The following is a 72089-nucleotide window of genomic DNA, read 5'->3' on the forward strand; positions in this document are numbered from 1 at the left end:
TACTGCTACTACTAACACTACCACTACTTCTACTATTACTACTACTGCTGCTGCTGCTTCTGTACCTACTGTTATTGTTGCTGCTGCTACTGCTATTACTAGTACTGCTACTGCTGCTGCTGCTGCTACTACTACTATTATCCAACTAACATTTATGTGGTATTTACTATATATCAGGCATTATGCTAAGTGCTTGCTAAAGCTAATAGGTCTAGCAGGTAGATACCATTATAATAATCATTTTATAGATGAGAAAACTGAGGAAAATGGGTTATATGACTTACCCTGGGGTCACATTTGAACTCAAGTCTTCTTGTTTCCAAGTCTAGCACTCTGTATCATCTATCCACTGTATCATCTTGCTGCTCATTGCTGCTCATATTGACTGTGTGATTCTGGATAAATCACTGAACTTTTTAGTTCTCTGGGTAGTAACTCTAATAATACTCCAATTCACAGACTAGAAGTTTTTTTTTTTCCTTTGTAGAGAACTTTCTTTGAAAAGTTCAAATACTATATGTAGGTAGCAAAATTCTATCCATTAACATACCAACTGAAACCTTCCATTGAATACCAACTTGATCAACACCAAGTAGGATGTTGCATGCTAGAGTTGTACAGCAACAGTAGACAACTGTCATTTTGTCATTTACTTTAGATCAGGAAAGTCTAAAGGCAGTTATGTTCAGAAGACCACATAGCACTAAAGCTATGGTGAAAAAAGATGGGAAAACTGAATGTGACAAAGCTGAATATGTAGCTCAGAGCCTGAGACTTCCATGAGATGACATAATAGTACATATATATATATGGAAAGAGAGAAAGAGAGAGAGAGAGAGAGAGAGAGAGAGAGAGAGAGAGAAAGAAAGACTCTTTTCTCTCTCTCTCTCTGAATGTCTCTCTCTGTCTCTCTCCAGATTTATTGATCCAAGATAGCACTTAATGTCACCAAGAAGTGTAAAATGTACACTTAATATGTGCAAAAAACTCCAACAAATATGATCAAACCACTGGCAAATTATTTTGTATATTAGACAAATATAAACATTATCAAACATTTGGAACTTGATGATATTGACTCATTTATAGGAGATAATAAAAACATAAATGATGCAAAAGATGGTGATAAGATACTTTTAATGATTGAAAATGATAAAAACAAAATTTTTATTAGAAACACACAAAAAAGCAACCCTGCAGAGAAGATACTCAAGAGAGCTAAGGTATCCTCTATCCCAGCATCTAATTTACATATGACTGACAAAAAATTTAAGATTAAAAACTGGAAGATATTGAAAACAAGAACTACTTGATAATGACAAAAGTTATTCATTTGAATTAATTATTTTTTTGAATAATTATTTACTATTAATTAATCAGTCATAGTCAATGAAAATTATTGACTGTTTATGGCTTGGCTGATGGAAATGTGGATTTTGGCATAAGACAGAAATTAGCTATTTCACATAAGATCCTGTTCTAAAGAATAGGTTGGTCCAGATCATACCTCTATGGGGCAAGAGAAAACTTATAAGTGGGTCTGTGGAGATTCCTCATTGCTGGGTCACAAAAGATCTCAGATTCTACCTGCTATTTGGAAGAGCTAAATGAAGAAAACATTTTTTCACTTAGAAAGTGAGATTTGAGGAAAAGCTTTGCTATTTGGAAGAATCAATTGAAGAAGAAAAGCCTATCTTCCATTTTCCCTGCATGACTAACTACTTCCCAAATGGTAAGATTTTCTCAGAGTCTAACCAATGGAATGTTCCTGGAAAAGTTTTGCAGTTTTTAGGCTCAATAGTTCTATTCTAACTGAAAGAGTTTGATAATCTTGAAATGGAGTTGCCCAACTATAATAGCTAACATAGAAGGAGGCATATGCAGGAGAATAAAAAAGCCTAGAAGAGGAGAAGCTCTGCTTCTCAATTATTTTTGGCGCATATTATCTCTGTACAGGACATACAGGGGTATCAAGATGCACAGTCAAGAACTGTGGTACCATGATATGGTTTTATAAGTTTATATCCATTATTCTACGGGAGAAACTGTATGAATTGGGGGAATAATATGTTCCAGGTCAATGGGTGGAATCTTATGTTTTAATAATTCTTAATTTGGTTTCTGTTTAAGTGATTCTTGTTAAGAATTGATGATATCATATTAGTTGATTTGTTAAATGGAAAGAATACCAGTGGGGGCTGAGAAGCTATAATTATGATTGGTAGAAATAGATTTCCCACTCCACATCCCACCAGATATATCCCTAAGATCTTGAGAGTGAATTATAGCAACATGGCTACTTTTCTGAGAAACTGCTGACCAAAATACTGGTTGGATCAGTAGGTAAATAAACTTCACCTTACAGAGAACAGAATAAGAGGATCAGGCACTATGCCTATGACCTATATTACATATATTTTAGTGGTTACAGAAAACATTCACAGTCACTAAATTATTATGGAAATAGCTTTTCTTAGTATATAGATTATCTATCCATTAGGATCAATTCTAACCAATGCATTAACTTTGAAAGCAAGCTACTTATTTAAGCAAATGTTTGTTTGGAAACCTATTGAGAGGGCCAGAATTACACTTAACCATCCACAAAAAATCCACAGACTAAGCATTTCAATTACATGTTGTTAAACATGTTAGCAACTCTGGACCAGAACAAACATCTCAGTGGAGTGAACAGATGGTATTGCTAGCTCATGTGTAAAACTCCACCTGGGAAAATGTCACAGACTTTACACCATTTTGATTATATTTGGGTAAGAGCCATACCTTCCTATTGACTTGTTCTTTGGAATTTCAGAAGATGGAAGTGACACAAATGCAAGCAGTACATCTTTCCACTGAGAGGGAGCTTATCCATTCCCATGGCTTCTGTCCAAGTCTGATAGAAACAAATGACAGCATGATGCCTGAGTGCATTGTCAAGACCTATAACAGGGCAATGAAGTATTCAATAGTTTCTGTAGAGAAATCTTGGAATTCAAAGGACACACAGGTTAACAGACTCATGGAAAGCTAGCACATATATATTATGCATGCATACACACACACTACACACATACACACACACACACACATATATATATATATAATATATATATATATATATATATATATAGTCATTGAGAGCCTGGGCACTTTGCTTTTTTATTGAAAGTGGAGGAGGCCCTCTAATGATAAATCACTATTTACTACCCATAAGAGGGTGGGTTGGATTTCCTATTAAGCAGGTAAAGAGAAGTAATGGCTATTTACCTTAGCAAACCCTAGACCAAAGAAATCATACCATTTCTACAAAGACTATTTGAACCTAAGATAGTCTCTGAAAGTAACATTTCATGTGAAGGAGACAATGGATCTTACTACCCACAATTTTGCTTTGAACTGAAAGTAAACCCCTATTCAGATAGGGTGAGATAATTGAGATCAGAGGCAACTCTTTTTAAAAAATAATTTCAGCTCTAGATATTCCCACAATACAGAGACAACTCCCAGAATACAGAAATAGATAGCCTTCCTGACTCCTCACCAAATTCAGATTCAGGGAAATAGATTTATAAGGGAGTGATGATGATGATGATGATGATGATGAAAATGACAGCAATGCCTATGATAATGATGGTGGTGGTGGATTAGTGATTACCCATATCATCAACCAATTCACATAAAAGGATGGAGAAGTCAGCAGGTCACAAAGAATCAGGCTCATTTGACTTGTGACAAGACTAATGTATGATGTTATAGGTAAAGCAGAAGTCATTACATATATATCCAGTGATGATATTAGATATTTCCTATGTAACATTACCTTGAATGTAATTGCATCCATTTATTCATGTGTATGTTAATTATTATCTATCTAGGGCATACTTTTTTATCATTTTGTTTATATGTTTATTCTCTTATGTGATTGTATTATCCTTGAAGTATATGAACATCTGTTATTTATACACTGTTTTATTTACTGTTTTTCTGCATATGCATTATGTAATATACTTTTTTCTTTTTAGATCAACTGAAATAATTATATCAATAGATTTTATAAGAGGCAACTAGTTGATGCTGTGGATAAAATGCTACGCCTGAAGTTAGGAAGACCTGAGTTCAAATCCAGTCTCAGGTACTTATAAACTGTGACACTAGGCATATCACTAAATCTCTATATCTCTCAGTTTTCTCAACTGTAAAATAAAGATAATAGCAACCTACTTTATCAGGTTGTTGTGAAGATGAAAGGACATAATAATTGTAAAGTCATTAGCATAGTACCTGACTCATAGTGAATACTTAAGAAAAGTTTGCTTGCTTGCTTGTAAGCTAGGTTTTTATTGTTGATGTTTTTGATTATTTTTTGTGTATTGTAGAAGTGTATGTATTTTGAGAATCTGCAAATTCTATGTCCTGCATGCAATTTAGACAATTACAGTAGTTGAAATATCATTTCAGTGCTTGAATAGTACTACAGGATGATTTCCTGTAGTTCTGGGATATTTGTTGTTATTGTTTAAGTCATTTTCAATTGTCACTGATTCTTTGTGACCTCATTTGGGATTTTCCTGATGAAAATACTGGACTGGTTTGCCATTTCCTTCTCCAGCTCATTTTACAGATGAGGAAATTGAGGCAAATAGTTTTTAGATGACTTCCCTAAGGTCATACAGATAGTAAACGTTTGAGGCTGGATTTGAATTCTACAAGAAGGGTCTTTCTGACTCCAGACTTGGCATTCCATCTACTATGCTACCTAGCTATTATTTTTTTATTTTAAAGTTTGATCTTTACTTTGATAGTTGCACTGTATAATTACATGTTTCAGGAAAAAACTTTATTATATTTAAAAGGAATAGCAAATTGTACATAATGGATTTGCAGTTTCATGCTCAATTATCTTTTTAAAAAATTCTACTATTATAGAAATGTTTGTTTTATTTCATAAATTAAAAATAAAATAAATTTTAAAAAAGAATACTCTAGCTGATTTTTGTAAGGGATTGAGCAAATTCTCTCATGGAGATAACTCACAACTCATTGTTAGTATTTTTTTTTTCCATTTGTGAAGTATTCAAGAAGTTCCCCTTAGGTGTGTTAGTTGTGTAGGTACACCAATATTAGTTGATTGAGGAATGCAATTAGGAAACCAATAAAACAAAAAGCCTTGGACTAAATGCCTTGTCTGGGAACATTTAGAGGTTCCCAAACTCAGTGTTCAATTTCCCTGTTGTGAATCTTTTACATTGGCTGGTCCTTATGCTCAAAATGTACATCTTCTTACTCTATCTTAGAATGCTAAGATTCCATCATAGCTCAAATGAGGAAGCCTTTTCTAACCCCCTAACTGATAGCAATTTATTTGTCTTCACATTTTCTTGTATTTAATTATCTGTTACATTGTATCATTATAGTAGAATTAAGGCCCTTGAAAGCTGAGATTAGATTTTATTTTTGTTTTTCTAGGACCTAGTATAGATCTGGCATATAATATAACATTTAATAAAAACTTGTTGACTTAAATATCATAGAATATGCAGAACACTTTGAAATTTTCAAGGTACATTTACATTCATTATCTTATTTTTATTCTCATAGCTTACCCTGCAAGATAGGATGAACAGACATTATTATTCCCATTTTATAGATGAGTTAACTAAATGTCAGATTGACTAGGCAACTTTTGGAGGGCCTTTAACCAGATCTTTTGACTTCTTTTCCTAAGTTCATACCATTATATCAATCCTTTTTCTAGATTGCACAGGGTAATTACATGTAACAAAAGGTGTAGAGGAAAACCTCTGTAATTCGAAAAATATTTGGGCAGGAAGTTCCAAATTAAACAAACTAAAAAACAAAAGCAAAAACTCAATTTATGGATTGCTTCAGTTTTAGAAATTCTTTGAGAATTTTTTTCTCCATTACTTTATAAAGCATCTAGAGCAAATTTTATTATCTTTCTTTTACAGATGAAGAAAAGCAAACTCAGAGAAATTATATGGCTTACTCAGAGTTATATGACTAATAAATGATAGGAGCAGGACCTGAACATAGATATTCTTTCTGCTTGTGAAGTAGGTGCTCTTTCCCAATTCATTGCGTTGCTTTGTCAGCTTGAAAATGTGCTGTGGAATTTATGTGCTTCAAAAGTGTAGTGATTTTCCAATGATCTCTGCCTGTGGCACAAGACCACCACCATGTTTAGCTAACTAGGAGTTGATTGTACTGTATTGAAAGTTACATGTCAAATTATGTTTCAATGGGAATGTATCATTTAGGGCTTTTTTTCCCATAATGTTGGTGAAAGAACTTTGGCAATGAACCATCTGAAAATTGGTTTATATGGAGTCTTTGTACATTTTTAAAGACAGATTCTTATTTTGTATCTTAGTGAGATAGCCATGTACAATCTCAATCAAATTAACTCTAGTGGAATAATATAAGAATGCTGGATGAGGCCAGTGATGAGGGAGGCAATGAAGATTCTAATTCTATAAACATATATATCCTTAGGAAATTAAGATAATTTAAGACAAATTAAGGAAAATCACATCCCAAACAATGACCATTATTTGGTTGTAAAAAGCACTTTTTTGGAGGGGGAAGCATTTTTTTCAAATGACAAAAATTGTATATAGAGTTAAACAAAGAAAAATAGAAATAACATGATTCAGAAGAAAGGATGTTGGACTTGGAGTCTTCTTGTTATTATTTTAGTTGTGTTCAACCCTTTCTAGCCCCACTTGTGCATTTTTGTTGGCAGATATTAGAGTGGTTTGTCATTTCCTTTTTTAATTCACTTTATAGCTGATGAACTGAGGTAAATAGCTTGGCCCAGGGCCAGGTTTGAACTCTGTTCTTCTTCAGACCCACCTCTCTATTCACTGTGCTACCAAGTCTGTATTTGATTTGGAGTCACTGTACCTTAATATGGTTCAGATTCTGCTACTTAGTATGAGAGTAACCTTGGAAAATTTACTTAATATCTCTGAATTTGTTTCCTCATCTAAAAAGGGAGGAAATTGAATAAATGACCAGAACTCCATTCTAGTTTTAGATCTATAAGCCTTTGAATGTTGGAAATCAGACAATTTTCTTTAATGTACTAAAGTTTCCTGAGAGGTCTTTGGAGCATTTTTAGAAGACCTAATATGGAGTCCTCTGCATTTCCTAACACACGAACAGCTGAAATCTCCTTTGATTTTCTGCATAGCTGAAACAGGCTTAGTCTAGAAAACTGAACAGACTGAGCCAGTTGCTCTTTTTAGACATTCTATTTGTCCTCTCCTTTCTGCTTCATTCAGATGAAGAGCCCAATTCACCCAAACTGCATGTGTCTTGAACTGAAATCATGAAAGAAAAACTTCCTTCACCAAACATGACAGCAACCAAAGGCACCTTTGGAAGATATCTACAAGAGCGTGCATCCCATCTAACACTAGAGAACTCGGCTCCATAGGCTCTTATAAATCCTTCTAGTATTGGATTCCAGATCTAAGATCATACATGAACTATGAAGTGAAATTTATTTTCTTAAATCTACCAGATCTATTTACTAATTCTCTCTGACAACAGATACTATGGACAATGAATATACAATAGACAGTGAACATACAAATTAATTGAAAGATCAAGAAAGAATTAAAGAGGATCTCTTTTTTTCATCTCTCCTGATAAGACCTAGATTGTAAAGGACTTTAAAAAAGAAGTTGAGGGCTTAATAGTTTATCTTAGAGATAATAGCCACCTCAGATTTTTAGTAGCAGGTTCAGTTAAATTTATGTATTGATGCTTCCTTTTTTGTCTGCTTCAGAGCTCTTGAGAAGTTGGTATGGATAGTTATCCCAGCCAATGATAGTATTAAACTACCAATCTCAGAACAATTATTCTTTGTGTGCATTTGTTTTTCCTTAGCTATTTTAGCTGCTGTTTATGTATTTCACTATATTATGAAAAGAACACTAAGTTTGGCATTAGAAAATTTGGGTTATAGTTCTGGTTTTGCTTCTAACTAGCTATATGTCTTTGGGACAAGACTTTTTATTTCTCTGGGAACCAGTTGCATTATCTGTAAAATAAGGTGGGTTGATGTAGTAGGCAGTTAAATAGCATATGAGGTCTGGAGTCATGAAGAACTGAGTTCAAATTGGGCTCAGACACTAGCTATGTGACCCCAGAGAAATCACTTAACCCTGCTTGCTTCATGGGAAAATAATTTAAATCTGTTTACTTCAATTTCCTCATCTATAAAATTAGATGGAGAAGGAAATAACACCACTAAAATGTCTAAACAACAATGACCTAGTTAATCACTAAGGTACCTCCCAGTTCTAACATCCTGTGATTCTGTTCTCCCTCATTTAGAGTATAGCAGTTTAGAATGAGAAGGAGCTTTAGAAACAATCTAATCCCAAATCATCATTTTGTAGATAAAGAAACAGACAGAAGCCTACAGAGAGGAAATGACTTGCCTGGCATCCACAAAGCTTATAAATAGTTTGTCAGCACTTGAAATAGCAATCAGGACGTTCCACGAAGGACCAAATGCCAACCACTTTCATATGAAACAACTATATCAGAAAGGTGTGGACCTCCCCTTGCTGAGCATCTTCAACTAATAGTAGGACAACCATTTATTGGGGTTGTGTAAATGGGATTCATGTTTTGGAACAAGTTGGAATGAATGGTTTATGGGGCTCCTTTCAACTTTGGGAGTCTGTGATTCTCTGATTCCATGAAATCTCATGCCTTAAAAAAGTGCCAGAGGAAAATCCTGCTGATATCATAAAAATGGCACCTATGGACTGATAAAGAAAGACAAGTTGAGTTATCTAGCTCTTAGTTAATACCTATGAAAACCATGTCTCAAATGTCAGATCTCTGATTTCCACTACTTTCTGTAAATCTTCTCCAATCAGACTGGTTTACCCACTGAATCTTAAGCACATCAATGAAATCACAGGCTTACATGGTATCCTCCTCTGCCTTCTTCAAGTTAATTCAACAAGCATTTGAGTATCAGCCTAGTCAGCACAGGGTATACAAAAATTAAAGCCCCTGTTCTCTTAGAGCCTTTAATCTCCTATTCAACTTTCAAGTCTCATATTTTTATTAATTCATTCAACATAATTTTTGAATACTTATTTTGGACAAAGCCTTATACTAGACATTGAGAGGGATGCAAGGATAAACAGGATTCAGTCTTTTGCCCATAGTCACTGCCCTTTGAGATTTACAAAACTCATTATATTCATTATTTTTTTCTTAGCCTAATGATCATCTTGTGACATAGATACAACAATTATCATCTGATTTTACATATAAGGAGATTAAGGCTTACAAAGATGATATGGACTGTGCTTTTGCTCTAGCTGTTCCATTTATCTGGAATGTCATTCATTCATTTCTATCTACTGAAGTTCAGCCATCACTTACCTAGGTGTGGTTTCCTACTCTAAGTCCTATAGTACAGACATGACATTTAACACATACTAGCTTATGCCATTGCTGTTACATGTTCCCATTTTGTTTTAATGATAGTGGTGGTGGGGAGCAAACAGAGATCAGACCTGTGATTTCACTAGTATAGAAAATTCCCAATAAGAAAATACTCTTTTTGTTTTTTAATAATAGCTTTTAATTTTCAAAATATATGCAAAGGTAGTTTTTAACATTTACCCTTGCAAAACCTTGTGTTCCAAATTTCTCTCTCTCTCTTCCCCCACTCCGACCTCAGACAGCAAGTAATCCAATATATATTAAACATGTGCATTAAAGAAATAATCTTTATCGAGGTAAATTAAACCTACCTTGACAAACAAGGCAAATCACTTGCCTAGATTGGGCACTATGAATTGCCACACAGCATCAAACAAAGGAAAGGACTTGATTCAAGATCTACTATATTCTGAGGCCATCTTTCCAACATTCACTATACCATGTTATCTTCTTTTTTTTACACCTTACTAAATTGTAATTTCCTTGAGGGAAAGTAAAAGGAATGGATTGGGATTTTATTGATATATGGAACTCTCAGATGAGGAAATCCCCTTTATCATTGCAGGTTGGCGTCTTCCCTGGAAATTACACTCTTAAGAGCCTAGCTCATTGAGGTTAAGTGACTTAACCAGGACCACATAGCTAATGGCTCAACAGTGGGGACTTGAATCTTCTTAATTCTTGGACCTTCTCCCAATACACTTTGTTATGTTTCAGGGACTATATCACATTTTTTCCTTTCAATTGGTATTTATTTAATCTTTCTTCCAAAATCCCCTGGATTTTCACTTGGAAAAAAAAGAAAACGAAATCATCATAAGAAATCTCTCTCTCTCTCTCTCTCTCTCTCTCTCTCTCTCTCTCTCTCTCTCTCTCTCTCTCTTTATATATATATATAATTAAGCAAAAAATATTCCATATTGGCCCTGTCCAAAAATGTGTGTCTTATTCTGTATATTTAGTCTATGTATCTTTCTTGGTGTCTAGCACTGTTCCTTGAACTCAGTAGGAGATCTGAACTCATTATTTGAGTAGATTGCTTTATTTTGAAGATTCCCATGGCATCCTATTTGAAGATACTGTTCTCTTTCTGAATAAAGGTATACATCTTGATACTTTGATACTGCTTCTGTACATGTACCTTACATCTATGAGGTTGAAAGGAAGAATTCAGACACATAATTTCTTTCTTTGTTTCCTCTTCTCCTCAGATCTCAGTTCTAAACTCCAAGTACACAACCAGACAATTTGAAATATGAGCAGCCACTTTATGTACTTTTTTCTTTTTGGTAGTTTTCACTAGCTAGATTTAGCACAATTTTAATAATTTTTGTGGGGATAGCTAGGTGGTGCAGTGGATAGAGCACCAGCCTTGAAGTCAGGAGGACCTGAATTCATATCTGGTCTCTTAACACTTAACATTTCCTAACTGTGTGGCCTGAGCAAGTCACTTAATTCCAATTGCCTCAGCAAAAAAATAAAAATAAAAAAATAATAATTTTGGTGTAGCTAGACAAGGACTTGTAATAGTGTGGCCAAAGATTATGAGAGGATAACTAAAAGGAAGATGAAGACACATGGATTTTTGGTAGAGTAACTTTAAAATCTATTGAGAAAAAATGCACTTTCACTAATATAGAGCAGGTGACATTTTTAGAGAATACCAGTCAACATGTTTGTTTGTTTGTTTTTTTTTCTCCATGCTTGCAGTGCCATCCAGATTGTGAAGTGGAGCTTTCCCTCATAGTTCTCCTCCCCTTTATTCCTTAGAAAGTATGGTTTTGAATGCATAGCATTCATTCCATAAATATTGATTGATTGCTTTTTTCATATCATAAATCTGTCCAGTCTAGCATGGGGGATGCACTGTTGAAATCTTTCATTCCACAGTTGAGTGAGGGCTTGGCTGTAGGTTCACAAACTGGATGAAATACCTGAGATACCTTCTATTGTTCCAATATTGATCTAGGAGAATGCTTAAACCATCACCATGGCAACAATGCTTGTTCAGTAGAGGGAAAACCAGGCATTATCTATGCAAAGAAGAGAAGTGAAAAAAGTCTTTTTAATGCTACCTTTCCCACTCTCCAGATGTGCCCCAATCTTACCCTAGCAGTTCTAACTTGGGGAACTTTCAGAAAAACAAATTTTGTTGTGATAGTCTTATTGACTCCTGAAAAACATCCTCAACCTGAGTACTATGCCATAAAAACAAACAAAAAGAAAAACAAATCCCAACATCTCAATGATTTAAGACTTTCCAACAAGATAAATTCTTTCTTCCAATTAGAAGGTCATTGGAAAACTATGAAGATAATATTTTTAGGCAGAAATCTGCAAATGTTTGCAGAGGTTCCATTACACAATAATGGTTGTAGGTGTTAAGGATTTTCCATGCTCCCAAACTTTCCTGTACTCTAGTGGGTAATGTCCCCCTAGTCATGTTGATCAAGCTTATTCTTGACCATCCATATTACACTCACTCTTCTATGTCCTCTCATAAATTCTTTTAGGAATCCCCGATCTGCTGGGGGACATCATTACATTTTTTTTGTGACAGCGAGAAGATACCAGTGGAGAACTCAGGTTGTCCACTGGTTATCCCTACCACTTCTAAACATGACTAATCAATCTTTTTTGTAGGGTAATAATAACAATAATAATAAATAGTAAAGTGCTTTTACAAATATGGTCTCATTTGATCTTTACAACAACCTTGTGAAATAGATGCTGTTGCTACCCCCATTTTACAGATGAGGAAACAGAGGTAGATAGTTTATTTATTCAGAGTTACACAACTAGTAAAGAACTGAAGCAGCTTTCTAGCCACTGCACCAGCTCACTGCTTCCTTGTTCTTATGTTTCTTTGATAATTTCCTTTTCTATGTTTCTTCATCTAAGTTCCTCATTCATCATGTGCTATAGCCTGCTCAAACTCCACATATACTTCTCCATTCTTTCTGAGTGATATTCATTTTCAGTTCTCTACAGACAATAACGTTCTGTGATTCTCATCCATCTAGAATTGAGTTATCTACTGACACTTACTTGCTATGTAGCCATGCATAAGTTATTTAAATGGCTCATTGCATGATGATGCAATTGATAGAATGCTGTATTTGAAATCAGAGGTCCTAGACTTACCTTCCTGCCCTGTTATTTTCCCTATGTATGACTGTGAGCAAGCGATTTAAACATTTGGGGCCTCAAGTTTCAACTTTGTAAAATGAACATTGGACTAGATTACCTTCAAGGTCCTTTCCAGCTATGAACTAGTGAACCTTCTCTGAGTCTTGATTGTCCTACTTCTAAATTGAGGATAGACATAATTGCACCATTTTCCCATATGCCTTTTGAGAAGAAAGTGCTGTGTCAACTTGAACATGCCATTTAAATGTGGGTCTTCATTTTAGATCTAGATTAGTAAAATATTAAAGAAATGAAGCACTTATACAAGACAGGCGGAAAAAAGCTGACTTAATTGTATGTTTTAGACAAAACTGTCTATGGGAAGATAAGATAGAGGAGGCTTGGAATCACCTTGTCAATTAGTCCTATTCTCCACTACCCGTTGCTAGTATAGACAAAGTTATAGTGCCATTATGAAGGTTTTGGCCCAATTTTCTTGGTATTTTAGAGGCTAGAGCCTCTTCAGAGAACTATTTTCTTTTTAGTTAAAGGAGGACTATCTAAAAATATGTTTAAAGTTCCTTTTGTGCTGCATGAAAGGACCAGACCAGACAAAGTGTAGTATATGACCTTGCCTTTGATGATTACTAAAAGTACAAAGTCCCCATGTGTGTTTCTGAGAGAATTTTATGTATTTCCCATACTGTCATTGGTTCACTTTGACATAATAGTTAAGTTGAAAAAATTAAAACAGCTTCTCCCATGGGCACCTGTGTGTTATTGCACAGGAAGGGGTGTTCCTCAGTAGTTAGTAGGTGGTTGATTGACATACTTCCTTGAAAATGTATTTCCTTTATAGTGGAAACAAATGTTTCCCTGAGGGGCTGATTAAAGGAGTGTGGGAGAAGGGAAAAGGAATGATAAGGAAAGGGAGATTTTGTCTCTGACAATAGATCTTTGCTATTTTAAAATTTATTGAGAAAAAATTTAATTATCTGCTCTTTATGGGAAATAGTGTGATGCTTTGATTTGGGAAGTGGTGGATATGGGTTCAAATTCCAGATAGATTTGTGTGATTTTAGGCAAATTTTTTTTCTAGCCGAGGTCTTAATGTCCTCATTTATAAAATAAATGGGCTGAACTAGGTAATTTCTGGATCTTGAAGGAATTCTGGGGCAGAGGTACGATGAAAGAGCATTTAAGGCACCGGAGAAAGTCAGTGAGAAAGAACAAAGAGTCTTGGAAGAGGAGGCTCATGTTCAAGAAACTGCAAAAAGGCCAGTGTTGCTGGATGGTAGAAGACAGTAAAATGTTAGAAGAGTGTAGCTATAGGGAGGGTCCAGGTTGTGAAGGTTTGAAAAGCTAAGCAGAGGTTTTTCTATTTGATCGTGGACATCATAAGAAATCACTGGAGTTTATTGACTCAGGGAAAGATGGGGAAAGGGCAAAGCATGGGACAGCTAGGTTTTTTGGATGATTCCTTTGGCAGTTAAGTGAAGGATAAAGTTAGATATGGCCCTCTATTCCCTATGCCATAATTCTTCTTTTAATTTTCTATCTTTAGAAAAATGTACCATTAAAAAGCTTTAATAAAAAAAGAAAGAAAAATGTACCTTCATTTATTTGATAAACATGTGTGTGGTTTTTCTCTCTGGGAAAAAAAAGGTTTTAGGAATTGATGAAAGGAAAGTCCCTTAAGAAATAACTATCATGAAATGAAACTACTAGAATTGGTTCCATATATAATCTGGTTGTGGTCAGGCCCTAGAAATGAGTTTTGAAAGGAGAAATCATTGGGGAGTTGACTCACCTCTGATGTTAATGGTCCCTGGGAGAATAGTTTAGTTCTAAGGCTACTCTTGAGGTTTATTTCCTCTCTAAAGCAAACCAAAGGGGTATTCCCAGTACTAACCCAAGTCTGTATATTATTTGGTTCTCTAAAAATTTCTCATATTTAAAGGAAATATTTTGCTCAGGAAAGATCTAAGACCTGTGTCAAAACTCCAAATAGACTTCTATCTATTTTTTAATAATGGATTTGAATCAGACAAACCTCTGGTCTCAGTCCAGAATCATAAAATTTAGCCTTTTGTCAGATGCTAGGCCTTCATTTATTCATTAGTAAATTTTAATAAGGACTAATTATTTGAAAGATACTTGAGATACAATGTTATGATCTAGGAAATGAAGAATAAAAATGTACAAATAACTATCACATGTGGAAGAGTAAGATAAGTTCAAGAAAGATTGAAATAGGCACAAATAAAATGGTATAAGAGAAAGCATATAGGCTCTGGAGTGTGAGGATTTGTATTCAAATCTTGTTTCTGATCTTGCTTCCTTTTAGATTTTGAGTAAATGACATCCTCTACAAATTCCAGTTTCTTTATCTACAAAATCAGGGGAGCAGGCTAGATGGTCGCTAAAATCATCACTAGTTCTCTGTTTATTATTCTATATTTGGGGAGTGTGCTGTGAAATGTGCTATGATAATTATGAAGAATGAAGTATCATTTTACCTCTGGGAATGAGGCAGTCAAGGAAGATTTCATGAAAAATGTTTTACCTTAGGTCCTTGAAGTGTGAAAGAGACTTCAAAAGATATAAAAGAGTGGAGACTGAATGTAAATCAACACATGCTATGTTCACTTTTTTCTTTTTCTTGTTTTTTTTTCTTTTCTTCTTGTGGTCTTTCCCTTTTGTTCAGATTTTTTTTCCTCCCAACATGATTCATAAAAAATGTTTTTAAAAATCACAAATGTACCAGAAAAAAAGATATAAAAGGGGACATAATTCATTTCCATAAAGGAGTTAACATTGCACCTGGAAAACAGAAGTGACATGATGATGTCTGGTTTTCAGTGGGCCAATCCCTCCTGCTCCCACCCTAAGGAAAGTGAATGAAGAATCATTGCGCAAACAAATCCTCCAGGTCAGGAGATGTCAGGGAAAGAATAAGAGATGAAGAATAGTAGTATGTGGCTACCATGTAGAGAATGGAAAAAAATCCTGTCTTATTAGGGGAAAAAAGTGTCTAGACATGTTAGTGGGACTTTGAATACTTGGACCAGGGGCTAACACTTTCATAGTAAACCAATGAAGATCTGGGTGTGGAGGGGTAGTGTTATAAGAGTTGTACTGTGCCATGTTTAAGAAGCTAAAGAATGGGTTTGGAGACACCTAAATTTAGAAATGTTGAGGATCTCAAATGACTTCTAATATCAATCCCTCATTTTACAGATAAGAAAACTGAATCCTTAAAAGATTGAATGACTTGATCAAAATCAAAAAGGTAATATGTGTCAGAAGAGAAATTTGAATCTAGCAGGGAATTGTCTTTTAGAGCCAATATCCTTTCCAAAAGAAAGTACTCTAGTGAAGAGATTATTACAAGAAGAGATAAGTGTTTGAATGAGACTGGCTATTCTGGAAATGTAGAGGTAAAACAATTGTGCAATATTGAAGGGGAAAAAAAAACTATTTTTCAGCTCCCTGGATAAGGAAGAAGATGGAGAGAAAGAAGAAAGAGTCAAAATGACCACCAAATTACAAGACTGAACAGAGATTTGCTAGGGAGTGAATAGAATTAATAGGAAAATGAAAGAAAAAGATAAGCATTATTCTTAAAAATCATTTTAGTTAATTATAGTGACAGCATAGGGAAGAGAGGGTTGGTTTTAGATTCAGGTACACCTGGGTTCAAGTCCATTCTTTGACATATATTAGCTATGTGATTGTGGGTACTCACTTAAATTCTCCGTTTAGATACTTCTCTAAGACCATAAGTTAAATAGTTAAGTGTCAAGATGCATCAATAGGAGAAGTTTTTAAACAAGGAATTTTCCATACCAGTGAAAACATAAGTCTGAATGGAAAAGAAGGAAAAAAAGATTATAGATTCCTTGACTTCATAGAGGATAGCAATAAGTTCCCTCTTCTTCTTTTTCCCACTTCCTAAATTTTGCCTGTGTTTCCCTCCCATGCAACATTCTACAATGGCATGTGCCTATCGACTTCTGATATTCTCACCAAGAAACCACTGGCTTTTATAAGAGAGTTTCTTCATATGTCTATTCAAAGAGTACAGTAGTACAATGGATAGAGTATGGGCTTGGAATCAAGAAATGTTACCTCATATATTAACTCTGTGACCTTATCAAGTCATTTAATTTCAATTTCCTTATATGTAAAATGGAGACTTTTGTCTACTTTTACTTGTCTGACCACCCTTTCCAATAGCAACAAATCATGTTATCACAAAGCATGTTATTGCTGTTACTGATGCTGGGGTGCATAATGTTCATGTGTAACTGTTTTTGGTGGTGAAGAAAGGAGGAAAAAGAGGCTATTGATATGGGGAGTAATCACAGCTGGTAAACATAGAAGGGTATTTACAACTCAGAGGATGCTTCCTATTGGCTAGGAGTTTATTTATCTGGGAGAACTGGAGAAGAGAACCATTAAGGGTATGAATTGATGATAGTTTGTTAGTCAGTTGAAACAGTTCAAATTACTTCCAAATAGTACTTTAGGATATGGTCTTGCTTATTTGGTAAGGATTTAATGATAATATGTAACTAAAGATCAATCAAACTACAGATCTCTCTTCCCAAATATATATTTGGATTGAATATAAAATTTAGTATAACCAGAACTGGAGTTGTCAAAACATAATTGGGTTTTCAATATATAGATGCTTAGGCACTCTTGTATGTCCTCACTGTGACATCTGGAAATGTAGAAATGAATTCTATTCCACCTAAGTAGGCTGAGACTGGGGAGAAGAAGAGTAATACAAAACTCTAAAAACTGTAGGTTCAGAAATAGGAAGATGCATTTCTGAAATAGATCTGGAGTTATGTGCCCCCAAAAGGGGAAGTCTATTTTATAGAAATTTTGCAAAAATTTTTACTTGTAATCAAGTAAGTTGGGGTTTATTGCATCATAGATTTAGGGCCTGAAGTCTACATGGAATCTATTAAATCCTGACTCCCTCATCTTATAGGGAAGGAAATTGAGAATCAGGGAAGTCAATCGAATTTCTCCTGATCTTATAGGTACAGAGGGTAAAGGATAGGATTGAAATATGAATCCAGGTCTTTAGGTACTCAACCTAGTGTTCTTTCTACTACATCACACTTTGGAAGTTGTGAAGAATGTCAAAAGACTTGGGACTTAAAGGATGGATCAGAGATCCAGAAAGCAATGACTTTACTTCCTCAGTGACTAAGGGGATTAAGAGTTTTGATAACAGAACAGGAATAACAGAGAGTATCAAAAAGAGTAAAAGACTTGCCTAGGGTCACATATTTAGTGATTCTGTAAAGTAGAATGTGGATCCAAGCTTTCCTAACTTCCTGATGGGAAGTCTATTCACCACAGCACAATGCATTTTGAAATAGAAAACTTATGAACAAGCTGACTTGAATGTACAAATATAATATTCCTCAGCAAGTTCTGGAATTTTATTCGTTTTTATATTTAATTATCCTTTCCAGTGGCAGAACACCTAGTGCTATGGCACCCACAAGAAATGTTATCACTACTACTGGTGCTAGGATATATAATATTCATCTAACTGTTTCTGGTGGTGGAGGAAGGAGAAAAAGGAGGTAGTTAATTTGGGAGTAGCCACAGCTGGGAAGGTTTATAAAATATACAAATATACTATTCTTTTAAAAAATTGTTTTGTTTTCAATTCACAGGACAAAAAAGCATTTTCATAACACAGTACAATAAAAAGACTGCACTGCAAATCTATCATGCATCACTTGTTATTCCCTTCAAATATACAACAAAATTATCATGTAATTTTCTTTTTTTCTTTTTTCACTCTCACTCTAGAGATGGCTATCATTAGACACAAATACCTATAAACATACACACATTTAAAACATATATATGTATTTATGCATGTCCCATTGAAAAAGTTATGTCCTCATGATTTCTAGAAATGGAGGAGTTCTTCCTAACTGTTCCATACTAATAAAAATGTGCTTATTCAAAATGTAGGATTTGTTGTCAACACAAAAAAATGATTAGGGCAGCTCTCTAAATCTCTTCTTTTTAAAATGCTTTTTTCGTTTCTCTAGTTATATCAGGGAAAGAAGCTCTCTTTGCTGCTAATCTCACTTTAATACTTTTGGGTCTTTCTTTGTTCCCAGTAGTGGAAAGCTGCTAATCTCTTTTACAATGAAGGGCACATCCTAGGCTGCAGAGGGGTAGAGGTGGAGATTGGGACTGAAGCCTGATGTAGAAAGCCGCTGACTCCGTATTGCGTTAACAAGGTACATGATGAGTATTTGAATACCAAAACCCAAATCTCTCTCAAGATTTCCTTACACTAGAGAGAACAAGTGTATCTCTAACAGTGATCAAGGATTCATGATGATGGTCCAAAGGTTCCCCCTAAAGATTCTTAAAAGAAATATTTTATTCTCAATTCATGGGACAAAGCAAACATTTACATAACACAGTACAATAAAAAGATGATTGTACATCAAACTGCAAATCTACCATATACAACTTGCTATTTCCTCCAAATATACAGCAAAATTATAATGTAAATTTCTTTTTTCCCCTTCTTTCCTGTTTCTGTCTTTTATATGTTCTTTAAACCAAGGCCTGGTGTGGCAACAAATCAAATTTGTATTATTGCAATAAATAATGAAATGACCTTTTAAGCATGCTAATACTTTCCTTCAACTTCAACTTCAACTTTCTCTCTCTCTCTCTCTCTTTTCTTCTTCTTCTTCCTCTCTCTCTTTCTCTCTCTTTCTTCCTCTCTCTCTCTTTCTTTCTCTCTCTCTCACACACACACATATTTGAGCTTTAATACTACTCTTAATTAGTTTTATTTTTATAGAGAGCAGATTTCATGACATCATGACCTCATTCAATATAACTCCAGTAGTCCCCTATTAACTTAAAATCAAATATAAAATGCTCAATTTGGAACTTAGAACTTTCCTACTATTCCAGTCTTACAGAACAAGACTTTTCATCACCTAAGTCTATGATTTTTAACTGTTTGTCTCCCATCCCTGTGTAATAATGATTCAGTGGCCCCTTAATTGCGGCTATATCTATTATATTACTCCCTAATCCTACCCTATTCCCAACCCCAGAGCTCTCCAGTACTGTGGACTGGAGTGTTCTCCTTTGGTTTTCTGGAGATCTTGGGAGCAGCCTTCTTTTCAGTTCAGTAATAACCACAAGAGTAGCCAGGTGTTAAAGTCCAAATCCTTTATTATCTCCTTCACTATCTAGTTTCCTTTCCTGGGACCTGGGCTAGCTTTCTTAAAGGCCTTGGTTTCAGTGGAGAAGCTAAGGAGGAGAGCCTGTCACCAAGGTGGTGTGAAATGGAGTGAATGAATCTGTCTCTCAGTCCCCCAGGAGAGCCACCAGGAGCCTGACCGAAGATGGAATGAATCTCTCTCTTTGGCTCCAAGAGCTTGAGCTCCCACCTACAGTCCTTTGTCTTATCTGCCTCTGACTCTGGCTGAGACTCCCAGCTTATATGCTCTCTTATAATTACATTATCATAGGTATGAATCTTGTAGAACTATATTAAATACTAAGTAAATGTACTGAACTAGAGAACGATTAAGCACTATGCTAAACAAGATAACTATTGTCTTTATCAATTCCACTGACTTAACATCTTGTAAGAATCCTTGTTTTAAGTATAAAAGTTTTGGCCCATAATAGTGGAGTAGGATTGTATGATTCTCTGTTCTTTTGCCATTGACTTTCCTTCATTGTGTTCCCCAGATTTTAGGGGTCCAAGTACTATAATTGCATTTAGCTACTTTCAATCAGATTAGGTTACTCAAAGTAAAATTTACTTCAAAGACACAGCAAGAACAAACATAAATAAGCCCTCAGCATTTTCCTATCACTTGGGGTCATAATCCTCCTAATATTATCTCAGTGTCTGGGGAAGGAAAGGGCATTAGGTTCACAGGTTAATTTAATTTTTATATAGCATTAGTTCCACTAAATTTAAGTTCTCCTCCCCCTTGTACTTGGAGAAACATCTGAGTGCCCTCTTTTCTCAGGGCTTTTCTTCTGGGCTGATTGTAATATCTGGCCTGGAATTCAAGGCTTAAAGATTTCCCATCATTCAGGGTCTTGGGCCCAGAACTCCACTCTCTATATCTAGAAAAGACAAACAAGACATGAAATGTATTTGTCAGGGCCACAAGACCTGGGGTGAAGGGAGTGAGCTGGGAAGTGATGGGGGAGGGGGTTGTCCTTTGACTCTACTTCCTTTAATATTTGTCATGATGCTGTGAGTAAATGAGGTTATCTGAGGCATTGAAAGCAGAAAAAGAGAACTGCTGTGTTTAGTCAAGTAGATTTAAAGATGCAGACTATTTTGGCTACATAGCCAATGGAAAAAAAGACTATTCCTAGTCAATGTACAACAGCCTTCTCTCCCAGGACCAAGTCTCAGAGATCTGTCTCTTACATGGATAATAGCATTTTAAGTGAAGATGGGAATATGCCACACTCCTCCTACATTCAGAGTGTTCTTCCTTCTCATCTTCATTTCTTGGCTTCCATATCTACCCTTGAGATTCAGGTCAAGTCTTGTCTCCTATAGGTTCTTTTAATCTCTTTCCTATTGCCTTCTAACTGAAATTATCTCCCATTTACACTGCGTATACCTCACACATTCAGTTTCTCCTATTAGATTGTGAGTTCTCTGAAGGCAGGGACCATGATTTTAGCACATTGTCGGGCACATGAGTAAATGCTTGCTGATTGCTTTAAACATAGGCACTCAATAATTATTTCTCTGATTTTGATGCTCCTTTGCTAAATGTTTTTATTTTATCTCACATATAAATCTTGTAGCCTGTCTTTGAGATTCTTAATTTCCATTTTGATTCCCACCAGATCTTGTTAATTTATTAGGTCAAAAATGTTTCTCTAAGCTAAATTAAACATATTAGAGTTTATGTGACTAAAGTTTCTCTGCCAGAGTAAGGCAATATCTTCAACAAGATATGAAGGTGTTCTAAATTGACATTTGAGTTCAACAACTGTACCCATGACAATATAATAGCTATTTATTTGGAATATTGCATTTGACAGTGCATGTTGTCATTTTAGCTGTCCCTTTGAAAATGTTTTTTAAAAACTACAAGAATGAATATTTTCCAATCTATTATTATCCATGTTCTTAGCATAGAGGACTTCACTTGTTCACGAAATAAGGGAATATCTCTAAATTTAAGAAATCTGCACTTTCTTGATCTTTAATATTTGAAAGTAATTTAATGACCTAAGTTTAAACAATCCATCTACTATGGTTTCAAGTCTGTACAATGACTACTTTTAGGGATTCTATTTTTTTAAATCTGTTCTTTATACCAAGGGCTGGCATGGCAACAAATCAAATTTTCTATTATTGTCAAAAATGATGAACTAAATGACTCTGTAAGGCATGCTAACCCTTTCCTCAAACTTCAACTTCAATTATGAAGTTGAATATTCCTATTTGATGTCAGATCAAGTGCTGCTCCACTCTTTTCCATCTCCCAAGAATGTAGACTGACAGGGCAAGGGAAGTATTGTTGGTGCCTTTAGACCCTAAATAGCTAGCAAAGTACCTGGTACATAGTGGTCAATAAACATTATTATTAATAAAATGCTTGTTTACTTGGCCACTTAAAATTTCTCTTATGCACTTATTTTCATTAAGATCATATTTACCTTTGCGTAATCCTAATCACCCATATTAGACAAACTTTCTTAATTCCATTGCCTTCCTCTGTTAATTAATTAACATTAATATATATTACATAAAATATATAACAATAAATAAAGTAATTAATACTATATATATTACTTTGTCTATACACACATATATAATATATGTAAGCATACATTTTTAATATGTATATTTGTTTGCATGTTGTCCTCTTCATTAGATTATAAGTTCTTGAAAGGCAAGGGCTGCCTTTTGCCCCCCTTTTATGTCTCCAGTGTTTTAGCATAATGCTTGACATATAGTAAGTATTTAATAAATTTTATTGATTTGTTGTTGGAATGTAGGGACTGTAAGACTATATTTTCGTATAGGGGGAGTTAGGTGGTACAAGTATATCAAACACTAATATATCAAACATAAAACCAGAAAAACCTGGGTTCAAGTCTAGTCTCAGATGCTTCCTACTGTATATTGCCCTAATTTATAAATTTATAAAATTTATTTTTTTATTTATAAAATAGAAATCACAATAGCACCTATCTCTTTTTGTGAGAGTTGTTATGACAATCAAATGAGATAGAAATTATAAAGTACTCAGCACAATACCTGGCAAAGAGTAAGCACTATAAAATGTTAGCTATGAGTATTACTACTTGAGGTTGTGGCTCTCTAGCATGGTGCCTTGAACTTTTTTTTTTAATTGGACTTGTAATTTTATTAGTATAGTAAACTCTTCTTGAGGAATTCCCTACATCATTACAGATCCAGATTTCCTCTGCAGTTTATAGACTTAGAGAAGTCAGGGACACAAAAAAAAATTAAGTGACTGCCCAGGATCTTTCAGTATGGGTCATAGATGGGACTTCAATCCAAATATCCCTGATTCCAAAATCATTTTGCTGTCTCTCACTTTTTAAAATATTTATTGAATGAAACCTATTGAAATTTTTCATCATGGAGACTATTAGGTTTTTCAAATCTTCAAAAAATATTAAGCTTTCATATGTAGAAAATATACATTCACTTGTATTATGTTTTCCTTAGTATTGGAATAAGGAATATTAAAGACATCAAATGTCATCTCAAAAATTCTGTGATTTATTTTAATATTATTGAATAGCTATGCCTTCACCATGAGTAGTGCGAAAGTGAATTGAAAGTGTCAGCTTTCCTAGAAAAATGATAGGGAACAAGCATTTATTAAGTTAATATCACTTCTACATCTTTTTTTATTCATTGTCAATTGTTTTAATCAATCTTTACATGACAAGTTCTCTACTTCTCTTGCCATTCTGATTGTTTTCTTGTAGACACACTCGTGCTTGTCATAATCCTGAGGAATGTTGTGCTAGCCTTTGAAATATTGTTTACAAATATTAAACCAAGTAGAGTAATAGCCCTCCCATTTACTACCTGTGTGATCTTGGACAAGTCATTCAACTCCACTATGCCTGTCTCTTCTTCTGTTAAAGAAGTTAAGGTCCCTTTTGATACAAACTACAATGCAAAGCAGAGCTGAAGGTGTCACAGTGTCAAAAAGTAATGAGAAGATAAAAATGTCCGAGAAATGCATTTTAAATGCAACTGTCCTGTACCTGGGATAAGTTTATAAGCACCATGGACAGATCCTTCCACTAGGTCAATTCCATTTTCTCTTGTCAACTCCAGCTCATCTAGACCTACTGTGCGTGAGATCCTACTCCCCAGATTCACCCCAGTGGAGGGTAGAAGGATTATCAATTTGCATAAAAGCGCTGCAAGACTGGAGAATAGTGACGGATCCCGTGACGCTTCAATAGTTGCTCGGGGGACTGGAAGCCTGCAGGGCCCAGCAGGGTGCCGCGCGGTTCTGTTCGACCTCACTCTGGTGAAGGCTGCTCTCCGGGCTTGTAGGCTGTAGAGGCCATGGGTTTTGGCTGTATTTTCTCCGCGCGACTGGAGTTCCTACTAGGGGCGTTGCTCCTGCTTCTGGCGGGAAGAGAACTGGTGGCGAAACATAACACCACCAAGCTCAAGAGCCCAGTTGTACACACGGAGGGCGATAAGAAGCTGCATTTGGGCTTAGGCGAGGACTGGAATGGGGAAGGTAGAAAGCCAGGGACTACGGGCTAAGACTGGAGAGAGAGGAGGGAGGGAACTTGCTCAGAGGAAGGCTGGGACCCCTTAGTTAAACTTCATGTACTTTATTCGAGGGGCGGGAATGGGGGAAGGATGTTGGGAAGACGGAGGGGGGAGGGTGGTGGCAGCCCTGAGGAGAGGGCCTAGGGAAGTGTGAGCTACCTTCCCTCCCCAGGATTGCCCCGCGAAGCTAATTTTCAGGACGTGTTGCCTATCAATCTTCACTCCTCAAGCAACAATAGTACCCCCCTAAACAAAGGTGAGCGTGTGAATGTGCTAAGTGTGCCTGTATTGGCTCGGACATTACGGAGTGAGGAGACCTGAAGGAACCACTTTCTGACTGTGATGTTACAGGCGTGCCAGCCAGGCTCGCCCACTCCAGAAAAAAGGAGCAAAAACCAGTTTTTTCCTCTCTTGTCTTACAGTGAAAAGAAAAAAAAATCACCAATGGTGACACTATCTTTTCTAAATAGAGTGTGTAATAGAAATACTCAAATTCTTATCAGAGAGTTTTTCCATGTCTTCCCCACACCACCCAACAATTCCTTTGTTTGTCTTTTTGTTTTGTTTTGTTTTGTTTTGTTTTGAGGATGCTCACCAAAGAAAACTTTCAATCAACTTCCTCGGTTCTATTGTCAACCTATTTTTCTTATTCTCAAGTTTTAAGGATTTCATCATCGTTTACCAGAAAGCACTTCCCTGTCACTACCACTTTCCACTTTTCCCTGAAATACAGTTCTCCCTTCCCTTCCCCTATCACATAGTTGTTGTTGTTGTTATTATTGTTGTTGTTTGCAACATAAAGTATGATTTTTACCATCAATGAACATATGTATATTATACATATGACAAACTAGAGATCCTTATGTGAATATTAACAGTATCCCTAAAGTCTTAGTGAAATTTTATTGATAAGTAGCTTAAAACTGCATAAAAAAGTTTTGGAATAGTAGATATATTGATATAGATAGATACAAATAAATAAATATGACTTTGTATTTGTATTTGTATATATATCATATAGATCTGTATCTATGCCAAAAGTTTTAATACAATTTTAAACTATAAAGCATAAAACTGCACTAAGATTTGGAATAGTATGTTTATATTGACACATATGTGTACCTGCTTAATTCTTCCACTAAGCCACACAATTGTCTCAGGTCATTTCTTACCCGAGTGATAACAATAGACAAGAGACTTAATTTATGACTCTCAAATAAATCCAAAAGACCTAATGCTATTGTACTTGCATCATACATAAATTTGTTATATTCTCCTGGCTCATTAAACAGGAGATCTTGACAAGATGTTACATATATTGATTAGTTGCTCACATTACTGCAAGTAAAAGTTTAGGTGCAGATTTTGATTTTTTTTTAAAGCTTTCTGTAGCTGAGTGTTTTCCCTATGCCCAGGACAAGTCATGGCATTACCTCTTAGTTTAGTTAGTGGTCTAATGCCTTTCAGATTCTGACTCTCTCTCTCTCTCTCTCTCTCTCTCTCTCTCTCTCTCTCTCTCTCTCTCTCTCTCCATATGTGTGTGTGCATATACTGTATTTTAATATTAAATTGGTCAAGGATCAAAGCAGATTCTAATGAACATCTCAGAGACATAAAAATGTTTTACACATTACTTTCCATTATTTATACTTGTTTTTGAAGATGATGTATAATGAGCTGCATATGAATTGATGACATTTCAAATCCAAGCCTAGAATATCTTCAATTTGAGAAGCCTAGTATTTCTTTGACTAAAACTGCAGAAAATTTTTAAAAGCATTTTCTTGTATGATGTGAAAAATTTGGGTATAAAGCCTCTCACAAAATATATGTAATACAAGCATTTTATTTATTTGTTGTAAAATAAGCCAAGCATTCTGTACAGATAAAAGGGTCACAAATTTTACTTTACTGAGCTTTCTTGTTTTAAAATATTGACTTGGATGTATTTGAAAATATTGTAAGTAACAAATATCTGCAAATCCCCTTTAAAGTGAGTCATGGTCACCAATTTCTTATTGCTTTGCTACTTAAAGTTAAGGGGGAAAAAAAGATCTTGTATGATGTTGAAGCAATAAATTTGGAAAGTGTAAATGTTCCTACTAATTCAAATCTCATCCTTAAAAGTAGTTCTGGGAGCTAGATTTTCCTTGAATTCATAAAGGAAAATCTCAAATACATACTCACAAGATGGAGCGCCAGAGCTGATATAGAGACATGATCAACATTTCTAGCATAATGAAGAAGAAATGGTGACCATTTAATATTTGCTGATTTAGGATTTTTTAAAAAGTATATAATGTTTACAAAATGTTATGTGTTGCAAAAAAAATAACAGAAGCTAGAAATATAAAGAAAGTGAAAAAAACCCACCTATTTTGGCTAGTATTCAGAGTTCATCTGTTCTCTGGAAAAATGGATAGCATTTTTCATGATGGATGAGTCTTTTGAAATTGATTTCTATCACTGTCCTGATCAAAGTTGCTAAGTCTTACACAGTTGATCATCCTTACAATATTATTGTTACTGTATACAATATTGTTCTGGTTCTGCTCATCTCACTTTACATTAGTTCATATAAGTTATCTCAGGTTTTTCTGAAACCATCTTGCACAATAAGAATAGTTGATTTCTTTAAGTACTTGGGCTCTATCTTCATAATTAGCAATAGGCCACTTTTTATTATTTATTTCTGTAGATTCTTTGCCTCAATTGCTCCTTAGCCTTACTCATTGAATGGGTGCAGCCTCAGTCAACATGGAACTTATTGAAAATCTTAGCTTAAAAAGGTATAAGTCTCTCATTTCATCCAGGACCATCTCCAACAATTTTGATCTATAGCTTGCCACTGTAATGGCTCTCCAGGGGAAAGTGAGGCAGGTATCTTGCATAGCCCTCCCTCACTTAAATCCAATTCACTTTTATGTCATGGCATCACCTTCCTGATGTCATGGACGGTCCTCTTTGAGAACAATCACCACTACCTTTGTGAGTATTCACAATTAAGAAATATATAACACAATTAAGAAATATATTTACCAATAATAAAATAAGTCTTTTTATCTCTCCTTTACTAATAGGGCTCCACCTGGGAAGAATTTGATTATAAAATTTGCCTTTATGCTTTATGTTTAGGTATAAATAATACAGTAGCCAAGGAGGTAGAATTTGGAATGTGCACAGTTACATGTGGTAAGTAGCACAGCAAATAAAAATGTACTGACACTTTTCTAGGTGTGGTAGGCAATTTGGCATTGGTAGTCATGTACTTTTTTTCATCTTTCATTAATTTCAATTTTTTATGATTATAATATCTTTTTCATTTAAAAAAGCTTAATTTTAATGTAAATTCCTTTATTAAATGGTTTAGGATCTACCTTCACCTAAATAACTGTTTTCTTCATTTGTGAACATCAGGGAAGTGTTAAGAAAATAAATCTTCAAATGCAGATCAAGGATATTTCCCCATGTCCAATGCTGGCAAATTGATCCCCTTTCCCTGATAAGCTTGGTAGCAGTCTCTCCTTCATATTTCATTTTTGCAAGCTGTAGGTCATGTATCATACATTGGAGAAAAGAGTTATGTACTGTGGGAAAGATAATGTTTCAGACCTTTGATTGACTCTGAATATTTTCTCTCTATATGAATAGCTGTTGGCTCTTTGTAGAGATAAACTCTGTCTTGGGTGGAGAAATAAGGCCTCAGATGGTATGGACCACATTGCCCTGACAGTACTATATATTCACAAATAAAATTAACTGTATTCTGAATAGAATCTGCCCTTCTGAGAGCAGGTTAATTGCTGTGGATTTGGCAACAGACAAAGGATATGGAAAAATGCTGATAGGAGAGAGAAAAGGGGGAGGGCCAGTACTGAACAATGTCATGAGATGGAGAATTCCTGTTAAGCTGGTATCAAGGTAGAATTCTATGTCCTATATTTAGGGTTATCAGAATTTATAAGCTTGGTAAAAGACAATTAAAACAATTGATTTCTTTCCTTTAGTGTATGTAGTTAGCTATTCAGACATCTAGATTCTTTAATCAAAAGTTTTTTGAGATCCAATCTTTTTATCCCCTTCTTGATAGGAATCACTAAGAGAGAGACACCTCCATATTAAACCTATGAGTTTCTAGTTGCAATTTACAAGTCTTCACAAGATGCTGCTCCACAGCAGGTGGAGATGGATCTTTGATTTCTGGCACTGCCATCATATGGTTGGTGTCACTTGAGAACTCATTTGATAAATTGTAAGTTATCTTTGAGAAATATAAAACTTCTCAAATTATATAATACACATTTTGGGACCAAACCTATAATTTCACTGGACTATTCATTCCTGGGCAAGAAATCTCCTAACAATACAGATCAGTAATTCTTTGTTAACTTTGAGTCTAAAACCATTGGCTGGGACACTGATAGATTAGGTGACTTGCAGACAATTTCACAGCCTATATGTATATCAAAGTCCAGGGCTTGAACTTAGGCTTTTCTGACGCAGAGGCTGGCTCTTTTTCCATTATGCTGCATTGGCTCTCATGCTGCATATTTAGAGGAATATATACTTCCAATGAAAAGTATTTTTTCTTGGACTAAATTCCTTCATTCTATCCTTTGTTCATAGAACCATAAAGCGTTACCCAGAAAAAGACTCTCAGAAATTACAACCACTACTGTGGTTAGGAATTCCCTGCCTACAGCATATCTAATGAGATGCCTTCAGTCATTTATCCTCATCTTGTACTCTTGTGAAAGCCTGCTTTACTCCATTTCTTTTGGCAGCTCTATTTGTTGAACACGAGTTCCTAATACAGAGGCAAAATCTGCTGCCCTGTAACTGCCACTCACCTGCTCTCAGCTTTTAAAGATTTGAAAACAATGGCAGCTAGTGGAAATAGCAATGGATTTTAAGTCAGAGGTCCCATGTTCAATTCCTGGCTTTTGCTGACTTTGTGACTTTATGAAATGTCACATCACCTCTCTTGACCTCATTTTCCTAATCTATTAAGTGAGAATTAGAGATGATCTCTTAAGATCCATATAGTTCTAAATCTATGACATTGTAAGTGAGTCTCTTAGATATTTTATCTTTTCTCCAATCTCACCATCCTCATGAGGTTTCTTTGTTGTTGTTATTATTGAATCATTTCACTTATGTCTGACTCTGTGTGATCCCCCTTGGGATTTTCTTGGCAAAGATACTGGCGTGGTTTGCCATTTCTTTTCCAGTTCATTTTACAGATGAGGAAACTGGGGACCAAAAGACAAAATCAAATCAACTCCTGTCCTCGAGCTTATATTCCATTAGGGGAAACAACATGTACATACATAAATACATACTAGATAGATATGAAATGAATATAATTTCTACTGGTATGAGGATTAACAGCTGGGGATATCAGAAAATCTGCCTGGAGGAGGTAGTACCTGAACTATCATTTAAAAGAAAATAGGATTCTACGAGACAGAGGTAAAAAGGGAATATATTTGAAACATGAAGTCAGCAGGGGGTACAAAGGCATATAGGCTAGATATGGAATATTGAGCAGCAAATAATAGCACAGTATGGTTGGAATATGCTGTAGACTGAATGAAGGATAATAATGTCAAGTCAAGAAATGGAAATTGGAGCCAAATTTTAAAGGGTTTAAGTGTCAGGCAAGGGAGTTTACATTTTATCTTAGAAGGAAAAAGAAATCTTAAGAGAAAGAAATGGTCATACCTGTGCTTTAAGAATATCAATTTGGTAGCTATATTGAAGATAAGATTATAGGAAGGAAGAAACAGGTTGAAGAAAGGTCAATTGCAAGACTATTACAATGGTCTGGGTGAGAGAGGAGGAATCCCAAACTAAGTTGGTGGCTCAGTGAATGGAGAAACCAGGACAGCTATAATTTATGTGCAGATAAAATCAAACAGCACAATATATGAGACTCTGTAATGTATTGTTAGGAAGACTAGATTTTAATCCAGAGAACCTGGGTTTAAATACTGTCTTTATTGTTTATCACCTATTAATGTCTCTACCTTCAGTTTCCTTAAATGTAAAATGAGGGAATTTGGGTAGATGACTTCAAATTACAGTTAACTATAAACATATATAGAACTCACTTTGATAAAATGTAAAAATGAGTTGGAGTAAATGATTTTAAATATCACTCCATCTTTCATTCCATGATTCCATGTTGTCTGTTCAAATATTCCAGGAGTTTTAGTCCCATTATCCTGAATACTTTGCTTGAATGAATTGTTGATGAATTAAAGATGTGATTTTATATTTCACTTATGTTTGGAAAACATGCTAAGATAAACATTAGGAGAAATTGCGAATTGGTGTCATATCTAAAGTAGTATCTTCTGATGACGAAAAATGTGCAGTTTTTTTTTTTTTACCAGAAACTAATCTAAGTGTGCCAGACTAAGAGCTAGATTTTGGGTTTTGGATGCTGCTCTACCCCAAACTTTAAACAAGTCATTTTTCTTATTTTCAGAATTAAAGAGTTAATTTAGATGACTTCAATTCTAACTAAATGATCCTATAATTTCCCATAGGTTATAAAATGAGTTTGGACCCAAGAATCCATGATAGGTCATATGGTCATAGATTTAGAGTTGTCATGGACCCTTAGAAGTTATCTAGTCTAATGCCTTCAATTTACTGATGAGGAAACATAACCAGGGAGTTTGAGTGACTTGCCCAAGATCACATAGATAGCAAGCATTGGAATTTGGATCTCCCAATAGGAATGCTTGGCTTTTATTGTGCTTTATCCTTTCTCTATGTATGTTATTTATAGAAAATGATATCCATCAAACTGAACTAAAATATAGGATCAAAGGTTTCTTTCTTGCTGCTTAAGCCAGCAGTAATGGTAGTCTTTATATCGAAAAGTTACAGGAATCAATCATCATGGAACTGATAATGGAATCTTGAACATTTCAGTGCCTCTGAGCCACTGAATAAATGCAGAGTCTGTTGGGACTTATTTCATTCTTATTTGTCAGTATTTGCATCATGAAGGATTGGAACCAACCAGCCTCACTGGTTTCCTCTCAAGAAATTGGTTGTATCTGCCAACACTTACCTTCCAAACCGTAGACTGAGAATTTTATAGCAAATTGTTGCTTGATGTGGTCACTCTCATTTGTCTCTAGCAGATGTAGAAGCCCTATATTCAGGTTGAAGCAACTATCCATTGTGGTGGTTCCATCTTTGCTCCAGATAAGGGAATCCACAACAGAGCTATTGTTCTATCTATACCCATAGCTCTGTCCTCTTCTATCAAAATCCAAGCTAAGTTGCTGTGCAAATCTAATGATTTACCCTCAGACATGTAGTGTACAGTTGGGATTTTTGGTGTTATTACAACTTAATGGGAACAGATATCAAATATGCATATATTGGGGAACTAGTGATTCTATGAGTAAATGCATTTGCTTCCCTTTTCATAGACAACAGACTTCCCTATTCAGTAGGAGAGTTGTAATAGAAGTACAGAAGTGATTTATAGCAACCCATGTCCAAAGGATAAATCTATCATTCTAACATCTGTGTAAATATCTTCAGTGAGAGAAAACTTATTTCCTCTCTTGATAATCTATTACACTTTTGGAGAGTATAATTTTTAAGGAAGTGTGTTCTTAATAGCATAAATAATATTTCCTTGTTTTGTCCTCTTTATATATTATAAAAGTAAAAAAGTCATAAAACTGGACCCAGAGAGTTCACTTTACTTTATCTAATTTCATTTAGACTCTTAGTGATTCTTAGTAATTCTCTCAGACTTCTTTAATAGACTCTTACACAGTGGCTATTCTGTACCTTCTTTTCTCTCCTCTAGACTTCTCCATCACTTGCTTTCCTTTCCTTATGAGCAGAAGACCTTGCCATAAAAATAGGGAATTCTTTATGAGCTCTGTTATTATTATTAATAACTCATACATTAATATTTTTCATTCTTTCTCCCCTTGTTCTAACCTCTGATGAAGCGATAGTACTTCTCTTTGAAAAGATCTTGTCTATTTATTCATTTGATCCTGTTCTTTCCTGTCTCCATCAAAAACTTGTCCCATTGATTTTGATTATATCTTTTCTCCTCTCTCACATTCTTTCTGTCTCTCTCATTCAATTTTCTTTAATCTACTAATTCCTTTCCTCCACACTCTATCCTCCCAACTGAACAAACATATCATCTGCTCTCTTCTTTAAAAAATCTTAAATTGATCCTGCTATTTCCTTAGATGTTATCCTGTATCTCCCCTTCTTGTCAGTCATTCTACTCCTTGCTCATTATTCCCTTTTCCTAATCTCCCATTCACTTTTCAATAGGAAGAGCTAATTTCCAATTCTACCACTTGATAGAAACTATTCTCTTCAAAATTATCAACAGTGTCTTAACTACTAAACCCAATAGCCTTTTCTTAGACCTTATATTATTTTACTCTTAATATTTTTAGCTTTTGACACCTTCAGCCATCCTATCTTTTTGAATATGTTCTCTTTTCTTAGATTCCATTACCCTGTTCCATGTTGGTTTTCTTTTTGAGAGTATCATTTAGATTCCTTCACTAGATCATTTCTTGTCTGCTAAACATACACTAAAAATCTAGCCTAGATCTTTTTCTCTATATATATATCCTCTATATTGGTGATCTTATCACCTCCCATGAGTTGAATTATGATCCTTATTCAGCTGATTCCCAAATCTTTATATTCATTCATAATCATATTCCTGAACTCTGGGACTGAAATATCACTGTCTCTTTAATATCCATACTTGGATATCCCATTGACATGTAAACTTCAGCATGTCCCAAACAATTCTTTTCCCTCAGAACCATCCATCCTCCTTACTTCCTTGTTTCTCCTGAAAATATCAACATCCTTCCAGTAGTCTAGATTCCCAATTTCTGAATCAGTATTGACTTTGTTATCCCTCCTCCTTCCCCCATCTAACTTCCATTATCTCATGCACCAATCATCTATTCACTATATTTTTGTAGCACTTTAAAGCTTGCAAAAACAATTTACATGTATTATTCCTAACCATAACAAAGTAGGTGCTATTATCATTCACATTTACTGATGACAAAATTGAGAATGAGATAGGGTTAGGTTAATTATTATCACCTTTGGCCTAGATGATTGCAATAGTTTCATATTTGGTTTCTTTATTTCTGGCATCTTTCCTCCTCTAAGGCATCCTCTGCTAAATTGATATCTCTAAAATTCAGATGAGATCATCTCATTCACTTATTTAAAAAGCTAATGTCTGTATTACTTCTAGGATGAAATGCAAAGTGTTCACCTTAGTTTTTAAAATTCCCTACCACTTGGCTCCTACCTACTTTTTTTATTTTTATTTTATGTGATTATCTTTCACAAGTATCCATTCCAACAAAATTAGTAGCCCCCTAGTTGTTCCCTGTTCATAGCAATCTCCTCCTTCTATGTCATGGCATAATTCCTACAATGCTCTCCTTTCTCCTTCTCATTGTCTATTGGAAGTGTTGGTTTCCTTTAGAAATCAGCTCAAATACTATTTCTTATACCAGGCTGTTTCTGATACTGTCAATTGTTGTTAATAATAAACACTAACATTTATTTAATGCCTGGAGATTTTCAAAGTAACTTTACAAAATTATCTCATTTTATCCTTAGAATAATCCTGGGAGGCAGATGCTATTATTATTCTCATTTTATAGATGAAGAAACTGAGACAGATAGAGGTTAAGTGATTTCCCTAGAGTTTCTCCTTTTGAAATTATATTGTATATGCTTTGTATTTACTTATTTATGTATTGTACATGATATATCATATCCCATTCCCAAAAATGTAAGATTTTTGAGGGAAAGTATTTAATTTTCTTTTCTCTTCAGCAACTGACCTGGTATTTTGAATGAGACACTTAATAAATACTTATTGTATTGAATGAACTATCATTACTATATTTTAATCACGAATATTTTCCAGCCAAGTTTCAGTGATAAGACTAGGCCATTTTTACTTTTGAGTTAAAACATTAAAATATCTAACACATTTTGTTTATTGCCCACAATTTTGACATAGGTAGTAGGTATGTGAGACTAAAATATTATTTCTATTCCTCTTCATTATTCTTATGTCCTATGAATTTCTAAACATCTCTAGTGCTGTTTTTCTTAATGTCATACCTGATTCTTTATTATTTAGTAGCTATATCTACACACTCATTCTCCCTCACTCTTTTTCGCTTAAAGGCCTCTTAATCAGATAAGCCAGTCTAAAGAGAAAATCCATTCTAACTTGCTCTTATTAGATATAATTTATCCCTTATCAAGTGCCAAATTGTGTTATTGTTCAGTTATTTTCAGGCATGTCTGACTCATTTATTTGAAGTTTTCTTGGCAAAGATACCAGTGACTTGCTATTTTCTTCTCCAGCTCATTTTGCAGATGAAGAAACTGAGGCAAACAGGATTAAGTTAAATTAGTTCTCATTTGATCTTCCATCATATACAAATGATCTCAACAAACCTTATATACAATATGGGGGAAATAATATTTATAATAAATTTACATATAATCTAACATATATAATATATAATGAATTCTATATTATATATAATAAGTTTATATGTATCTAGATAGATTAATAAATAGGGTCACATTGTTAATAAATGTCTAAGACCAGATTTGAATTCAGGAAGATGAGTCTTCCTTTCTCCAAGCCTGATATTCTTATCTGATGTACCACTTAGCTGCTCTTCATTTCTTATGTCACAAATTCCATCCCTTGCCATAATTGTCTAGGGTAGCCAGTTATTTTCCTTTCTCTTTTAAATTTTTGGCCTTTAATAAGCAACTTCTCCAATTTCTTACCTATGTCTTAAAAATATCCCTAGCTAATCTATTCCAGGTTTTTAGCAGAAGAATAGAAGTATTCCATACTTTTTTGATAAGTCTAAGAAGGATAGTTCACTTTGAAAATGCATTCCCACCCATTCACCAATACTCTCACATTCTCTCTGGTCTTTAACTATTAACAACTCTTAACTGCTTCAAGTATTTTCTACTTTCGAAACTGCAGAGAGTTCACATGATAGCACAAAGCATGAATTCATGTTTTCTCATAGTAATCATCATTTCCCTTTTTAAGGGTTCAGGAAAAATCTACTTATTTTGGGGCCCTGGAATTCTGACAGTGTTTGATATCAAGATCAGCAAGTATAATGACTACTGCATGAAAATAACAGTGGAATTACATATCAATTCCACTTAATTGGCCTTGCAGCAATATTAAGTAATTTTTTTCCCTTTCAATTTAAGAATGCTCATTTCCTTGGAATAGGTAGACTTTTTCTGTCAGTCAATAGCCAATAAACATTTATTAAGCACCTACTATATGTTGGACACTCTGCTAATCACTGAGATACAAATATAAATTTTTAAAAATGATGGTCACTGTCCTCAAGGAGCTTTCTTTCTAATGGGGAAGACAGGAAGCTGACAAGTAAAGGTAGGTGTTAGGAGTAAGGAGAAGGTACCCTGTGTAGGGATATGATAGAGAAATCCAAAGAGGTCCAAAGACAAACCAACTGATGGGAATTGGGGAGAAGCCAGTGCTTAAATGGAACTTTTGGAGCTTATGATTCTGTTCTCTAGTAAAAAGTATCCAAGCAGAAGGGCAGAGAATACCGATGAGATGTGACTCCAAAGCTAATTCAATCTTGCAGGGTAATGAAATTTTCCAATAGTTTCCTGGGGCATACATGGTTAGAGGATATACATAACCAGCACAACTTATACTCCTAGATCTATGGACCCTTGCTTTTCCATTGAACTACTGATGTCATTTGCTGGTGTGGTGATGTCAATGAGTTGTTGCCAACTGGTGAGGTTCTCTGCTAATCTAATTTCTCTGATGTATAGTACTGCCATCTGCTGTTGTCTATACTAAATTGTTCTCTCCCGAGTCTTTTCTGGTGTCACATGGGAGGATCTACTTAATTTCAGGGCTATCTTTTCAATTTTTTTTTTCTCTATATCATTTGCCATTTCTTGATTTCAGTCTACAATTTGAGCAGGATGAGAAATTTTCTTCCAAAAGCAGTGCAGCTGGTCCTATTTGAACTCATAGAAAATCAATTCTCATTTAATCTTCCATCAACTACAAATGATCATTCACCTAATCTCAGCAAACTTTATATATAATGTGGGAAAAATAACATTTGTAATATTTATAATAAATTTATATATAATCTAATATATAATATATAGTGAATTATACATTATATAGATTAATAATATATAAATTTATATGTAAATAAATTTATAATAATTCTATCTTGAATTGGTATTATCCAGGAAATAATTTCATTAATTCAAATACAATCAGGCTGCTGTGATATCTTACTACTTATCCTCATCAAGAATATTGATCTTTTTTCATCTCTCCGTGGTACAAATGAAGTCCTTTAAATGTCACCTTCAATCTTTCTCTTCTCCTTGTCTTTCACAATATTAGCTTTGAAAATTAAGACTTTTCTTGATACTAAAAAGTCAAATGGGGAAATGAAAGATTTTTATTACAATTTTTTTTCAACCTATGACTACATTGTAGGCCACCAGCATATTGCATTCTGAGTAATGAGAAACGAAGGTAATGAGCCTGTGTACTTAGTACCTTTGTAAAGAATTGAGTTGATTTAAGAACACTAAATAGTTTGGAAAATGTTAAAGAATGCAAATATTTGACAGACAAAACATGACTTTTAAGGAATGCATTATATCTCTAGAGATATTATGCTTTCTTCTATGCAAATTAAATTACTTGTGACATGTGAAAGGAAGTATTTATAGAATAATTCAACATAGAGAGCCTGAAGCAAGAGTTATAAACTTTAAGAATAAATATAAACATCAGAAGGCCACAGATTTACACTTGGGAAAGAGTTGATAGAAAAAAGAAGGAAACTCTCTAGTGATTTTTAAAAATTCATGGTGATTTACGTGTTTGTTTTCCTCCTACTAAAGGCATTGGAATCAGAGAAGTTATATTAACAAATGGATGTCCTGGAGGGGAATCAAAGTGTGTTCTTCGAGTGGAAGAATGCAGAGGACCAATAGACTGTGGATGTAAGTAGGATTCAGTATTCAAGCAAAGCTCAGTAGAAGTATTTTTTCTGGAAAAACAATGGGAATATGCTCCAAATGGTGTGACTTTATGTCAATTACCTATTTACTTCAGTTTTCTTAATCTGTAAAATGGACTGGAGAAGAAAATATCAAACCATTCCAGTATCTTTGTCTGAAAATGGCTGAACAATAATACATTCATACATACACATACATATATATCTATCCATATAAATATATACATATCTATGTATTCCATTTATGTTCATTTAATATATAATGTTCATGTTTGTTAAGTTCATGATAAAAAAGAAAAGTTGAAAAAAATTGCCTACTATAATAGGAGAATCACAGTAATATTTAAAATGTCATTTTACCCAAGACTATTCTGTAAATTATGTTAGCTTTCTTATCTTGTTTCAGGAACTTACATGTGCTTGTAATATTGAAAATATTCTAAATAATATGACAATGCATTATTGTAGCCCTTTTGATAAAGGCATAACAATTCTATTATCAGAATGCAATAACTTCATTTTAAAAAAGTATTATATTTCAGAAAGAAGCCTTCTTGTTAAATGGCTTTATAGGTCAGATTCCCTTAATACAATGAAGTCTCCATACTCCAGTAATGAAGAGATTAGGTCTTTGATGACTCCAAGCTTAGACTTAAATCTCCTCTGTACCATATTGTTCTATACCACCATTTCTATGTATAATAGTGAGCCTCAGCCAACCTGGGATCTAATGATGTATATTAAAGCCTTATCTTGTAGCACTAAACTAGTTGCTGTCATTATATCTTACTTTCCAAAGTTTGCTGGAATTCTCAGAGTACAACCAGCAATTAGACCCTTTCTTCACTAGGCTTAGAGTTTTTGCTGCAGGTATATGACAATTGAATCTCTAGACAGTGATCTCTGGTGATCTCAGAACCTTAGAGAAATGAATTCTTTTCCTCACAGCAGGATTGGGTACCCCTGTTTTACCCTATCCATCCATCCATCCATCCATCCATCCATCCATCCATTCATCCATTCATCCATCCATTCATCTTCCTTTTTCTCATTCCTCCTTCCTCTTCACATCCTTCTCCCTCTCCCTCTCCCTTCCACCTTTTTTACATTCCTTCCTCTCTTCCTCCCTCTCCCTTTATCTCTGTCTCTGTCTCTGTCTCTGTCTCTCTCTCTCTCTCTGTGTCTCTGTGTTTCTCTCCTCTATTAAGCTATAATCTCAGTTACATATACACATACACATGTATGTATGTTTATCAAAAATGCTTTGAAATATTTTATATAGCAATTTATGATGTTCACAGAAACTTTATGTACCAACTAAATTTTTCTTCCCTTAGGGGGCAGACCAATTTCAGAAAGCCTTTCTACAGTGAGACTTGCTTGTATTTATGTACCACCAGAGAACCGTTTCAGGTATATATGGAAAATGCTCATTCCAGACCAGGTGAGTAATCAATCCATATAATTTGGTGTTTTATAATATAACATTTTACTTGGTTCCCAAGTCTAATGATTATTGATCAACTTTCTCTACAAAAGCTATTTTTTAAAAGGAATAACAAATATAATTTTATTATCATAATCAGAATTTTTCTTTGTTGTCACTTAAAAATAATAGATGAATAGGCCAAAGTTTGTGCTAGTTCATTCCCTTAGTAATTATGAAAATACAATAACTTCATTTCAAAAAGTATTAATTTCAGAAAGAAACCTTATTAAATCTTATTTGAGTAGAATAACCAAAGAAAATGGCCATTCTCTAGTTGACTAAAATTGTTCTCTCTTCTAAGCATACAAAAAATGTTCTATTTTGTTGCCTTTTATTATTATTTTTTAAAATAGCAAGCCCTCATTCTTCCCAATGACTCAGCTGTCCTTGAAGTATCCCGGGAAACTCATCCTGTAGCATTCCAATGTGATACATCAGAAAACAATGAAATAATTGCTTCTGTAAAGTATACTGTATATACCATGGATGGTAAGTTTTAAGCATTCTTTGATTTGTATCTTTTGTTTGAATTTTTCTTAATAATTTCTATATTTTAAAATGGATTCTGATGAATCTCACCTCATGAAATTGATATGTTTCTTATGTAAACCAGGCCCTCTCAGTTGTGGACTCTCTGAAAGCTATCTGATTTCCAAGGTGCACATCATGTCAGTGGATATTCAAGATCACAGCTCACAAGCTCTCACCAATATTTCTTTTATCAGATGAGCCAGAAGATTCCCTACTTAATTCAGCTGCATAGTAAAAATAAAAGGCAAAATTCTTTTTTCTTTTTGCCAATAAGCATAAGGGCGCACAACACCAAGGATTCTAAAACTACAGATAGAAGAGGCAACACAGATATAAAAATACATGTAACATGTGACCCATGTGGGAGAGGACATATACATATAAACAGTACAATTCATACTCCTAGATCTGTAGACCCTTTGAAATTCTTCCTTGTTGCAGATGTTGCTGCTTGCTTCCCCACTGAACTATTGATACCATCTGCTTGTCTGGTGATGTCAGGGAGCTGCTGCAAATTGTTGAGGTTCTCTGCTGTTCTAATTTCTCTGATGTATAATATTGCCATTTGCCATTGTCTCATCTAAATTGTTCTCTCCTGGGTCATTTCTGTTGCTACCTGTTGGGATCTGCTTTATTTCAGGGCTATTTTTTTCATTTTTTTTTCCTCTGCTTCATTTGTCACATCTTGATTTCAGTCTACTTCTTGAGTAGGGTGAGGAATTTTCTTCCAAAATATGATTCATATATATATATATATATATATATATATATATCAAGACTGAAAGTTAGAGTGAAGTTGGTGAACTTGGTCCTGCTTTTTCTTTGTGATCACCTGTACAATTTATGTCATTTTCAACCCCTCCCTTACACTTAACTTTGCAGGTATATGATAAATATGCAGGTATATTGTCAAGTCTAGCTTTTTTTTTTCCTTCAGATCATCTCTCTCTATATTTCCCCTTTCATTCACACAGCAGCTTACCTGGTATAAGCCTTCATACCTCACACCTGGAATGTTTTAATAACCTTCTAGTTGGTGTCTCTACCTCAAATCCCTTACCATGCCAGTCCACCCACCCACCCCTCAGCACTGAAACACCCCTTCTGTATTTCCCTTTCCATTCACATAGCAACTCACCTGGTATAAGCTTTCATCACTTCATACCTGGAATGCTCTAATAACCTCCCTCTCTCCCTAAAATCTCTTGCCAGTCCACTCAACTCTATTTTTCTAAAACCACAGGTCTGACCTTATTTATTCTCACTCAGTAAAGTCCAGTAGCTAATTAAGAATTACTTCTGTGATCAAATATAAAATCTTGATATATAAAAACTCTTCTCACCCTGACCCTTACTTACCTTTCCAGAATTCGTACACATTACTATTCACCACACCTGTCTTTCTTACTATTCCTAGCATAAAACATTCTATCTTAGTGCATTTTCATTGGCTGTCTGCCATGTTTGGAATTCTCTCCCTTTTCATTTTTCCCCCTTGTTTCCCAGGATTCTTTTAAAGAATCATATCAAATCTTCTACAAGAGGCTTTTCTGGATGCCTCCTCCCATCCCACCCTTGTACCCCCTTTTCTCACCACCTCTAAGATTCCCTTTCATCTCCTCTGTATATTTCTTGGATGTACAATGTTTGCATGTTTTCTTTTCCACTAGAATGTGAGCTCCCTGAAGGCTGTTTGTGGAGTTTTTTTTGGTCTGTCTTTGTATTCCTAGCTCTTATGACAATGCCTGGTACATAGTAAGTACTTAATAAATGCTTGTTTTCTGACTTTTTTCTTGCTAGTAATGAAGTTATACATACTCATGCAGCATAATTTTACTGAAAACCAGAATGCTGGTAAACGGTATCACAAATTCTCTTAGATTTCCATTTTAAAATTAGAAATATATTACTATGGGGGAAGGGGGCTGAAAATTAAGAAGACTTTCAACACAATAAATTAAACATGATACATAAAATAGGATATTCATGACATGTCAGAAAACATCCAAAAATTAAAATTACTCATTTAAAGAAATTATGACTGGTATTTAATGAAACATTAATATTTAAAATATTACCAAATACAAATTTTATACTAGAAATTAAAATATTTTTTTCAGAAACTATGTTCCATTTGTGGTTATAAATTTATGTGGGGAAAAAGTTACATTCTGTTTGTTGCCTAGACTTTCAAATTTATTTATGGTTAGGGGCTGCCCTTCTATATGTAACATAGCATTATGTGTCTTCAAGGGAGGAAAAATAAATATCTTTAATCTCTTCTATCCTTACCCCTCTCTAATAAACACTTCAATTCCTGTCATTTGAGAATATAAAAGAGGTTGGGCTGAGAAGCTTGGTCACTCTGCTTTTTTCAGAGAGAAGGGAGTACCAGGCTAGAATTACATCTGTTTTTTCCCTTAAATATTATTAGTTTAGGAGACTCAGTGTTCAGATTCAAACTAACCTTTTGATTGTTGTTCATTAATGGGAAAAGGAAGACCCATGCTTTATATGCAAGGCTTGACTCCCTTCCCACCAAACACCAGTACCACAGAGACTATACATAGCCAGTAGCAAAGAAATACTTAGTCAATAGCAAATTAGAAATCAGAGAAAGTATACATAGGAGAATATATTCCAAACAACACAGAATAAAGGAGCTTTCACATTAAGAGTGAAGTAACTCAGCTCAACCAAGAGACTTATCCAACAAGAAATTTTCCTCAGTCTTCAGTATAGCAAGATGGAGATAGTGACATGATTAAGACTGCTAGCAGCTTTAATGTTGGCTTCTTCCCAGGATCTTCTATGGTCTTATTCTTGCTTCAGAAACCTGAAGTGGGATTGATATTAGTCTTCTTCTCACAAAGCTAGAGCCAGAAGTGCCTGGAGTGATGGCAGAGACTGGAGAATTTTCCTCCCTCTCCCTTTTCTCAACTTCACCCTGCCCCTCATGCAGGTGCAAGGCATGGAATTCCACCAAGAAGAAGAGAACTCTATATTAATGGATTTTAAGATTAATATTCTACAACTCCCTGTATCTCAGGGTACAGGTTTGATTTTAAGATATAGAAAGTAAATTTTTAGAATGCACACCTAATAATAACTTAAGCATTTATTTATTTGTTAATATAGCTGCTTAACTCCTGGTGGCTTGGTTTAGCATTTTAAGTAAAAAATATGTTAAGGGCAAACTTAGACACCATGGGATCATAGATATAGAATCGAGACTTCAGAGGATATGTAGTCCAGAAACCTTTTATAAATAAGGAAACTAGAAGTGCATTAATTTAGTGACTTGCTCAAGGTGACACGCAAGTAGTCAGTGCCAGAGAAAGACTTGAACACTGATCTCCTATTTCCAAATCCAGTATTTTCCCCAGTATAATTTTGCATGCTCTTTTTGAAATTTTAAAATATTATGGGTCAAAAACACTCTTCTGAAAATATTTTTAATGACCCATTATCTATTTAAATATATTTTTACTTAATTTAGCATATCATATCCAACAAGGACTCAATTCACTCCTGCTATGCACAAAACACTCTCTAAGCACTGGTAAAACAAAGACCAAACAAACAAAAAAAAATTATTTTCTATTCTTAAAGAGCTTTGACTCTATTGAAGGGGAGATAGAATATAAAACAGATAAATACTTAATAATTTGAGGAAGGAAAAAGCAACAATTAAAGGATTCAGGAACGGTTTCCCTAATAATTAGCACATGAGCTAATCCTTAAAGTGTGTTTCCTTAAAGTGTGTAATCCTTAAAGGGTGATTTTAAAATGTATTCTAAAAGGCAGAAACAAGGAGGCAATGTATTCCATGTGTGGAATATTTCTGTGCAAATACTTTAAGGTGGAAGATGGAATGCTGAATTCACAGAATTGCAAGTACATGATTTTAGTAGGAACACAGTGTTTAAGGTGATATAACGTATTAAACTTGTAGACTGGAACCAGACTAAAAGGCTTTAAAGGACAATAGGAGAAGTTTGTCTTTTGTACAAGGACACTGAAAGTCCTTGAGTAGATGAATGACATCATTAGTTATATGTTTTAGAAGGGTCACTTTAGCATGTCTTTGGAGGATGGATTGCAGAGGGGAGACTGGAGAGCAGTCATACACTTAGAATGTTGTGACAATAATCTAAATAAGGGATGATGTCTTAAGCTAGGGTGCTATCCATGTGAGTAAGGAAGCCTCAATTATAAGAGATTTAGAGGTGAAAAGACTTGTAAATAAGTTAGAAATAGAGAATGAGAAAAGAAAAGATTTAAAGTATGAGTCTGAGATGTTTAACTTGAATGACTAGAAGGATGGTATCTCAGTAGAAATTTGGAAGCTTGAATGAGTTTAGGTGGAAATCAGTTATTTTTGAATATGTTGAGCTTGATAATAATGCCTACTGGACATCAACTGGCTATGTCCAAAAAGGCTGTTGTTGATAGAAACTAGTGCTAACTATATAGATTTGGGAATCACCTGAATAGAGATAATAATTAGACCTATGGAAGTTGATCAAAGACAGAGAAACACAGTAGAGATAAAAAATAGGCTTAGATTGGAGCCTCAGGCTACTCCTTCTTTTAAACTGGCAGGGGTCCTCAAACTTTTAAAATAGAGGGCCAGTTCACTGTTCCTCAGACTGTTGGAGGGCCGGACTATAGTAAAAACAAAAACTCTGTTTTGTGGGCCTTTAAATAAATTTCATAACCCTGGGTGAAGGGGATAAACGTCCTCAGCTGCCATATCTGGCCCGTGGGCCGTAGTTTGAGGACCCCTGTTAAGAGAATGATACATGATCTACCAAAGGAGACTGAGTAGGAACTTTCTAATAAGAAGGTAATAAAGAACAAGTATTGTAATGAAAACTAAGGGAGTAGAAAGTTTTTAGGAGAAGAGAGAGCTCAACAGTGGCAATGTTGTAGAGAAATCAAGGACAGTGAAGACTACTAGACCATTAGATGTAGTCCCATTTATTAAGTGCTACTTATATTGAAGGAACTGTGCTTGGCACTAAAGATACAAAGACAAAATGAAGATTTCTTGACCTCCAGGAACTTAAATTCTACTGGAAGAATATTACAGGCACATGGAAAAATAGAAGATAATTTGATTAACTGAAGAAAGCACTAACACCTGAGTTGAGACAGAGGAATGATGGAAGGATTCACATAATGGATTTCCTTTAAGTGAAATTCATAATTTCCCCCCATTTCTTTAGACTTCCATTCAGAGCACAAAATTCCAATACTCCAAAAACTAAAATAATTTTAAATGTATTCTTCTTCTCCCTACCATGTGAAGATTTCATAAGAAACTATGATACTTACTTTGGAGAGAATTGCTTCTTTTTCCTCTAGACTTATCTAGAAGGAAAAAAGAAGAAAAAATCACAGCCTAGAGCTCTAAAGCTATCAGAAATTTTTCTCAGGCTCTTTTACAACTAACTTTCTTGTCCTCCTGGCCTTTATTTTACTGATATTGTGTATGTTCCAAATGATTGCTTCTTTGCCTTTGTTATTTCCTGATTCTACTTGAAAAGCCTCTTATAATATTTTGTCCTAAGGGCATCAAATACTATGAAAACTGCATCGTTATTATCTTCCATATACAATTTATAGTTCTTTTTCATTTTATTCTAGTCCTTTCACTGTGGGAATAGCTATGATCCAATATGTTATTTTTAAAAGGATGCTGACATTTTCAACTTTCTTCTAATAGCCTGTCTCTATCTCTGTCTCTGTCTGTGTTTCTCTGTTTTCATCTTTCTGTCTCTCATTCTAATATGTCCTGCAACTTTTTAGAATATCTTTTAATTAAAACATTTTTTGAATGAACAAGAATCTATCTTTCTTTCCCTACTGACTCTCTACATCAATGGAAAAATGTTGAAATCCAGCTCTAGTAGTGAAAAGAGTGTGATAAGTCAGGGGTCAGGCGAAAGAATTCCTTATGAAATCTTCAAATTTATTGGTCAAGCAGACAAGTATATATACATATGTAAACATTGACATACACACACACACATATATATATAAAAACATACATATACACACACACATATATATAAACATACACACACACACACACACATATATATATATATATATATAATCAATCTACTGAAATGTAAATGAGTAAGCCCAGATTTTGGCCTTTTGGCCACTTCAACAGAGATGTAGATAATATACATATCAGAGCAAAATTATCATACCAATATGCTCAAATACATTTCTCCCAAATGCCTTTAGCCTCCATTGTGGGCTGCTTTTCCTATCCTTAGTTCAAAACTATGTTTTTGATCTATTATATAGTTGAATTTGCATTTTGCTTCAGTCACAATCTTTATCAATGTATTTAATAAGTCTGTCTTAGCTATTGTAATATAGAAAAGGGAAGTCGGTGAGCCAACCTATAGTAAGTTACAAAACTTGAAATGGATTCTTACCTCTTGGCCCTCTGAAGGAAAAGAATCCTTGTAACATAAATAGTTTAGCAAAATAAATTTCCTCATTGAGCTCTCTTTAAATCACATATATATTTTTTTTAATTCACAGGAAAAAAGCCTCACAATTTTCTTTTCTTCTTCTTCTTTTTTTTTTTTTTTAGGGCAATTGGGGTTAAGCCAAGTTGTCCCAGGGTCACTTAGCTAATAAGTGTTGAGAGGCCACATTTGAACTCAAGTCTTCTATCTGCTGCACTATTTAGCAGCCCCACCTCTTTTTCTCTCTGAAAGAATGTTTGCTACTGCTTTGGGAAGGAGTAGGGTCGGTTTCATTGATAGGCACAGGAATTCTGGGAATGATATTGTATTCAAGATCATCTGTCTGGCTTTCCAGTCCAGCCCTCAGAATTTATCATCTGGAAAATCAACTCTTAGGGAGAAGCAGCTAGCCATCCTTGGCAGCTGTCAACCAACTACTATACATGGGGCAGTTAGCCAGCTTAGTTGAAGCATCAAGGCACTTTGAGACAGACAGACAGACAGACAGAGGCAGTATGTATCAGGCAAGTCAAACCACCATCACCATCACCTGAATCTTCATTTCATCTCATATTCTGATGGACATAGCCCAGAATCTGGAATGCAAGAATCTCAAGAACACCCATATTTTCAGCACAGTGCCTGTAGCCATATTTCTATGAAAGAAACCACTGTTGCGATAAAACCTGTTAACTTTTCTTACAGGGGCTATAGCAACATCTTCTAAAGATCCCTCCCCAAAAAGTTCTTAACATCAATGTTGTTAGTACTGCCAAATGATTCAATATCAGAAACTGATATTCTATAAGTGGAAATGACATTAAGGAGGTAGCATTAACATCTACTTTGCCATCATACTCTAAGGTCTTTTCCATCTAACTTGCACCCTAAATCTTCCATGTTTTGTTTTCTCCATTAGAATTTGAGCTGCTTGAGATCAGGGACAGACTGTGTCTTTTTTTACATCCCCCAAATTTAGCACAGTGTTTTGCACATAAATGCTTAATAAATCCCTACTCCCTCCTTCCCTCCCTTTTTCCCTCTTCCTCTCCCTCCATCCCTCCTCTTCCTCTCCCTCTCTCCTTTCTTTCCTTCCTTCCCTCCCTCCCTTGACATGCTATTTACTAGTTCTCATAAAGAATCTTGACAGCCATATGATAAAGTGAAATTAACAGCTATATAGTTGCTGAACCAAAAGACCCAGGTTCAGGGACTAGTTCTGACAATGGGTTATATGACTTTTGTCAGCTATAACACAAAAAATTCATTCTTGTTATGACAAAATATTTTCAACAGTTTTAAGCATCAGAAAAAATGCCTGTGCCAATTGGCTCACTTAAAAAAAATGACAGTTGGACCACACTATCAAAGTGACCATTTTAATGGTCTACTTATCAAACAGATGTTTCAGTTTGAAATATATACACACACACACACACACTCACACACACATATAGTGTGTTCTACTATATATATACACACATATATATGCATATATGTGTGTATATATATAGTAGAACACACTAACTTCATATAGAAGGTGAATCCAATGGCATCATCAAAAATATCACTCATCACTTTATCATTTTCTCTCTCATACATGTAGAAAAAGAGAAAGAATATACACATGCATACACATGTATATGTATATATGTACACACAGAATTAGAGGCAGTATCATGTAGTGGATGAAGAATTCAACTTGGAGTTAGGAAGATCTGAGTTAAAGTTATTTCAGACATTCATATGTTACCCATGTTACTCATATTAATATCTCCATGGACTACTTAGATTCCTTCTCTGTAACAAATGGGTCGTCTTAGTGATTTGTAGGATACTTTGTAATTCTAAAAATAAAGTTTCCCAAAAGTCTTAGTGCAGTTTAATCTATTAAAACTTAAAACTGTACTAAAAATTTTGGGACAACCTATATAGGATTCTATGATCTACCAAGTTTGAAAAAAAAAACTGAGGCTTTTGGTTGGCCTCTAAGGTCAACTTTAGATGAGTGACATGATGTGGTAGCCAAAAAATTAATGTTATCTTGAGCTACAATACAAGTATCATTGCACTGAAGAATAGTTTTCTTGTATTTTGTTCTGATCAGGCCATGTGGAAAGTACTGTATTCAATTCTGAATTTGCCATGTTTAAGGACAATGACAAGTTAGATAATATGCAGAGAAGGACAACTAGGATGGGAAAGAGTCTTGAGTCCCTATCATAATGAGAATTAGTAGAAGTAATTGGATATATTCAGCTTAAATAATAAGAGAACTGGAGTTGGGAAAGTATGATAGATGTCTTCAAGAACTTGAAAAGCTGTCATACAATATGATGGAGAGTCCTAATGCAATATGATGGAGAGGCCTAATTTGTGACAAGAATAGTTTAAATTATATGCAAGGAAACATTTCCTGATCATGAGGATGTTAGATGCTGAAATAGGTGATGGAAAAAATAATGGGAATTTATGATTTTGTGATAAAAAAGAAAATATAACAAAAACACATCACTTGCACATAATTGGTCAATCAGTCAATGTACAAGAATCTGTAAAGTGCCTACTGTGTATCAGGCACTGGACATACAATTAAATAATCCTTCCTTAAGGGGCAGGCAGACATTCCTTTCTAAGTTTCTGTTGCATTTCTTTTTCCTGTTTTGGTTTAAGAATTTCATTAGTTGAGTAATTTTTCAGTCATGTCCAACTTTTGTGACTCCATTTGGGGTTTTCTTGGCAAAGATACTGGTATGGTTTGCCATTTCCTCCTCTAGTTAATTTTACAAATTAGGAACTGAGGCAAACAGGGCTAAGTAACTTGCCCAGAGTTACATAGCTAGTAAGTAATTGAGGCTACATTTGAACTGAGGAAAATGAATTTTCCAGAGTCCAGGCTTTGCACTATACCCATTGCACTTCTGATCTTTAGTTTAGGGCATATCTAGGACATATCTTCTCAAAAAGAGAAGATTGAAAGGAGAAATATGTGACCTCTAAAGATAATCTTGTAAAAAGAACCAAACTATTCTTTTCCCTACTGTAAGAACAATTGTAGATTTTCAGAGCAGGAGAGAACTTTGAAATCTAGTTCTATTTCCTTATTTTGGGGATGGGGAAATATAATGAGATCTATAAGAGGCCAAATTATTTGTCCATTTGTGGCAGAGCTGGACAAAACCCCAAGTATCTTAACTTTCAGTCCCATTCTTTTTCTACTATGTCATGATGCCTTCTTTAAAGTGTTATTTATTATGTAGATGTAGAATATTTTGATTGCTTGTCAGAAATTTTCAACTTTTATAAGTAGAGAAGTAGAGAAATGTTCCAGTCAATGATTTTCCAATATTTCATTAAGTTAATTTTGCCCAGCTAATTTTTAATAATGTGCTTATGGCAAGGTGAAGGTTCACTTTTGTTGTTTCTTTTATAAAAATGGAAACTTTTTTCAATAAGTATTTTTCTTCATAACCTGAAAAAATATAAAATATATGTATATGTATATATCTCTCTCTATATAAAAAGTGTTATATTTATCTAAGTAGTAACAGCCTTTACACTGGGGAAATAGCCTATGCTTGCCTAAGAACTAATTTTTCATGTGGCAATTTGCCTGCTTATCTAATATGTTTAAGCTCCAAGAATATGTTGTTTTCACTGTATTATCTTAACAGAGGAGGCAAAATCAGATGTGATCATGAAATTGTCCTTGTAATTTTATTTTTCCCTCCCTTCATCCCTTACTCTAAACTTCCTTTTACACATCTAGACCCAGGTTGATGCTGCTTAGATAATAATTTGTAGGAAGCACAAAATTGAAGTTTTTCTTTTTCTTTCCTTCTCCTTTTTGTTCTTGTTCTTGTTGTTCTTTTTTTTTGTCCTTGTTCTTGTTGTTTTTCTTTTTTTGCTAGACTTCCTTTAGACAGCTTAAAAATATTAAATTCAAGGTTGTTGTCTTTTAAAGTTTTCTCTTGAATACAGAAAAATGACTGCTGAACCACCATTAGTAAGACATGGAATTGCTTGTTTTTTAATTTTGTTGATTTTTTTGATTTATGAAGCAAAACAAGCATTTCTATAATATAGTAGAATAATAAAAAGATGATTACACATAAAACTGCAAATCTATATGTATAAATTACTATTCCTTTAAAATATATAACAAATTTTTATTAAAGTTCTTTTGTCTCTTTCTCTCCCCCCCACCTTTCCTAGAGATAGCTCCCTGTAAACATAAATATGTATCTATATGTAAAATCATTCTATTCATACTTCTATTTATCCTATCTTTCTCTTGATACAGATAACCTTCCTTCTCATGAGATTATAAATATTTTCCCTTTATTAACAAGAATAGACTTTGCCCTGAATTATGCATGCCCACATGATATAAATATTTTTACAAAATGGTTCATGATAATAGAATTTCTTCTCCACCTAGAGTTTATGGTCCTAAATGGGGATTAGATGGTAAACTCTGAGGTAAAGGACTTTTATTCCTGTATTTTCTTATTTCTAGCACATAGTATAACACCCAATGTGTAGAAAGTGATTAATGGGTGTTCCACACAATTCACAAAACAGAACATCATGGTTCCTAAATTGATGGTGGAAAAATAGAAGTTTCTCAGAACAAGCTAAGGTAGAAATCATCTCAATCTCTTCTATAAATGAATTTTTTTAGAATTAAAAAATAAAGATAAAATTGAAAAAATAAAGATAAAAGAAGAGAGAATGTGTTTTTCTTTGTAATTTTATCCTGTTCTGATTTCTGATACCTCTTTTTGCAGTTCAAATCTAAAGCAAGTTCATATATAATTTATTGTCTACTGACATGCCTATGCCTTTTAAAATAAAATTTTCCAAGAATTTATTTTCTATTTACATTTTAATATGATTTTTCTATGATAATAGTAATACCAATAATTGAATTTTTTTTTCTTTTAGAACTACAGTCAAGAAGATTAAGCAGACCAGACACTGATATAATACTAGTATTTGTCCTGATCACTGGTGTTATTGTTTGCATTGGTGTAATCTTTGCATTAGTCTTCATAATTATTCACTGGTAGGTGAACAGCTGGGTTTTTGCTTTCTTTAATCATGATTCTTCCAATTTCCAACTGGGAGCTAATTATTATAGTCAATCAACTTCTTGAAATGAGAATATTTGTAATAACTCCATTGCTTGTAAGTCACAGAGTATATGTTCATTCAACAAACTTTTATTAGTGCCTATGATATTCAAAGAGCTGTTTGAGGCCCTAGGATAGATAAAAGGATAAATAAGATATTCTTTCTGCTCTCGAGGAGCTTATAAATTAGTTGGCTCCCCAAAGAGCAAGTAGAAAAGTGGGTTGATTTACTTAGAATAAATGCAAAATTTTGCATTTTTTTAAAAAGCAGCCAAACACATATAAGATGCAGTAGATAGATCTAGAAAGTATGTTAAAAAAAAACAACTTAGTAATACAGGTTGATTGTAGGCTTAATAATAATAATTTATGTTTATAGAGAACTATAAAGTTTGGACAGTCAGCTAGCTGCAACAATGGAGAGAGCACTAAGCCTGAAATCAGACAGACTTGAACTCAATTTTGACCTCAGACACTTCCTAGTTGTTTAATCCTGGACAAGTCACTTCATCCTGGTTGCCTCAGTTTCCTCATCTATAAAATTAGTTGGAGAAAGAAATGGAAAACTACTCTGGTATCTTTGCCAAGACTACTCTAAATGGGATCACAGAGAATCTGATGAGACTGAAATAATGAATAAAATAAGGTTTGCAAAGTGCTTTCCATATATTATTTCATCTGAATCCTTAAACAATTCTGTGAACTAGATGCTATGATCATTCCCATTTTACAGATGAAGAAACTGAGTCTTAGAGTAGTTGTGACTAGTCTCAACTCTCACTGAAAGTATCCAAAGTGTGACTTGAATTCATGTCTTCTTTACTCCAAGCCCAACAAGATATCTGTTCAACTATTCCTTTAGCTTAATAGATGTGATTGACCTATGTCCTCCATGACCCTATATAACAACCAAAAAAGCTACTACATTCTTTCTAAGATTGCATGAATAGAATTGGTACCTCCAAAACCATGGTGGCAAATGCCCCATTTTAGTCTGTGCTGGTTAGAACACATTTGGCACATTGTTTTCAATTATGGGGCTACATTTAGGGAGAGACATCAACAAATTAGATTGCATCCAAAGGATGGTCACAAGAAGGTTTCAAATTTTGCCATTTGAGGAAAAGTAAAAGAAACTAAGGACATATATAGTCTGGAAAAGAGAAGATTTCTAGGAAAGGATGTCAGAAGAGTTCTCTTTAGATAGATGAAGAATTGTCATGGAGAACAAAGATTAGATTACTCTGTGTGTGTGTATAGAAACTTAGAATTACAAAACCAGCTTCCAGGGGATAGAAACTAAAGGGAAGCTCAATATTAAAAGAAACTTCTTAAAATTTTGAGCCATAAAGTTATATATTTAGAGCTAGAGAAGGAGATGTTAGAGGTCAAATCTACCTCCTTCTAACAGATGAGTAAGTAAGCTCTGAGATGTTGTTACTTCCCTGGGGTGACACAACTACCAATTCTCTGAGAAGCAAGGTTTGAGTCCAGATCTCCCGTACTCAGAGTTCAGCTCTATATCCTCCATACAACACTGCCTCTGAAATAGAATGAAGTAGTCAAGTCTCTGTAATTGGAACTAATAAAGCATATATCAGATGGCTATTTCTTAGAAAAGTTAGGCTGAAGAAGTTTTTTTCCATTATTAATATCCAATTAATGTTTTTGTCTCATATCAGACACATATATCATAGTATATAAATACAAATGTTTATATATATTGATACACACACATATAATATACATGCTCATATATAACATATATATTTTATGAATATTTATTATATACATGTGCAGATGTATCTATATTTGTATGGATATATGTATGTATGCATGAACACATCTCTCATAGTTCATAAGATCACCAGGACTTTTTCATTGTGAGAACAATGAGCCATTCTTGTCTAGAACTTATGTGGATGTTTTCCTAAACATAAGTAAAGCTCTTTTTTTTTTTTAACTTTAATTTTATTGGTTTTATACTGTAACTCATCAGAGGTGTCAAACTTAACATCTAGGATATCTGATATATACAAGGCCATGAACAGATTCTTGGTATAGTATACAATATATATAACACTTGATTGGAAATCAGGAAGAGCTGAATATGAATCCTGCCTCTGATTTTTGTCTTGAGCAAGTGATTTAGCTTTTCTGAGCTTCATTTTTCACATCTGAAAATGGAGATAATAATAGAACTTACTTCTTTGAGTTATTATTATAAGCATCAACTTAGATAATTTATTTACTTAGTACTTAGCAAACTTTAAAATACTGTAGTATATATATATGTATATACATGTACATATATATACATACATATATATATATATGGTTTGCAGAGTATTATATATTTAATGATGACCAACTTGAAAGCAAGGTGATAAAACGCAATAATTGCTCAATATCATTTATATCAAGACTTTCCCATTGTAAATGTGAGATTCTTAGTAGTAACAGCCATAGACAACCATAGGCAAGAAAAAAATCTTTCTGGAAATTCAATTATTCCTTAATGATAGTTTTTTTCTCTCTGAGAAGAAGATGATGATAGTGATTAGAGAAGCAGTATGTTACAGTACATAGAGACCTAGCCTTGGAATCAAAAAGGCCTGGATTCATAACTTGTTTGACATATGATGTCTGTATTGCCTTAGGCAGATGACAGTCTCTCAGTGTTCCAGGGAACTTTCAGACTATAATATATAGACAGCAGGTACTAATCTGCATTAGTAGAGAAAGTTCCTTTCCCCAAATTCCTATATTAATGAACTCACAGGTCCAGTAAAGATATAAAAACTACTATAGACTCGGGGACAAGGAGACATGAGTAGAATCCTATTCCTGATATTTATATCTATGTGACATGTGTGACTCTAAACCTTAATTTCATCAACTATAAAATGTGTATTATGATGCTTTTGGTACTTATTTCATATAGTCATTATAGCATTCAAGTAAGATAATGCATAAAAGTTCTGTGTCAAATATTAAATAACAATATACATGTCACCTGTTATTAATTGACCTTAATCACTATTCTAGATTTAATCATTCAATCAATTCTTAAATCCATCTAGTTGTTCTTTCATTCAGTCCATATCTATGGTATTCATTTATTCTATTATCCTAGAAATCAGTTGAAAAAAGAAATGAGTTTACCCTGGTTTAGGCTACTTTTAATGAACCCATATTGGCTCTCATAATCTACTTCCCTTTTTAAAGTGATCAAAAAATTCACTGAATGAGAGCTAGAATACTTTTTCTTCTTTTCTACCTTTGGGAATTAAGACATATAACTTCCCCTAGTACTTTTTTTTGTATTCCATAGTTTTTCACCAATAAGAACAGGATTATTTCATCCTCAGGTTTCTCTGCAGCCTGATATATATTTCTTCTAGATCTTTCAACCTTAATTTATCAAGAGGAGCTAGAAACTTTAACATATCTTTTATTCACTTATCTTCAGTTTTAATTCCCTGTTAACTATTTTCATTGGATTCCTCACAGACCATAGATTATTCTACTTGAGACAAAAACAAACCAAATATAAAAGTAGTAAACCTGCCTTTTCTTCTTCACCTGTTACTATTGTCTAATCCAACTTAAGCAGGAATCATATGCTTTCTTTGATGTCACACTTAATCCAAATTTCTTTTTTCTTTTTTTTTGTACCAGATCAGTAATCACTGATTTAATAATCATTAAATAAATTAAATTAATAATCAGTAATCATTTGTATTGGGGACTTCCAGTAAGATAACTTCATATGTGAATGCAGAGTCTATTAACTCTGTCAGTGAACAAACATATACTAAGCCCTTATAATATATTAGACACCACAGTCCCTACCCTCAAGAAACTCATATTCTAAAGCACACACAATATGTAGAAAATTATATGCATATATGTACACACAAAAAAAATCTCTATGGTGTGAGTAGAAATGATTTTTTTTTTAAGAAAGAAGGCACTAGAGTTGGGGGGGGGGAGAAGTGATAGAAACAGGGAAAGGTTTCTTACAGAAGGTATAATTCAAGCCGAGTCTTGAAGGAAGCCACTGGCAGAGGTGAGGAAGAGAACAATCCATTCCAGGACGAGGGTCAATGAAAAGCCATAATCAGGACATGAAGCATCTTGCACAATGAATAGCAAGGAGGTCAATGTTTCTGGATGATTGAATACATAAAGGACAATAAAGTCTAAAAAGACTGGAAAGTAGGAAGAGGCTACATTATGAAGAGTTTTAAAATCTAAAGAAAAAAATTACATTTGATTCTGGAAGTTATAGGGAGCCATTGAAGTTTATTGAGTAAGGGTCAGATCTGCATTTTTTGGGGAAAATACTTTGACAGCTGAGTGAAAGATGGTTTAGATTGGAGACAGATGAAGTTGGAAGACCAACAAGAAGGCCATTTTAACATTCCAAGTATGAGGTCATGAGAGCCTGCATTATGGTGGCACCTGTGAAAGAAATAAATGTAAGATAGGTACAAGACTTAGCAACAGATTAGACATGGAGGGAGTATGAATTGGGAGGAGTGAAGGATGATGCTTACATTGTTAGCCTGGGTGACTGGGTGGTTTTTGGTACTCTCAACTACTAGAAATAAGGAAATTTGGAAGAGAGAAGGATTTGGAAGGAAAATGAGTTCTGTTTTGAACATGAATTAGAAATGTCTGGTGTACAATCTGGTTCAAAATATCTAAGAAATTGTTTATGACGTGACACTGGTGACTTGCCTAGAGTCACTATTAACATAGGTCAGAGGAAAACTCAAACCCAAGACTTCCCTGATTTAGAGTCAGTGACTTAACATTTATGAGCCTCAATTACCTCATCTGTAAAATGAAAGTTTTGTTATAGATGATCTCTGAGGTCCCTTCTATCTCTATATTTGTAAGAATCTCTATGCCACACTTCTCCCACATGGATGTAGTCTCTAAAGACCTTTTAGATGTTGTCCATAATTGGCTTCAGCTAGTTCTGGGCTTATCATTCTGATATTCTCCTTTGTGGGACCACATCCATTCATTTGTATGTATATTCAATTATTTGCTTATATTAAAAGATATGCTAATCTTTTCTTTCTCTTTAATATAGTTCATTGATGAGTTCCCTATCCTGCCACATCTGTCCTTTTAGGTATTTTTAGTCTTTCCTCCTCCTCTGAAACTTATGTTTATTATCAGGATTTCATTCTCAATAACATCACATTTCTATTGAACTTACTTTACCTATAAAATTTAAAATAATGACCACCCTTTATTTTTATTATAATTTATTTTTGAAATTCACATTCTATAAGGCTAGGTTACATACCATATGGTTCTCAGCCTCTCAGTTTCTGTTTACCAAGGACTATCAGGTGGAGTAGGTTTTTCTTCTCAAGCTTCATATAATTTCTATTTTAGCAGCTGACTCTTTTTTATGGATCAGAATTAGGTCCATAATAGTATTTCATTTCTTGCTGCAACTTTTGGAGGATGAGATATTCAGTAAGTAAAATCAAGACTTTATTGGTACATCTGCTTCTAATAGAATCCCAGAAAAAGCTAAAGCTCCTTATTACTAAATATCATAATTCTGGGCTTTGTTTCTGGAACTCACCAACAATTTCTATCTGATTAGATAGTCCATTATACTGCTCACATAATCCCATTTCTCTTTCTGTCTATATTGATTATCACTCAAATGCTCTCTACCTTTATTCCTCTGATTTGTGGATATGCTCATTGAATGTATTCTCGGGATATATATTCTGCTCCACTCCTTTTGATTGAGATTTACTCTTTAATTAGAATATGTTTTTGTTCATTTTTTCTGCATATGTCTCCACACATGTAATTAATGAAAGAGCTTATGGAAAATAAGAAAATGTATAAATTAAAAACTATTTAGTCATAGATTTAATTCCTTCCTTTTTTTTAATTTTAGGGGTACTGTAAAAACATTCTGGGCAACAAAAGGCTCTCTTTCAGAGATGCATTCTGAAGAGAGCTCAGTACGATTCAAAGAAGGAGCTTCTGTGGAACCATTGCCAACAGATACCGTTGGGACTGATGAAGATTGCTTGAGTGAATGGAATGAGTGACATATAAGCTATTAGAAACAAAAAAGCAGTATAGTATGTAAAATGCATTATTATATAAATAAAATATATACTAAAATATTTGCATATTTGGAGAAGTGGTTTCTTGTAGCATGAAGGTAATGCCTGGCTTTCTTTAGTACAACTTGGCAGGAAGGTGATTAGCATTTAATTGTAAAGCTGTCTTATTAATATCATTGCCCAGATTATGACATTTAGTTAGACGGTCTGTATTTATTTGCCACTGAAAATAAAGCTACAAGATAGAGCTGTGAATTAAATTCTTCCATGTCTTCATTCCCTTATGTTCAATTTGTTATACAGAAGGAGGAGGAAGGGAATTTGAAGGAATAAGTATTTATAAACACAGTTCCTACTATGTACTAGGCAGTATTTTAAGCACTTTACATATTTTATTTCATTTGATCATTAAAACAAGCCTTCATAGTAGGTGCTGCTGTTGTCCTTACTTTATATTTGGGAAAATGAGACGTAAAAAAATTAAATGAATTGTACAAGATCACATAGCTTATAAGTGTGTGAAGCTGTATATAAATTCAGTTTTTCCTCATTTGAGACCAAGTACTACCTAACTATCCCTATAACAGAATCACAAATGGCTAAATGGTGCAGAAAACACCAAGTGATTATTTTGAAAAAGCAAAATCTTACCAATTTGGCATTCCTACTCTGAATTTTATGTCAATGATATGCTATTTTGTAAGTGTGGGAACTCATTACACATAGAAAGGTTACTACCTCTACTTAAAGAATAGTCTAAGACTCAGACAAAATTATTTGTCAACAATTTTACAGTTAATAGTCATTCAAATATCAGATGCCCATCATGTGTCAAGCACTGTAGTAGAAGATACAAATACAAAAAAAAAAAGAGAGAAAAATCCCCTTCCCTAAAGCAATTTACAGCCTAACTGCTGAGAAAATATGTACCTACATGTATACTTATAATACAAGTAAAAGATACAAGGTAACTTTATGGGATAGCAATAATAGATGAAGGTACCAGAAAGAGGTGTTGAAATAATTATCATTAGTGCAGGATTTCAATCAGATCTTCATGACTCCAAAGGTAGCTATTCACAATGCCATATAGTTTTAGTCTCTTACTTTTCAGTACCTGCAACATTACAAGTATCACTGGTTATATCCATTTTTGTACTGTACTGAGTAATGTCATGGTAGAGTAGTTGGAAATTTTGGAAACACAGAGATTAAGATTACTACTTTAAGGGGAGTTTTATGGTTTTTCTTACAACTTTATAACAAGGAATGAAGGGAGAATAAATGAGGTATTAAGGAGTTTTTCTTATAGCACCTTCATAAAGTCTAAGCATCTTCTGATCCAGAAGAAGAGATCATAATTGGCTTCAACAAATTAGTCATACCCATTGGGGGTTAAATAACTAAGCCTTAGAGAATAAAAGGCAGTTAAAGGTAATGAGTTCCCTGCAGGGATCTGGGAGGAAGTGATTGCTTTCTCCTCTCTTCCCTTTCGGTATAGAGTCAATCAATGGCTTTACTCTTCCAGAAGGAGGCATTTATCAAGCACATGGAGAATTTGTGATGTTGAGGTCAAGAGAAGATACACGCTAAAAAGATGTGAGCACAGAGAAATATTACCATGAGAGAGAAAGCAACTTCAGGTAGCATGACCTCTGGAAGCAGAGAAGAGAGCTATGGATTAAAAAAAAAAGCTGGGTCTGGCAACTCAAAATTGGGCCACAGAGATGACTGTCTGAAAAAAATAGAAAACTTCATTGCTCTACAGTTTTGTAGTTAAGAATTGTCTCAACAAATGTTTTCTGTGTAAATATCTTACTGCCATTATAATCTACGTTTGTACTCTCTTTTCCCAGATGGTGTGTGTGTGTGTGTGTGTGTGTGTGTGTGTGTGTGTGTGTGTGTATGTGTGTAGCTTTTTGGGAGGTGGGAAGAGGAGGGATTGTGCTCCTTGTTCAACTAGAGAGCATATTTTATAGTTACTATATTTAGTTTGCTCTCTTACTAAATACATTTGTTTAGTAAATACATTTTATCTAATGTATGAAAAACATTAGGTACCCACAAGACACTAAGATAGTTCTTTGGACCCAAAATATGAATGAAAAAGTATGTTGATGAAGTAGCTCAAAGAGGATAAATAAATTGACTATGGTAACAATGCTATTGGAATTTGACTTTGGGTCCAGAGCACTATCTACCATGCTACCGGATTCTCTTTATTTGAAATAGAACAATTTGCCAGCTGAAATCTGAAAGATTATATTTTATAAGCTCCTTTTATATAATACTAGATTAATACTCAAAATAAATTATTTATAATACTTTATCACTGTAAATATTCCTTTAATAAGTGCTACATACAGATAATGATCTGGGCATAAAATTAGTATGAGGAAAACATGCTGAAATTATTTATAAAATTATGCAAACTTTTCAATGATTCTAAGCTTTTTCCTGCTCTCAGAACCCATCGTTTGAAAATATTTTCCTATTAAGGCTACTTGGTGATAAGTAATGAAACACCATGATTCTGAAAGAATGAAAATGACATATAAGCCAAAGAGCAGTGGAAAAGTTCACATTGGGTGAAACTAGGCTGCAATAAATTTCAGAAGACATTATTGGAGGTATGTGACCAGAATAGGAAGAGGGATGATCAAGGAATAAGAATAGAGTACATCAGATGGATAGTTTGAGTAGTGTTCTTGTACTCAAAAAATATTAAAGGCATGAGAGTTAGGTAGAAGAGATGATGAAGAGATGCATAAAATGTATCAGGAAAGGAGCAAAAGAAAGGAAAAGGATAGGGGTATTTGAAGATTGGTGGTAGAATTGAAGATGGAATAATCACAAATAAGAAAAACCTTTCACTTTAGAGTATCGTGTATAAAAAAGAAGAATATGTGAGAACCTGTACTTGATTATAGAAAAAGTAAAGAAAAAAATTAACATCTCCCTGATATGGTCAATAATATCTATCTAAATTATGAGCTAGCATTAATCAAAACAGAAATTCTGGAAAAGAAAAATTGATCAATGGAATAGATTATGTACACAAGATCCAGGATCCGCATAATGTTTAATAAAGTCAAGTTCACAAACTAAAAGATAATAAGGACTCACTCTTTGATGGAAGTGTCTAGGACAATTAAAAACAATTCCAAGAGAAATTAGGCTTATACCACCATTTTACATATATCACAATAAACTCCAATATATAAAAGAACTAGATTATAATGTCACAAAGAGGAGCAGAAGAAAAACAACTTTCAGAACCATGAAAAATTCTTGACCAAAATATAGAAAGGATTACAGGTGATAAGATGGGTAATTTTAATTATATAAAATTTGAGAACTTTTGCATAAGAATAAAGTTAGAAAAAATGGTTAATTGTAGCAAAATTTTCTAGCAAGAGTGATAAATTACACTATAATATATACATATATGTACACATATACATATATGTATATATACATATAATATGAAACACAAATATATAAGGACAAAAACCCATTCTCTAATAGATATATAGCCAAAAAACAGAGGAAGTTCTCAAAAGAAGAAAATGCAAGTCATGAACAATTGTATGAAAACAGTCTCCAATTCACTAATAAAATAAATACTAATCATAATTCTGAGATACCACTTTATACCCATGAGATTGTTGTGATAAAAAGGGAAAATTGCAATTATTAGAGGGGCTCAGGAGTATAATCACAATGATAGGTTATTAATATATTTATGAAGTGATACAATAATTTTAGAAATCATCATTCAAGGAGGTACCACCCTCGCCTTGGCCAACATCTCTACTCAAACATTGATATAGTTCATAACTCTGAACCTGAAATTCTTGGGGATAGTTGTGTTCTACATACCAATAATTCTTTTTCCACATTGTCACTCATAAATATATCCAAGGAGATAGCTAGTGTGGAGAAGGAAACAGCCATCCCTAGAAAATGCCAACTAACTGCATAGTTATGGCATAAGCTAACTCAAACAGCAAGGAATTCTGAGGAAAAATTGTAAAGTAGTCTGTGCCAGGCAAGTCAAACCATTATTGCCACTTTTGCCACCATATGCCTTCAAACCCTCATGGGTTTGAACTTAGGGTCTTGAAACCAAGATCCTTTGCAATAGCAATTCTTCCAAGTTGGTGTCCACAGCCTTCACCCTGGAAAACAATCTCTGTGAAAATGTAGTGATATATTAGTATTTTCTCTTGGAACAAAAATAATGGACTTTAAGTAAGAAATTTAACATTTCCAGACACAACCAGTGACAAACAAATTTATTTTTTACTAGACTGTATTTACTTAATAGTTGATTTAAAAAAAATTAGGATGTGCTTGGAGTTGTGGTCAGAAGAAGTAATAATAAAATTAAGAATAAAAAATGAACTAAGATTGATGAAACATTTAATACAACACACAGAAGAGAACAGAAGGAAAGTCAAAAAGAGTCAAAGGCAAGATTGACAGTGTAGGTACTAACATGTTAAATTTAATAAATACTCAAAATAAGCTATATGTGGTAGCTTCATGGTTTCATATTTAATCCTACTTTTCTGTCTTTTTTATATAAAAAATCTTTGAATTAGACACCAAGTTCATAATAAAAATTTTATTAAAAAAAGAAAAAATCGAGGAGAATGGGAGAGATGACATAAATTTGGACATGAAAAAATATCCTGACTTTTTTTCTTAAAGTGAATGGGATAAGCTCTTCAAACTAGAAATCCTGGGGAAATTCTATAGCATATTAAGAGATGACTTGTGAGCAGTAAAAAAAAGTAGAGTCAGCATATCTTCAGAAAGAATGGATTCTTGTCATTTTGGTAGATACATTTTCTTATTAGCAGGAAGAAAACTTGAGAAAGTCAATAGTGGAGTGGTCTTGGATTCAGTAAGAAGTGGTTTTAAATCATGCCTCTGATCTATACTAGCTATGTAACCATGAACAAGTCACTGAGGTTCTCTTTTCTCCAGGTAACTTTCTACACAATTATGACATATGCCTCTCATCTTTTAGTGGAAAGATGAAAGAAGATAAATACAAAATAGAACATAGAAATAAATTATTTGTCAACATAATATGAGTAAGTTCCCACACCTGGAGTTCTTTGCACTGATAAAATAGGGCAAGGTTAAAAGAAAACAACACAGAAACAAAATGTGATTTGTCATCAGGGGAATTTTATATACTGTATTCATAATCAAATTCATTTAAAGCAACTCTATGGTCATTTCTATGAAATTTATTTGCTAATATGAAGGATTTTCAAAAATATTTCCACATCTGAGGAGAAGGCATTGTAAACAATAGCATTTCTATAACATACTTCACCACTACTAACAATGATCTGGATTAGAAATTTAAATGTTTCACATTAGGTAATATTTTTTTCTTTTAGTGATGACATTGATTGTTAGAACAATTGCTATGATAATTGGTTAGACTAAATATTATGTATAGTACTATTATACATTTGAGAGTAATTTGGGTAGTTTATGGTGAGAAGAAAATATTATAAAGTTCATCAAAGAAACTAAGTGATCTAAATATGTAAGGAAACAGGAACAATATGTAGATATTGTTGATGAACTTCAAAGATGAACAGGAACAAAAACTGTCATAGAAATGTATGAGAACAGGGGATCATATGGTAAGGACAAGTGATGATAGATGGATGCCAGAGTTCACTATTGGTACCCTGGAGATATTAGTAAAAATTAAGGAAGTCCTCTTTCTGGTTGGGTAATTCCCTTGTGGTAGACTCAGGGGACAATATGAGCAAGATTCATGTAGAATAAGAAGTCTTAGGGGCAGGTAAATGGTGCAGTGGATAGAGTACCAGCCCTGACGTCAGGAGGACCTGAGTTGACCTCAGATACTTAACACTTCCTAGCTGTGTGACCCTGGGCAAGTGACTTAATCCTAGAGAGAGAGAGAGAGAGAGAGAGAGAGAGAGAGAGAGAGAGAGAGAGAGAGAGAGAGAGAATAAGAAGTTTTGCATAGGTTGCTGTCTTCATTGTTGGAAAGTATATTAAGTTTATAAGATTATAAGTATGGAAAAAACAATTAGAGCTATCCTAAATTGGAATAGGCTAATTCGTCAACCAGTAGATTCTTGCTGATAAAGGGTCTTCAAGATTTTGGATGATCATTTTGGAGAAATGTCATGGAAAGGATTCTTTTTTAGGTGTACTGGAGCACGCAGATTTTAGGTCCTCCTTTTTAGCTCTCAGATTCTACGATTCTGTGATAATGACAGATATCTGTGAGCACCTGACCTGCAATCCCATGAAGCATATTTAAATGGATTTCTTTTCTTCTCTCTGTTGGATTTGTTTTGTCAATGTTTCTGAGTATCTGAGGGATACTCAGGAGCACAAGATTACCTTTTCTTTTTTTATTTTAAAATATTTTATTTTATCTTTTGTTATAACTTTTTATTGACAGAACATATACCTGGGTAATTTTTTACAACATTATCCCTTGCATTCACTTCTGTTCTGACTTTCCCTTCCTTCCTTCCATACCCTCCCCTAGATAGCAAGCAGTCTTATATGTTAAATATGTTATAGTATATCCTAGATATAATATATGTCTGCAGAACTGAACTTGTTGCACAGGAAGAATTGAATTCAGAAGGTAAAAATAATCTAGGAAGAAAAACAAAAATGCAAACAGTTTACACGCATTTCCCAGTGTTCCTTCTCTGGGTGTAGCTGCTTCTGTCCATCATTGATCAATTGGAACTGAGTTAGATCTTCTCTTTGTTGAAGAAATCCACTTCCATCAGAATACATCCTCATACAGTATTGTTGTTGAAGTATATAATGATCTCCTGGTTCTGTTCATTTCACTTAGCATCAGTTCATGGAAGTCTCTCCAAGCGTCTCTGTATTCATCCTGATGGTCATTTCTTACACAACAATAATATTCCATAACATTCATATACCACAATTTACCCAAACATTCTCCAATTGATGGGCATCCATTCATTTTCCAGCTTCTAGCCACTACAAACAGGGCTGCCACAAACATTTTGACACATACAAGTCCCTTTCCCTTCTTTAGTATCTCTTTGGGGTATAAGCCCAATAGTAGCACTGCTGGATCAAAGGGTATGTCCAATTTGATAACTTTTTGGGCATAATTCCAGATTGCTTTCCAGAATGGTTGGATTCATTCACAACTCCACCAACAATGCATCAATGTCCCGGTTTTCCTGCATCTCCTCCAATATTCATCATCATTTTTTTCTGTCATCTTAGTCAATCTGACAGATATGTAGTGGTATCTCAGAGTTGTCTTAATTTGCATTTCTCTGATCAATAGTGATTTGGAACACTCTTTCATATGAATGGAAATAGTTTCAATTTCATCATCTGAAAATTGTTTGTTCATATCCTTTGACCATTTTTACCAATTGGAGAATGGCTTGATTTCTTATAAATTAAGAGTCATTTCTCTATATATTTTGGAAATGAGGCCTTTATCAGAATCTTTAACTGTAAAAATCTTTTCCCAGTTTGTTGTTTCCCTTCTAATTTTGTTTGCATTAGTTTTGTTTGTACAAAGGCTTTTTAATTTGAGGTAATTAAAATTTTCTATTTTGTGATCAATAATGAAGATTATCTTTTCTATGGATAAGGTTTTAATGTTTTTTGAGATAGTAAAAATGTAGATATCCAATCCTGCAAAAATAAGATTTTAACAAAACAGTAAAGTAATTCAGTAAACTACAAAATTTTTAAATTACTTAAGTTAATATATGCTTAACTGAATACCTGACTCAGCAATTCCAAAGTTCAAAATGCTACATAATGAGTTTCAGAATAGGAGTTTCAACATGATATAGGAAATAAAGTATTGGCTTGAGAGTCAAAAACACTCAGATTCAAATACTGCCCTGACATGTATTGGCGGATTCTGGGCAAGTCACCTAATTTTTTTGTATTACAAGCAAATCTAAATTGCAAAGCAGATCTGCTATAGTGGGGGAAAAAAAATTTCCACAGAGGGAGAGACCTAGATAGATGAAATCAAAAGTTCAGAAAGTTCAGTCCAAAACTCTCTGGTAATTCCCTTCCTTCCTTCCTTCCTTCCTTCCTTCCTTCCTTCCTTCCTTCCTTCCTTCCTTCCTTCCTTCCTTCCCTCCCTCCTTCCTTTCTTCCTTCTTTCCTTCCTTGCTTTCTTCCTTCTTTTCTTCCTTCCTTCCTTCCTTCTTTCCTTCCTTCCTTCCTTCCTTCCTCCCTTTTTCCTTCCTTCCCTCCTTTCTTCCCTCTTTTCTTCCTTTTATCCTTCCTTCCATCCTTTCTTTTCTTCCTTCCTTCCATCCTTCATTTCCTTCCTTCCTTCTTTCCTTCCATCCTTCTTTCCTTTCCTTCCATCCTTCCTTTCTTCTTTCCTTCCTTTCCTTCTATTCTTCATTTCACTCCCTTCCTTTCTTTTCTTCCTTCCATCCTTCCTTTTCTTCCTTCCTCCCATCTTTCCATCCTTTCTTTTCTTCTTTCCTTTCTTCCATCCTTCCTTCCTAATGAAGCAACAAACTTTAATCCATCAACAAATGCAACTTGTGCACCTGGCACTAGACTGTATACTAGAAGGAATGGAATTCATTGAAAGGCCACACTGCACAAATGCAGTATTTTTTTAATCCATAAGAAAATAGATATAGTAGGATAAAGATTTTTTACTTCAAAATAAAATTAGAGCATTTTATGTCAATTGAAAGCATCTGTTCTTTCATCCTTGCATTTAAAATATTTAGGTTTCCTTTTAGGAGTTAGGGCATACACAGACAGACACACAGACATACACACTCACAAAAGTAATTAACAATACTATATTATATATATATATATATAATACAATAATATATTATTGTGTGTATATATATGTATATACATATGTATATGTGTGTATATATATAATATATATATGTGTGTGTGTATATATATATATATAATTATATATATTACAGTACTTAACAACTTGTATCATCTTTTCTAATCATAACCTTTATGGACTTCTGTTTTTTCCCCAACTAATCTGTAGAATTAGTGAATCAGACTAGATGATCTCTAAGGCCCCTCCCATACTATTCTATTTATCAATATCAATGAGTAAAATAAGTAAATATGAATTCCCACACCTGCTGTTACTAACTGTGTGACCCCTGTGTGACAGCTTAGAGGAAAGAAAACACGGTAGATTGGGGATAATCCAAGAAAGCATCATGGAGGAAGACTGAACTAGAGCTGACCTTTAAAGAATAAGCATAATCAAGTTTGGTGAAAGAAGTGGAGAGGAAATTATAGGAAGAGAAAATGTTGAGTTTTTGATCCATCTTACTATAAAATACCTTTCCCTCAGTAGTGTAAATAGGTTTATACTACACAATTCCAGCTCTGCCTGGATTTCCTTGTGATCAATGCTAATCCATATGAGAAATGATTTAAGTGTAATACGTTCAGTGGTTAAGAATTGGAATAAGGAAGGAAGAAAGGTATGGGGTAGGGTAGAAAAATATATTTCAGTTCATTTTTAAAATAGAGATGGGAGTTTTACAGATGTAAAATGTTGCCTGTGTTCTCAAATGAGGTCACTGAACTATTACTACTTCTTAACTGCTTTAGTACTATAAATTTTTATTATTACAAGAATTATATTTATTGTTTCTCTCATATAGCAAAGATAATTGTTAATGCATATAAAGTAGAAATGTAAAAAAATATATATATAATTAAAACCAAAAATGCCATATATATATATATATATACACCTATTGTTTTTTTTTTTCTCTGTGGTGCTAATGATGTAGGAAATAGACTCATATTCTTGTAAAACTAATTTGGTGTCTGGATGGCATAAAAAGAAATGGCAGTCATAGATTCATGGGCTATAGATCTGAAAACTACTTTCTAAACCAGAGATGTCAAAAGTGGGACAGTAAACTTCATGCAATCCACAAGAATCCTTAGTTTGGCACAAATCAAATTAAAATATAATTGGGAAATATTGAACAGTAAATAAAAATTCAACAAAACCGTGCACGTGGATTTCTAAGTCAATATTTGACTTACAGGGATACTTATATATGACTTAGTGGCCTTCATTGCTATTTGAATTTGACACCACTCATTTTACAAATGGGGGAAACCGAAGTTCAGAGATGTTGTAACTTGCCAAAGGTCACATAGCAAGTAAATAGCAAAGCCATGATTTAAACCTCAGTCTTTTGATTCCAGAGCAAGTATTATTTCTCTTACAAAAATTTTGCTACTTCACAGTTGACAGTCCACTGACACAATAGGTTTCAGTTTTCCAAAATGTTGGACTTGAATGGAATGAAGCAACTAATACTGTTCCTTTTGTTGAAATTCCTGCCAATGTCTTTCTGTTAATAGCACTTTAAAGAGGATTTTCTTCCCAAAGTCATTAAAATTTAATCTAAATGTTCTTGCATTCCATCTTTTTCATTTTTTTATTGATTCAATTTTTCTATTTTGGTTTCAATGTTAGCAATATTTTAAATATACTTCTACAGTCGCTTTTTTCGTTATTTTTTGGAGGACAGTCTTTTTGAAATTCATAAGCCATCAGTATGTTATCCACCATCTGTCTCAAGAAATGCTGAGCCCATTTACATGGTTATTTAGGCTTGAAGCTCTCTGCTGTTGTATTTATGTGAGATCTAGTCATTTTTATGATGGAAAACAGTTTGTCTTTGACAGTTTTACTGGTTCTTGTTGAAAATGGAACTTGGCTACTGTATAACAAGACTTTTGGCATCATATTTCATTAGCTTAAAAGAAAAAAATGCAAAGAAAAATCTTTGAAAGCTAACTTTTCCAACTACTGGACCTCATTAGTTAAAAGCTAGGCATTTGGGGCTTTTTCCTTGAGAGAAATAAAATTTAAAGGGTTAAGTAAAGAATATAGAAATAATATTAAAAGAAAGTTACAAGGTATTTACTTATATTGTTCTTTCTGTCTGCCTGTGTACATACAATTAGATGCTTTCCTGGTTCCTTAGCATGTCATGGAACAATGGTGCCAAACTCCAATAGAAACAGGTCATTAAACCATATATAAGGATCCCTTATTCTAAGTCAACATATATTGACTTAGAAAACCACATATTAACATTATGTTCCATTGTGTTTTTATTTAAGTATTTTCCAATTATATTTTAATACTCTTGTCCACATTTGGGAATAATGTGAGCTTCAACAGCGACCTATAGCCTTTTGTGTTTGACACCTCTGATATTAAAAAAAGGGCACTGGACTGAGAATCAGTAGATTTGGGTATTATTGGGCAAGTCACTTCATTTTTAACTCTTGATATCCTCTTCTGTCAAATTTGAAAGTTGCACTGTCATTTCCTTTTAGTGAACAATAGTGATCCAAAGCTGGGGGGGGGAGGGCACAATAAAAGTTCTCTTATGTTTCCTTAAGCAGTAAATAATTATAAAGAATATAATAAATAGTCTATTAAATTATCCTATGGGTTCACAATCCTTTTTTTGTTACTGAAAAGAGTTCAGAGAACATAGGGAACCCTGAACTAAAGACAACCATTGAACATAATCCTTCCCCATCAAGTTGCATAATTCTTGGCTCTGTAGTGAGCCAAAAGCAAAGATGAATCTATAGTCTAAAAGGAATAGCCAGAACAAAGGATGGGGTATGTTTCACTATTTGATTCAATGTCAGTAAAGTAGGCTATGTTATTTATATAAGAGTTAAGATGGAGTCATTCTTTCATGCTCTTTGCTTTCATGCAGTATTTCCTTTTCGCCAAATACATCTTAACTATATATGCTATTTGTAATGGAAAATAAAGGGGAAAAACCCTCAGCCAAGTTTTGTATATTAATCTCTGATTCCTTTTTCTTTTTATGTACAGAAAGATTTTTCTTTATATATAATGAAGCTAAACTAAATTTGTTCGTGGATAAAGTTAATTGGGTATAAGCCTATTCATGTGATATAAAGTGTGTGTGTGTGTGTGTGTGTGTGTGTGTGTGTGTGTGTGGCATCCCAAGGTTAAATAGAAATGTTTAACCTGGCTAGATAGTGTAACAATATACTTAGATATACTCTAGGGAAAGGTAGACTGGAGCATAACATTGCTGGGACTAAAAAGCTTCCTATAATCCGTGACATTACTTAGAAAAAAAATAGGATGTTTAACATATATTGGATTACCTGCCATCTAGGGGAGAGAGTAGGGGGAAGGAGGGACACAATTTGGACACAAGTTTTTGCAAGGGTGAATATTGAAAAATTATCCATTCATCTCTTTTGAAAATAAAAAGCTTTAATAAAAAATACTGAAAAAAGAAAAAAAAAGTAGGGTTTCAATGATCAGCAATTGTTGGAAGATTGCGATATCAATGGATAGAAGGGCATAGAGTTGATTTGGTCATGGATGGGTAAAGAAGACCCTAAGAGCCTCCAGGGATAATGGTCAAAGTGAAGAATGAATGGGGATTTATAAGAAGGGATGCAGATGAGAGTGAACAGATGCAGAGTTGTGGGGAAGCTTGAAGGTGAAGGGAAGCCAAAGCAGAGTGGGAGAAACAAAGTCTGAACAGCAGGAAAGGAAAATTATCTTGGCAGTAATGTTTGGCAGAGAGCTGGAGAAGGGAATTGATGAGCGAGAAGCCAATGAGAGGGAGTTTGTGTAAATCAAGGCAGGATATGATGAGTGTCTTGGCAGGAGAGATAAATAAAAAGAACAGATTTTAGAAAAATAAGATGCAGAGTTTTGATGGCTGGATATGCAGAAATATAAGGACAGGGAAAAAAAGAAAATATCAAATATCATTAATCTCTTCTCCAGTTCTCCTTTTCTATAAGATTGCTCAGGTCCTTCCTGTCATGATCAAATCTTTCTTTGCTGTGCTGGTTTTTTTTTTTTTTCCTATTCACTGATAAAATACCTACTGCCTCTGTCTCCTTACCATCAACTCACTCCATTTGGTTATTCAGTTTAGTCAGTCCTCTCTTGACTCTTTGTGACCCCATTTCAGATTTTCTTGACAAAAATGCTGGAGTGGTTTGTCCTTTTCTTCTCCAACTTATTTTACTGTTGAGGAAACTGAGGCAAACAGGATTAAGTGATTTGCCTAGATTCACATAGCTAGTGTCTGGGGCTGGATTTGAACTAAATTCATCCTGCCTTAAGGCCTAGTACTCAATTTACTACATCACCTAGCTACCCATTCACTATTTGGTTTCTTTCTCCACTATTTCTTTTTCATTTTCAACCAGTCTTTTAATGAAAAGATCATAAAATAGCAACTTATCATCACTGTACATTAAGACCGCACACTTCTGAATGGAGGTCATACTTTCTGAATTTCTCTTATCACACTTAGGAACCATACCTTCTGGTGACTGACCTGAATTCAAAATCTGGAGGGAAATGGACTTAGTGTGTTGTCAAGGACAGGAATGCAGGCTGTACAGGAATGCAGTCCTGGGATCCCTTTGTTCCCTCCCAAGAAATGTGAGATCCCTCATTCAGTTTTACTTAAATAATAACTATAACCTATCTCCACTCCCCAGATGAGGTATCTGTAAAATGGGTCAGTATCTAATCTGACTGCTTCCACTATCTTAAAGAAATCATTCTCTGTAGGGCTACCTGAGACCTAACCAATAAATCCAGGAGACTTCTCATTTTCCTCCCTTCTATGCCACATTCAATATTATTGACTCTTTGAAATTTTCTCTTTCAACTTTTGAGATACTGTGTTGTCCTGGTTCTCCTTGTGCATCAATGATAATTTCTTCTCTGCCTCTGGAGTCTTCAGTGACCCTTCACGTCTGTTAAGTGATTATACAGGACTGAATTATCTTATTTTTTTAGGCAACATGATGTGAAGAATGTTGAATTTTGAGTCAGAAGACGTCGGTTTACATTAATGCTTTACCATGGACTATCTGTATGACCTCAAATAAGTCCATTAAGGTCATATATCAAGAGCTGGAGGGACTTCAAAGGTCAACTTGTCCAACCTCTCACTTTTTCTAGTTCTTTTAATTGCATACCCAAATTATTGATCTGCTCTGTTTTCCTTTTATTGATGTAAGAATTTGGAGAAAAAAATTTCCCTAACTGCTGCTTTGACTATATGCCATAAATTTTCATGTTGCCTTATTGTTATCATTCTTTTTAATGAAATTATTGATTATATCTTTGATTTATTCTTTGAGCAACTTTAGGATTAGATTATTAAATTTGCACTTATTTTTAATCTGCCTTTCCACCACCTTATGTTGTATATAATTTTTATTGTACTATGATCCGAAAAGAATGAATTTAATATTTCTGCTTTGTTACTTTTGATTTTGAGGGTTTTATGTTTTTTAACATGATCAGTTTTTGTATAGGTGCCATATGTTGCTGAGAAAATTTATATTCCTTCCTGTTTCAATTCAATTTCATCCAAATTTCTGTCCTATCTAACTTTTCTAATATTCTATTTACCTCTTTAGTTTCTTTTTTATTTATTTTTTTGGTTGGATTTTTTGAGTTCTGAGAGAGGACAGTTGAAGTCCCCCTCTACCAGTATAGTTTTTCTGCTTATTTTTTGCTGTAAGTCACAACTTCTTATTTAAGAATTCAGATGAAAAAAAATTTTTTTTAAATTGAGATGCTAAATTTCTCTGATGAAGGCTTCAT

General features: G+C 34.2%; 1 protein-coding gene across 1 annotated transcript; it reads left to right on the top strand.

Annotated features, from left to right (window-relative positions):
* The first annotated feature begins 24200 nt into the window (after positions 1-24200).
* Positions 24201-57389, top strand: SPACA1 (sperm acrosome associated 1). The gene is made up of 8 exons (XM_051993230.1): positions 24201-24437; positions 24645-24728; positions 27608-27664; positions 37490-37591; positions 38946-39052; positions 39451-39586; positions 51070-51190; positions 57199-57389. Exons 1-8 carry the CDS (start codon positions 24257-24259, stop codon positions 57353-57355), a joined length of 945 nt encoding a protein of 314 aa, XP_051849190.1. The 5' UTR covers positions 24201-24256; the 3' UTR covers positions 57356-57389.
* Positions 57390-72089: the final 14700 nt, after the last annotated feature.

Source organism: Antechinus flavipes, chromosome 4 (genome assembly GCF_016432865.1).
Source record: "Antechinus flavipes isolate AdamAnt ecotype Samford, QLD, Australia chromosome 4, AdamAnt_v2, whole genome shotgun sequence".
NCBI classification, from domain to species: domain Eukaryota; kingdom Metazoa; phylum Chordata; class Mammalia; order Dasyuromorphia; family Dasyuridae; genus Antechinus; species Antechinus flavipes.

Excerpts from the sequence above, each read along its gene's own strand:
- SPACA1 (XM_051993230.1), top strand. The coding sequence starts at position 24,257 with ATGGGTTTTGGCTGTATTTTCTCCGCGCGACTGGAGTTCCTACTAGGG. Across the intron at positions 24,729-27,607 it reads TAGTACCCCCCTAAACAAAG|GTATAAATAATACAGTAGCC; the intron begins GTGAGCGTGTGA and ends CTTTATGTTTAG. Across the intron at positions 51,191-57,198 it reads GTCTTCATAATTATTCACTG|GGGTACTGTAAAAACATTCT; the intron begins GTAGGTGAACAG and ends TTTTAATTTTAG.